The following is a 72089-nucleotide window of genomic DNA, read 5'->3' on the forward strand; positions in this document are numbered from 1 at the left end:
TCCTGTTGACCTACTATACTGTACAGTTAACCTACTCTACTGTACTGTTGACCTACTGCACTGTACTGTTAACCTACCGTACTGTACTGTTGACCTACTATACTGTACTGTTGACCTACTGTACTGTTGACCTACTGTACAGTTAACTTTTTATGGCTGCAGGGGCAGTATTGAGTAGCTTGGATGAAAAGGTGCCCATTGTAAACGGCCAGCTCCCCAGTCTCAGTTGCTAATATATGCATATTATTATTATTATTGGATAAAAAACACTCTAAAGTTTCCAAAACTGTCAAAATATTGTCTGTAAGTATAACAGAACTGATATTGCAGGCGAAACCCTGAGGAAAATCAAAACTGGAAGTGGCTTCTATTTAGAAAACTCCATGTTCCATAGCCTCCCTTTGCTGGATATGAACCAGATCCCCTTTCCTATCGCTTCCTCAAGGTGTCAACAGTCTTTAGACATAGTTTTATTTTGAAAAATGAGCCAGAACGATAACATCGTGTCAAGTGGTCACATGAGTTTTGCGCAACAGAGTTTGGACAGCCATTGTTATCCCCTCTCCTCTCCTACTGATAAAGACATTTGCGGTTTATATATTATCGATTATATATTTTAAAAACAACCTGAGGATTGATTATAAAAAACGTTTGACATGTTTCTGTGGACATTATGGAAACTAATTGGAATTTTTGTCTGCGTTGTCATGACCGCTCTTTCCTGTGGATTTCTGAACATAACGCAACAAACAAACTGAGGTATTTTGGATATAAAAATCATCTTTATGGAACAAACAGAACATTTGATGTGTAACCGGGAGTCTCGTGAGTGAAAACATCCGAAGATCATCAAAGGTAAACGATTAATTTGATTGCTTTTCTGATTTTCGTGACCGAGCTTCCTGATGCTAAGTGTACTTAATAATGTTTTGTCGTGCGATCGATAAACTTACACAAACACTTGGATTGCTTTCGCTGAAAAGCATAATTTCAAAATCTGACATGACAGGTTGCACTTGTGATTTCATGAATATAAATACTTGTAGTAATATTTATTGAATGTAGCGCTATGCTATTCAGCAGTTGTTGATGACACTTATCCCGATATAGGGATTGCAGCCATAACAAGTTAACCTACCTACTTGACCTACTGTACTGTTGACATACTGTGCAGTTAACCTACCTACTTGCCCTACTGTATTTTTGACCTATGCACTGTACTGTACTGTAGGGTTTACCTACTGTTCTGTATTATATACCTACTGTACTGTTGACCTACTGTTCTGTTGACCTACTGTACTGTGCTGTACTGTATTGTTGAACTACTCTATTGAGGACCTAATGTACAATACTGTTGAGAACCTACTGTAGTAGACCTACTGTACTGTACACCTAGTGTACTGTAGACCTATTGTCCTGTACTGTCCTGTTGAGCTACTGTACTGTATTGTACTGTTGACCTACTGTACTGTATTGTTGACCTACTGTACTGTTGACCTACTGTACTGTTCTGTTGACCTACTGTACTGTTGACCTACTGTACTGTTCTGTTGACCTACTGTACTGTACTGTCCTGTTGACCAACTGTACTGTACTGTTGACCTACTGCACTGTTGACCTACTGTACTGTTCTGTTGACCTACTGTACTGTTGACCTACTCTATTGATGACCTACTGTATTATTGACCTACTGTACTGAACTGTACTGTACTGTTAAAATACTGAACTGCTGACCTACTATTGTACTGTTGACCTACTGTACTACAGTATATTGCATTGTACTGTTGGCCTACTGTACTACAGTATATTATATTGTTGGCCTACTGTACTACAGTATATTGTGTTGTAGTGTTGGCCTACTGTACTACTACAGTATATTGTATTGTAGTGTTGGCCTACTGTACTACAGTATATTGTATTGTACTGTTGGCCTACTGTACTACAGTATATTATATTGTTGGCCTACTGTACTACAGTATATTGTATTGTACTGTTGGCCTACTGTACTACAGTATATTGTATTGTAGTGTTGGCCTACTGTACTACAGTATATTGTATTGTACTGTTGGCCTACTGTACTACAGTATATTGTGTTGTACTGTTGGCCTACTGTACTACAGTATATTGTATTGTACTGTTGGCCTACTGTACTACAGTATATTGTAGTGTTGGCCTACTGTACTACAGTGTATTATATTGTTGGCCTACTGTACTACAGTATATTATATTGTTGGCCTACTGTACTACAGTATATTATATTGTTGGCCTACTGTACTACAGTATATTATATTGTTGGCCTACTGTACTACAGTATATTATATTGTTGGCCTACTGTACTACAGTATATTGTGTTGTACTGTTGGCCTACCTACTGTTGTAAATGTTCCACAGAAATGTGTTGTTGGCTGCGCCCATGTTGAATCCAATGCTTCCCACAGTTGTGTCAAGTTGGCTGGATGTCCTTTGGGTGGTGGACCATTCTTGAAACACACGGGAATTTCCCCCCCCAATTTTGTGGTATCCAATTGGTAGTAGTTACAGCCTTGTCTCATCGCTGCAACTCCCGTGCGGACTCAGGAGAGGTCGAGAGCCATGTGCCCATTCACCAAGCCGCACTGCTTCTTGACACAATGCACATCCAACCCGGAAGCCAGCCGCACCAATGTGTCGGAGGAAACACCTGGCGACCTGGTTAGCGTGCACTGCGCTCGGCCCGTCACAGGAGTCACTAGTGCGCGATGAGACAAGGATATCCCTGCCGGCTAAACCCTCCCTAACCCGGATGACGCTGGGCCAATTGTGTGCCGCCCCATAGGCCTCCTGGTCACGACCGGCTGCGACAGAGCCTGGGCTCAAACCCAGAATCTCTGGTGGCACAGCTATAGACAGTTCCTTAGACAACTGCACCATCCGGGATGCCCTGGGAAACTATTGAGTGTGAAAAGACCAGCAGGGTTGCAGTTCTTGACACACTCAAACCGGTGCACCTGTCACCTACTACCATAACCCTGTTCAAAAGCACTTCAATATTTTGTCTTGCCCTCTGAATGGCACACATACACAATCCATGTCTCAATTGTCTTAAGGTTTAAAAATCCTCCTAATCTTTCTCCTCCCTTTCATCTCAAATCAAATCAAATTGTATTGGTCACATACACATGGTTAGCAGATGTTATTGCAAGTGATAGAACTGGATTTAAGTGACATCAATAAGGGACCATAGATTCACCTGGTCAGTCAAAATCATGGAAGGTTTTCTTCATATTTTGTATACTCAGTGTGTGTCGAAAAGCAAAATAACATTTGTAGTAATGTTTCTGTAAATATGCTTTCCAAACTCATTGTCTCAGAAAGTAGTGAGGTTAATGGTTCAATTTGATAAAAAGTGAAGGATTTTAAAACATCCTAGTCTTGTTTCGGTTTAGGTCCTGACAGGCTAGTTAGGGACATGCATGGAAAGAAAAGGAGGATATGTGAGCAGACATTCAGATGGTCCTTAACTTTATTTAACAAGCTTATTTCTGCTTCATCTGAGACCACTTACCACTGACAATCGACTTAAAATTAGTGATATTTCCACTCCATCTACTTTTACCTCACTTTCAGTATGAATAATCTGCTAGACCACCAGACCCCTTCTTGCTGTGTATGTGGGTAGTATGGAAGGGGGGGGGGGGGTGATGTAAATGTGGTTTATATAGAGAGGAGAAACCTGCAGTCTCTCAAATCATCTAGATCTCTGCCAGTCCACCAGCATGTACCTGCACCTCCTCATCCTCCTCCAACTCCTTTCCTCTGCTGGTGAGTTGATCTATTCTATACATTATATATCTACGAAGAACCAGCTAGTAAAGAAGGTATAGCTGATTATTCTCTATGTAAGAACCAGCTAGTAAAGAAGGTAAAGCTGATTATTATCTATATAAGAACCAGCTAGTACAGAAGGTATAACTGATTATTCTCTATATAAGAACCAGCTAGTAAAGAAGGTATAGCTGATTATTATCTATATAAGAACCAGCTAGTACAGAAGGTATAACTGATTATTCTCTATATAAGAACCAGCGAGTAAAGAAGGTATAGCTGATTATTCTCTATATAAGAACCAGCTAGTACAGAAGGTATAGCTGATTATTCTCTATATAAGAACCAGCTAGTAAAGAAGGTATAGCTGATTATTATCTATATAAGAACCAGCTAGTAAAGAAGGTATAGCTGATTATTATCTATATAAGAACCAGCTAGTAAAGAAGGTATAGCTGATTATTCTCTATATAAGAACCAGCTAGTACAGAAGGTATAACTGATTATTCTCTATATAAGAACCAGCTAGTAAAGAAGGTATAGCTGATTATTGTCTATATAAGAACCAGCTAGTAAAGAAGGTATAACTGATTATTCTCTATATAAGAACCAGCTAGTAAAGAAGGTATAGCTGATTATTCTCTATATAAGAACCAGCTAGTACAGAAGGTATAGCTGATTATTCTCTATATAAGAACCAGCTAGTAAAGAAGGTATAGCTGATTATTATCTATATAAGAACCAGCTAGTAAAGAAGGTATAGCTGATTATTCTCTATATAAGAACCAGCTAGTAAAGAAGGTATAGCTGATTATTCTCTATATAAGAACCAGCTAGTACAGAAGGTATAACTGATTATTCTCTATATAAGAACCAGCTAGTAAAGAAGGTATAGCTGATTATTGTCTATATAAGAACCAGCTAGTAAAGAAGGTATAACTGATTATTCTCTATATAAGAACCAGCTAGTAAAGAAGGTATAGCTGATTATTCTCTATATAAGAACCAGCTAGTACAGAAGGTATAACTGATTATTCTCTATATAAGAACCAGCTAGCAAAGAAGGTAAAGCTGGTTATTCCCTAAAAATAATCACTTGGTAGCAGACAGTAAAGGATGTAGCTAATTGTTAACCAAATTGACCACAAATGATGTTGTTATTTTTTTGGTCCTTGTGTGTCCCAGAAGACATAGTTAACATGGTATCCTCTTTCCTCCTACTTCCAAGGAGCCTCTGAGAGTGGTATTGTGGGTGGTAAGATGGCTAAGCCCCACTCAAGGCCCTATATGGTCTCTCTGCAACACAGAGGACACCATGTTTGTGGAGGAATGCTGATCCGGGAGGACTTTGTCCTGACTTCAGCACACTGCTTAAGGAGGTGAGTCAACAACGAATACAAATGCATCGTGTTACATGTCTCTTGAAGGGGCATCTATGAGTATGTTGACTGTCTTGTGGTTTAATGAGACTCGTTTCGATTTGTTTTTTTTAGAGAATATCCTTTAACGGTGGTTCTTGGAGCTCACAACCTAACCAAAGAAGAGAAGAAGAGTCGGCAAGAGAGGAAAGTGTCACATTACCATCGGCATCCCTTACATGAGAATATAACGCAGTTAAGTTACGACATCATGCTACTGAAGGTGTGTCTCAGACATATTTCTCTATTCTCTATTCTTAATGTTTTTTTTGTTAGGACGGTAAACTCCCTAATATTATTTTATCACAATGTCCTGCTTACAGACATCAACATCATTAAAATCTGTCTCGTGAGACACTTTTGGCTCTTTGTTCCACCTTAGCTGGTCAAGTGATACTTGTAGATATTATATTTACCCCCATTTCATCCATAGCTTCTACCTGTTTTTAAGTGGTTCATTAGAATCTAATTCGTACAATGTTTATCTTTTACAGTTACATACCAACGCCGTTCTGAACGAGTATGTGAAGGTCATTGGACTACCCAATAAAGATAAACGTATCCCAGCCAGAACCAAGTGCTCTGTCACTGGCTGGGGCAAGACTTCACCAGATAAAACATCTGGTGTTGCAGATGTATTGATGGAAGTTGAAGTCACAATGCAGTTCAACTTTGAATGCGTAAAGAAGTGGAAAGATGACTTTATAAGTAGCCAAATGATATGCACTGATGACGGACAGAAAGGCTTTTGTCAGGTAAATTACACATATTTGAATCAAGTACATTTTTGAATCAAGTACATTTTTGAATCAAGTAAATATTTGAATCAAGTAAATATTTGATTCAAGTACATTTTTGAATCAAATAAATTTGACAAGTACAGTTTCAAACAACACGGAATGATAAGAGGTGTTAGTTGGAGAAAAAAAGATGAGCTCTCCTTTTTCGGTTCCAGCAGTATGTACAATACTGCTACTTACTTACAAATGTTTGTTTTAATGTTTCCCAGGGAGATTCAGGTGGACCTGTTATTTGCAAGAACAAGAACGTGGCACATGGTATTGTTGCTTCTTTTAAGTAATCCACTGAAATGTGATGATGGTAGATTCCCCCGTGTTTACATAAATCTTTCCTTCTTTAAGTCCTGGATTGAAGAGGTGATTAATGGATAGCTTTAAAAATAGATATACATTCATATAAAAATAATGCATGCATAAATAGATATATCATAAATGCATAACTTGTTGTGTACGAATATACAGGTAACTGACAAAATAGTGGAAACTCTTGAGTAAATGAGGGATAAAAATGATTTTGAAACATACACTTCCACAAAGGTGTGGTTCCTGAGTTGATGAAGCAATTAACATCATGATTATGGTCATATGTAGAAAAATGCTGGGCAGTCCATTATTTTGGCTACCATGGCAATGAATACATAGGATGACAATGCCGCCATCCACAGGGCACGAGTGGTCACTGAATGATTTGATGAGCATGAAAAACTATGTAAACCATATGTCATAGCCGTCTCAGTCACCAGATCTAAACCCAATTGAACACTTTACGGGAGATTGTGGAACGGCGCCTGAGACCAGCGTTTTTCCCCCACTGTCAACAAAACACCAAATGATGGCATTTCTCGTGGAAGAATGATGTCACATCCCTCCAATAGAGTTCCAGACAGTTGTAGAATCTATGTAAATCTATGTAAATTTCTCGTGGGAAGAATGATCCCTCCAATAGAGTTCCAGACACGTGTAGAATCTATGTCAAGGTGGGTTGAAGTTGTTCTGGTGGCCCAACAACTCTATTAAGACACTTTGTGTTGGTGTTTCCTTTACTTTGGCAGTTACCTGTAGAGGTCTGCTTAATAAGGAACATTGTGTGTATTTTTTTCTTTCAGTTTTGATTGGTGGAGCTGTACAGTAATGGCATGTCCCACATTCTCTGTTTTTTTTATTTTTTTATTAATCAATTACAGCTTTTACTGCAATGAAATGTTACGTTTTCTAAAGCCAAACCTTTGTGACTCAGTGGTTAATATTTTGCATGTTGAACCCATGTAACATTTGTAAATAAAAAATACATTTTTGTACTTTAGGATAATATAATTTTTCAAATATTTGTATTTGTTAATTAACTAGTGATTTTAAAATATTGTCAATGCTTAGTCATTGTGTGCATCAATCCTTTAATTTACCCCTAATACAATGATGAATTAAATGCCACACGCATCCATATCATCTCCCAAAGCAAACCACTTATTTAGTCTGGGAAAATGTAACAGAATGCTTGAAAAGATTAATCTTGAAAAGATGAATCTTTTGAAGTTAGATGAATGTGATTTGACAATAATGTAGGGCAGTTGTACATAAATACTTTTTAAATACAGATGTATACTTAATTAGACTGTAAATCCAGGGTTATATTTTATTAGACTGTAAATCCAGAGTTATCTTTCATTAGACTGTTACAATATTTCCCCATTATTCTTTAAAAAATTCTTCAAGCTCTGTCAAGTTGATTGTTGGTCATTGAAAGACAGCCATTTGCAAGTCTTGCAATATATGTTCAAGCTGATTTAAGACAAAACTTTAACTCTGTCACTCAGGAACATTCAAAGTCATGTTGGTATGCAACTCCCGTATAGATTTGGAATTGTGTTTCAGGTTATTGTCCAGGTGGAAGGTGAATTCATCTCCCAGTGTGTTGGAAAGCAGACTGAACCAGGTTTTCCTCTAGGATTTTGCATGTGCTGAACTTATTTAGGCTTGCCTTAACAAAGGGGGTTGAATACTCGTTGATTCAAGACATGTCAGCTTCACAATTTAATTAATTTCTAAAATGTTCAAAAAACAAAATTCCCCTTTGACGTCATGGGATATTGTGTGTAGGCCAGTGACACACAATTCAATCAATTTAAAATGCAGGCTGAAATACAGCAAAATGACCATAGATGACTGTATGGACTTTCGACCCTGTGTGTGTGTGTGTGTGTGTGTGTGTGTGTGTGTGTGTGTGTGTGTGTGTGTGTGTGTGTGTGTGTGTGTGTGTGTGTGTGTGTGTGTGTGTGTGTGTGTGTGTCTAAGATTGTGTAGCCTGTCCTCTTCTGTTCCACTGAAACCTGTCATATTTGTGTACCTCTGACCTAGTTATTGAGAAACCACCATCCACCTCTATGCGTTTCCTGTTGTTGTTCTGTGAACCAACACCGTCTCAGAAATAGACAGGACCCTAAAGCCCACCCAGCTCAACGTGGTCTCTGTTGCTAGGCAATACATTCTCCAGAAACAACTTTGCGGTGACATTTGCAGGTCTTTCACACTCTTTCTCACCTTCTTTCACCTCTCCTCTGTGAGTGACAGAGTCTGGAGTCTCAGGTTATAGAGTGGTATTTTGATCTGTTTGTTTTGGAACAAACAAATTAAATGTTTCAACGCTCTGGCGAGTAGCTGAGAAAAGTACATCCTCTCACATCCACCGAGCCGCTCGGCTATGATTCTAGAAAGGAAAAAATGATTCAATGAAACGCTGGAGAGATGAGAGTTGATCTGTGAGAGATACAGGTGAGCTTCTCACGTAGCCATGGCAACACGTTGGTCCCAAATATAGCTTACAATGTTACGCAAACCGTAAGCCCGGGCCAACCCAAATCAACTCTTAAAATAGGCCCAGGCAGTAAATCTAAATAACGAAAAGGAAACTCGAATGAACTTTGATCGCCTTTATTCACATTTTTTTACATTGTAGAAAGTGACTATTACTTTTCATGCCACAAGAGATGCTGAATCCGGCCAAATCGGTTCCCGGAACGAAACAGACAGGTGTCGGGTCCTGTTTCCTGCCGGCTCAAATTAACCACTGTGTACTTCTGACCTAATGTTCTGTACTGTACTGTTGACTTACTATCCTGTCCTGTACTGTAATGTTGAGCGACTTTTATGTACTGTACTGTTGACCAACTGTGCTCTGAGGGGATTAGAACTCCCTAGAAAGGCAGGAACCAAGGAAGAAACCTAGAGAGGAACCAGGCTGTGAGGGGGTTTAAACTACCTAGAAAGGCCGGAACCTAGGAAGAAACCTAGAGAGGAACCAGGCTGTGAGGGGGTTTGAACTCCCTAGAAAGGCAGGAACCTAGGAAGAAACCTAGAGAGGAACCAGGCTGTGAAGGGGGTTTGAACTCCCTAGAAAGGCTGGAACCTAGGAAGAAACCTAGAGAGGAACCAGGCTGTGAGGGGGTTTGAACTCCCTAGAAAGGCTGGAACCTAGGAAGAAACCTAGAGAGGAACCAGGCTGTGAGGGGGTTTGAACTCCCTAGAAAGGCTGGAACCTAGGAAGAAACCTAGAGAGGAACCAGGCTGTGAGGGGGTTTAAACTACCTAGAAAGGCCGGAACCTAGGAAGAAACCTAGAGAGGAACCAGGCTGTGAGGGGTTTGAACTCCCTAGAAAGGCAGGAACCTAGGAAGAAACCTAGAGAGGAACCAGGCTGTGAGGGGTTTGAACTCCCTAGAAAGGCTGGAACCTAGGAAGAAACCTAGAGAGGAACCAGGCTGTGGGGGGTTTGAACTCCCTAGAAAGGCTGGAACCTAGGAAGAAACCTAGAGAGGAACCAGGCTGTGAGGGGGTTTGAACTCCCTAGAAAGGCTGGAACCTAGGAAGAAACCTAGAGAGGAACCAGGCTGTGAGGGGTTTGAACTCCCTAGAAAGGCAGGAACCTAGGAAGAAAAGTAGAGAGGAACCAGGCTGTGAGGGGTTTTGAACTCCCTAGAAAGGCAGAAACTAGGAAGAAACCTAGAGAGGAACCAGGCTGTGAGGGGGTTTGAACTCCCTAGAAAGGCTGGAACCTAGGAAGAAACCTAGAGAGGAACCAGGCTGTGAGGGGGTTTAAACTACCTAGAAAGGCCGGAACCTAGGAAGAAACCTAGAGAGGAACCAGACTCTGAAGGGTTTGAACTCCCTAGCAAGGCAGGAACCTGGGAAGAAACCTAGAGAGGAACCAGGCTGTGAGGCAAGGCCAGTCTCTTCTGACTGTGCTGGGTGGAGATTATAAGAGCACATGGCCATTTATTACCTCTTAGGTCGAGGTGTGCTGCTGCGCCCCACCTCGACAGCATCCGGTGAAATTGCATAAAGCGAAATTCAAAATACAAAATTCGTAATATTAACCATTCATGAAAATATAAGTGTCTTACATCATTTAAAAGCTTAACGTCTTGTTAATCCAGCCACTTTGTCAGATTTCAAAAAAGCTTTATGGTGAAAACATACCGTGCGATTACCTGAGGACCGCTGCCCCGCATACAAAAGCATTACAAACATTTTCCAAACAAGCAGAGGCATCACAAATGTCAGAAATAGCGATAAAATAAATCACTTACCTTTGATGATCTTCCTCTGTATGCAATCCCAAGGGTCCCAGCTACATAACAAATGGTTGTTTTGTTCGATAAAGTCCTTTTTCATATCACAAAAAAGTTATAGAAGTTAGAAGTTAGTTGGCGTGCTTGATCCGCTGGTTTCCCTCGTTCAGCATGCATACAAAGGAATCCCAAAAGTTACCAATAAACTTCATCCAAACAAGTCAAACACCGTTTCTAATAAATCCTCAGGTACCCTAATATGTAAATAAACAATAAAATTTAAGACGGAATGTAGTATGTTCATTACCGGAGATAAATAACGAGGTGCACACCCTCAGCCACGTGAAAAGACAAAAGGGACACTCATCATGGACACATTTTAGAACTATTCTCACATGAATCATGTATTTTGCACACGAACAGCCGCCCGTCCGGGAATAAGAAATCATGAATGTATTTACATGTGAGTGCCTTTGTTTACTGTTTATCTCTGTCAGAACCAGCCCTGCTTAGAAAGGATGTGGGTTGGCCTTTCAGCGGCACGCTTGTAAGGCTCTGATTGTCCTGTACGTCCGGGAACATCTCTTCTACTGTTGTTCACTCTGGAAGATAGACAGACAGTTGTGTTGACGGTTCCCATTGGTGTTGATGGTAGGAATCCAGTGATTTGAGACTCGTAGTAAGATGGGATGGTTTGAAGAGTAGAATGGTGGTCCCTCTAAGATTTGCTTTTCTCAATATTTGACTTAGGACAGCTAATCAGCCTTACCAGTGATTGTCTGCGAGTTGAGCTTCTTGCCTACACCTCGTGTTGATTATTCAGGATTCAGACAACTTTACACACAACACCCGCAACCTGCCAATGTTCTGGTCTGAAATGTTCATTCTTATCCAGTTCTTTTAAGCTGGTGGAAAAGGACGGTTCCATCAGGCTGACATGCTCTTGTGACCTCACTCTGGGTGTGGCAACTTACTGGGTGTGGCTACTTACTGGGTGTGGCTACTTACTGGGTGTGGCTACTTACTGGGTGTGGCTACTTACTGTGCAAAGGATATGATTGCAAGTTATCTCTTATGACTCCTAAAATCACATGCCTATCTTATTAACAAAAATACGTTCATCCTTTTTCATTTTATGGATGGAAACTTGACAGATTAATGGGATATACTTTCCAAGTGACAGTATTTGTCCTTACAATTTTTAATGACGTCACAAAATGAAAACCCGACATTAGTTTGTTACAGCTCCCCTACTGACCATTCTCAGCATTCTTATGTTAGAAATATTGTTCCACTATTCACTTTTCGAACGTGTTAGAGTTTTGGCTGGAAAAGGTCTGTTAACTTACTTTAAACTCCCCTACCGGATCTGGGATTGTGACTAAAGCCTCAGGCTCATTAGCATAACGCAACGTTAACGATTTCTGTTAACGCAAATAAAATGAAAATAATGCGTCTGCTCTCAAGCTTAGCCTTTTCTTAACAACACTGTCATCTCAGATTTTAAAATATGTTTTGAACCATAGAAATTGACAAATTTGTGTAAGAGTTGACAAAGCTAGCATAGCATTTTGACCTACTCATTTACTGTTAACACGCAACATTTTCACAAAAACCAGATAACTGTTAAATAAAATCATTTACCTTTGAAGAGCTTCTGATGTTTTCAATGAGGAGATTCTCAGTTACATACCAAATCGCAGTTTTTCCTGAAAGCGTCTGTGTGTAGGAGAAATCGTTCCGTTTTCTACATTGCGTCTGGACCTACTCGACTGAACCGAAAATTCAGTCACCTACAACGTAAAACTTTTTCCGTATTAACTACATAATATCGACCTAAACATGGCAAACGTTGTTTGGAATCAATCCTCAAGGTGTTTTTTCACATATCTCTTCATTGATATGCAGTTCGTGGAAGCTTGCTTTCCTCTCTGTATCCCATGGAAAAATACTGGCAGGTGACTTTTACGCACCAATTTAACGCAGGACACCGGGCGGACACCTGGTAAATGTGGTCTCTTACTGGTCAATCTTCCAATGATCTGCCTACAAATACGTCCACAGTATTTGACCTACACCTTGACCTATTGTACTGTTAACCTAGGCTCATTCCTCTCGCATTCACAGCCTACTCTAAGGTACAATGGAAAACAGAGCCTCAAAAACCTGCTCATTTCCTGGATGCCATCTCATCTTGTTTTGCCTGAAGCTCACAGTTCTTTTTTATGGCTGCACAGAGAATATCTTGGTAGTTCTGGACACGTCAGAGTGTTTTCTTTAAACGAAAGCTATCAATTATATGCATATTCGAGCATCTTTTTGTAAGTATAACTGATATTGCAGTGACAAAATATCTTGTTTAAAACGAAAACGTTTTTCATCCAAAAATGAAATAAACGCCCCCATAGATGTAAGAGGTTAACCTCTCTAGGGGGTGTGGGACATAGCGTCCCATCTGGCCAACATCCAGTGAAATTGCAGAGCACCATATTCAAAAACAGAAATAATCATTATAAAAATTCATAAAACATACAAGTGTTGTACATCGGTTTAAATATTAACTTCTTTTAATCCAACCACGTTGTCTGATTTCAAAAAGGCTTTACGGTGAAAGCATACCATGCGATTATCTGAGAACAACAACCAGCAGACAAATCATTACAAACAGTTACCAGCCAAGTAGAGGAGTTACACAAGTCAGAAATAACGATAAAATGAATCACTTACCTTTGATGATCTTCATATGTTTGCTCTCACAAGACTCCCATTTACTCAATAAATGTTTATTTTGTTATAAAAATCCTCTTTATATTCAAAAACCTCAGTTTTGTTTGCGTGTTTTGTTGAGTAATCCACAGCCTCAAAGGCAGTCACAACAGGCAGACGAAAAATCTGATTGTATCAGTAAAGTTTGTAGAAACATGTTAAACAATGTTTATAATCAATCCTCAGGTTGTTTTTAGTCATAGTAATCAATAATATTTCAACCGGACAAAAGATTTGTCAATATAAAAGCAAAACAAGAAAGATGAAAAACTACAAACATAACAAAATCCCACTTCCTGGATGGATTTATCTCAGGTTTTCGCCTGCCATTTCAGTTCTGTTATACTCACAGACACTATTGTAATAGTTTTAGAAACTTAGGATTGTCTTCTATCCATATCTACTCATTATATGCATATCCTAGCTTCTAGGCCTGAGTAGCAGGCAGTTAACTTTGACCTTTTCATCTAGAGGTGAAAATAGGGCCCCTACCTAGTGATGTTAATTATTGATTGGGTTAATTAGTGATTGGGAGCCGGAGATCGAACCCGGGTCTGTAGTAATGCCATGAGTACTGCAGATGCAGATACTGCTGCGAACTCGGTCCACTATTGACCTACCATCCTGTACTGTACTGTTGACCCACTGTAATATACTGTATGGTTGACCTATTGTCCTATACTGGAATGTTGACCAACTGTACTGTACTGTTGACCTACTGTACTGTTGACCTACTGTACTGTTGACCTACTGTACTGTACTGTACTGTACTGTTGACCTACTGTACTGTACTGTTGACCTACTGTACTGTACTGTACTGTATTGATGACCTACTGTATTGTTGACATACTGTACTGTACTGTACTGTTGATATACTGTACTACTGTACTGTTGACCTACTGTACTGTACTGTTGACCTACTGTACTGTTGACCTACTGTACTGTATTGTTGACCTACTGTACTATACTGTTGACCTACTACAGTATATTGTACTGTTGACCTACTGTAATGTACTGTACTGTTGACCTACTGTACTGTATATGTTGACCTACTGTACTACTACTGTTGACCTACTGTACAATAGTATATTTGACCTACTGTACTGTACTGTTGACCTACTGTACTGTATATCATATTGTTGACCTACTGTACTGTAATGTACTGTACTGTTGACCTACTGTACTGTACTGTTGACCTACTACTGTGCTGTTTACCTACTGTACTACTGTACTGTTGACCTACTGTACTGTTGGCCTACTGTACTACAGCTATATTGTACTGTTGACCTACTGTACTGTTGACCTATTGTATTGTTGACCTACTGTACTGTACTGTATGTACTGTACTGTTGACCTACTGTACTGTACTGTTTGACCTTGTTGGCCTACTGTACTGTATATTGTTAGTGTTGGCCTACTGTACTGTATATTGTACTGTACTGTTGACCTACTGTACTCTACTGTTGACCTACTGTACTGTACTGTTGACCTACTGTACTGTAATGTACTGTACTGTTGGCCTACTGTACTGTACTGTTGACCTACTGTACTGTACTGTTGACCTACCGTACTGTATATATACTGTACTGTTGGCCTACTGTACTCTACTATATTGTACTGTTGACCTACTGTACTGTACTGTTGACCTACTGTACTGTACTGTTGACCTGCTGTAGTGTTGACCTACTGTACTACAGTATACTGTACTGTTGACCTACTGTACTGTTGACCTATTGTACTGTTGACCTACTGTACTGTACTGTACTGTTGACCTACTGTACTACAGTATATGTATTGACCTACTGGCCTACTGTACCTACTGTATATTATATTGTACTGTTGACCTACTGTACTACAGTATATTGTGTACTGTACTGTTGACCTACTGTACTGTATATACTGTACTGTTGGCCTACTGTACTGTATGACCTACTGTACTGTTGACCTACTGTACTATACTATATTATACTGTTGACCTACTGTACTGTATATTGTACTGTACTGTTGACCTACTGTACTGTACTATATTGTACTGTTGACCTACTGTACTGTATTATATTGTAGTGTTGACCTACTGTACTGTATATTGTATTGTACTGTTGACCTACTGTACTGTACTGTACTGTTGACCTACTGTACTACAGTATATTGACCTACTGTACTGTTGACCTACTGTACTGTACTATACAGTATATTGACCTACTGTACTGTTGACCTACTGTACTATAGTATATTGTACTGTTGACCTACTGTACTACAGTATATTGACCTACTGTACTGTTGACCTACTGTACTATACTATATTGTACTGTTGACCTACTGTACTGTACTGTTGACCTACTGTGTTGACCTACTGTACTACAGTATATTATACTGTAGTGTTGACCTACTGTACTGTACTGTACTGTTGGCCTACTGTACTGTACTGGGTTATGAATATATTGTACTATACTGGTTTATGAATGTATTGTACTGGGCTGGAGTGTAAACTTGTGTGGCTAAAAGTCAAAATCAGTGTTTGTAATCATATAATCATGTAATCTTGAAGTCATATAATCATGTAATCATGTAATCATGTAATCACGTAATCATGTAATCAGGAGAGGTGTATACATATGCTTTCCACGCTCATGCGTCTAAGAAAGTTCAATTTGATAAAAGCCAGCAACACCATTTTAAAACATCCTAGTCTTGTTTGGTTTAGGTCGCTGACAGGCTAGTTAGGGACATGAATGGAAAGATGAGGATATGTGAGCAGACATTCAGATGGTCCTTAACTTTATTTAACCCGGATATTTCTGCTTCATCTGAGACCACTTACCACTGACAATCGACTTAAAATTAGTGATATTTCCAGCCATCTACTCAACCTCACTTTCAGTATGAATAGTCTGCTAGACCACCAGACCCCTTTCACTGTGGATGCCCTGTGTGTGTGTGGGTGTGTGTGTGTGTGTGTGTGTGTGTGTGTGTGTGTGTGTGTGCACCTGTCACCTACTACCATAACCCTGTTCAAAAGCACTTCAATCTTTTGTCTTGCCCTGTGGAAGGAGGAAGGTGGGGGTTGGAAATCCATGTAGGCCTATCTTAAGGTTTAAAAACCTCACCTCCTTGGTTCTCAAATCAAAAATTGACACACACATTGGTTAGCAGATGTTAAAATCCCTGCAAGTGATAGAACTGGATTTAAGTTACAGCAATGTAACCTGGGATTTACAACTGGTCAGTCAAAATCATGGAAGCAAGTTCATATTTTGTATACATTTGTGTCAAAATAACATTTTCTGTTTCTGTAAATATGCTTTCCAAACTCATTGTCTCAGTGAGGTTAATGGTTCAATTTGATAAAAGGTAATTATTTTAAAACATCCTAATGTTCTTGTTCCTGTTTAGGTCCTGGCAGGCTTTAGGGACATGAATGCCATGAATGACATTCTAAAGAGACATTCAGATGGTCCTCTTTATTTAACAAGGTTATTTCTTTTGTCTGGATCATCTTACCACTTACAATCGACTTAAAATTAGTGATATTTCCACTCCATCTACTTTTACTTTCACTTTCAGTATGAATAATCTGTGACCACCAGACCCCTTCTTGCTGTGTATGGGGCAGTATGGAAGGGGGGTTTTAAATGTGGTTTATATAGAGAGGAGAAACCTGCAGTCTCTCAAATCATCTAGATCTCTGCCAGTCCACCAGCATGTACCTGCACCTCCTCATCCTCCTCCAACTCCTTTCCTCTGCTGGTGAGTTGATCTATTCTATACATTATATATCTACGAAGAACCAGTGAGTAAAGAAGGTACAGCTGATTATTCTCTATATAAGAACCAGCAGGCAAAGAAGGTATAACTGATTATTCTCTATATAAGAACCAGCTAGTAAAGAAGGTACAGCTGATTATTCTCTATATAAGAACCAGTGTGTAAAGAAGGTATAACTGGTTATTCTCTATATAAGAACCAGCTAGCAAAGAAGGTACAGCTGATTATTCTCTATATAAGAACCAGCTAGTAAAGAAGGTACAGCTGATTATTCTCTATATAAGAACCAGCTAGCAAAGAAGGTATAACTGATTATTCTCTATATAAGAACCAGTGAGTAAAGAAGGTATAGCTGATTATTCTCTGTATAAGAAAGCTAGTAAAGAAGGTATTCTCTAGAACTGATTATTCTCTATATAAGAACCAGTGTGTAAAGAAGGTACAGCTGATTATTCTCTATATAAGAACCAGCTAGCAAAGAAGATATAACTGATTATTCTCTATATAAGAACCAGCTAGTAAAGAAGGTATAGCTGATTATTCTCTATATAAGAACCAGCTAGTAAAGAAGGTACAGCTGATTATTCTCTATATAAGAACCAGCTAGCAAAGAAGGTATAGCTGATTATTCTCTATATAAGAACCAGCTAGTAAAGAAGGTACAGCTGATTATTCTCTATATAAGAACCAGCTAGTAAAGAAGGTACATGTCACGCCTTGGTCTTAGTATTTTGTGTTTTAGGTAATTAGTTGGTCAGGCCAGGGTGAGACATGGGTTTATGTTATTGTGTTGTTGTATTGGGGTTTTTGTAGGCATTGGGATTGTGGTTGATTAGGGGTGTGTTTAGTTTAGGTTTGGCTGCCTGAGGCAGTTCTCAATCAGAGTCAGGTGATTCTTGTTGTCTCTGATGGGGAACCGTATTTAGGTAGCCTGGGTTCACTGTGTATTTCGTGGGTGATTGTTCCTGTCTCTGTGTAGTGTTCACCAGATAGGCTGTAATAGGTTTCACGTTCCGTTTGTTGTTTTTGTATTTATTAGTTATTTCATGTATCGTTCCGTTTTTCTTCATTAAAGACATGAGTAACCACCACGCTGCATTTCGGTCCGACTCTCATTCAACAAACGACTCTCATGATTATTCTCTAATAAGAACCAGCTAGTAAAGAAGGTAAAGCTGGTTAAAGAACCAGCTAGTAAAGTTACAGTTATTCTCTATATAAGAACCAGCTAGTAAAGAAGGTTATGATTATTCTCTATATAAGAACCAGCTAGTAAAGAAGGTATAGCTGATTATTCTCTACAGAGAACCAGCTATTAAAGAAGGTACAGCTGATTATTCCCTAAAAATAATCACTTGGTAGCAGAGAGTAAAGGATGTAGCTAATTGTTAACCAAATTGACCACAAATGATGTTGTTATTTTTTTGGTCCTTGTGTGTCCCAGAAGACATAGTTAACATGGTATCCTCTTTCCTCCTCCTTACAAGGAGCCTCTGAGAGTGGTATTGTGGGTGGTAAGATGGCCAAGCCCCACTCAAGGCCCTATATGGTCTCTCTGCAACACAGAGGACACCATGTTTGTGGAGGAATGCTCATCCGGGAGGACTTTGTCCTGACTTCAGCACACTGCTTAAGGAAGTGAGTTTTTGTTTTTGTCGTAGACAACAAATGAATCCAGATACTGTTTGTTTTGTCGCATCTTGTTACGTCTCTTGAGGAATTCTTCTATTTCATTCTATGTCTTGCGACCTGTTTTGATTTTCTGTTAGGGCTTATCCTTTAACGGCGGTGCTTGGAGCCCACGACTTAAAGAAGTGGAAGAAGAGTTGTCAGAAGATTCAGGTGTCCCATTACCATCGGCATCCATTACATGAGAATGCAACGCAGATCAGTTATGACGTCATGCTACTGAAGGTTCTTCAAGACACCCCTGATGTCTCCTTTCTACACTATATACTACTTATTTCCTATGAACTTTAAGGAACGCATTCAATTGATACTGATTATCTTCACTGACATGAATATTTATACCGTTTTATTCAAGGTTTATTCTGAATTATACAAATAGAATGTAATTATTTGATTTGATTTCCTCGTAGTTAAGGACCACAGCTCGTCTAACCGAGTATGTGAAGGTCACTGGACTCCCAAAGGAGGATGAACATATCCCAGCATCCCCCAAATGCTCCGTAGCTGGTTGGGGCAAGACTAACTCGAACAACAACCAGGGTTCGGACGTTTTAATGGAAGTGGCAGTGACGGTGGAGGATGACTCTGAATGCAAGAGGATGTGGCAGAAAACTTTGACAAAAAACAAATGATGTGCACTCGTACTACCGGAGGGAAAGGATTTTGTCAGGTAACTAAATTAAATTTGGATCAAATGATTATAGTAATAGTAGAAGCAACACGCTGTAGAGGACAACCAGTACAGGTTTTAGTTGATCAGATAAGCAGTGTTTATTTCTGTGTAACATTACTGTACTGAAACACTAAAACAGACTTTGAAGTGTTCACTTATTCTCCTTTCACAATCTCACTTCTGTATGTCTCTTCTCTAATTCCTGTTGTTCTGTGTTCCAGGGAGATTCAGGGGACCTCTTATTTGTAACAACAAGGCACAGGGTATCGTTGCTTTTAATTATCCTGAGAGATGTGATGATTCCCAATATCCTCATGTGTTCATGAAAATCCCTTTCTTCATGCCCTGGATTAAAGAGGTGTTGCACGGATATGGTGCTAACATGTCTTTAAACAAGCAGGAATAAAGGACTAGGAAGTACATTGATGCTAGTGTACTAACATAATGGTATCTATTCCTGCATAAATACACTTCTCATCATGCCCTGGATAGAGGACAAGTTTCTGATAAAGCTAAACCTTTATCCGTTCATAGTTGTTAGAGAGAGAAAGAGAGACAGAGAGAAAGAGACAGAGACAAACAGACAGAGAGGGAGTGTGTGTGTGTGTGTGCGTGTGCATGTGCGTGTGCGTGTGCGCGTGTGCGTGTGCGCGTGTGCATGTGCGTGCACGTGCGCGTGTGCATGTGCGTGTGTGTTTGCGTGTGTGCGTGTGCGTGTGTGTGTTGCGCGCGTGTGCGTGTGCGTGTGCGTGTGTGTGTGTTGCGTGTGCGTGCGTGTGTGTTTGCGTGTGTGTGCGCGTGTGCGTGTGTGTGTGTGTGTGTGTGTGTGTGCGTGCGCGTGTGTGTGTGTGTGCGTGTGCGTGTGTGTGTGTTGTTTGCGTGTGCGTGTGCGTGTGTGTGTGTGTGTGCGTGTGTGTGTGTGTGTGTGTGTGCGTGCGTGCGTGCGTGCGCGTGCGTGCGTGCGTGCGTGTGTGCGTGCGTGTGTGTGTGTGTGTGTGCGTGTGTGTGTGCAGGCTTTTGAAGGGTATTGTGGCTCTTACTAATTCAACAACATGTGATGATCCTAAGTACCCCTGTGTTAACATTAACAATCAATTGTACGTCCTGGATTGAAGAGGTGATCGTGGATGTTGACAAAATGTCACAAAAAAACAGTTCTAGAATGCATTAATAGATACATTTTAACATGTTGTGTTCTAATACAAATGCCTCTATTTCTGCATAGTACACCTTGTCTGTTGTATACCTTAAGAAACAGGAAATACATTTCTCAGCAGATTTTTTGTTTGTTTACATTTGAAAATGTATTATTTAGATCGGCACAGCTGTCCAGTGCTGCCCCCAAATCACTGCTTTTCACTGTAGTTAGAACGTTAATTATTAAATCAAACTTTTTCTAAAGATAAATCTTTACTGTGTCATATTTTACATGTTGAAAGGATATCATATTTGGTAACTCTTTACAATAAGGTTACATTACTTGTCGTAAAGTAAATAAAGTAATGTAAGCGATTAGAAGTAATTAGACATTTTGACAAAACTTTGTCAGTCTTTTTCTAAAGTTAATAATCGACTCATCATTACTTTATATTAGATATAGATATAATCAACAAATTGTTGATAACATTATTATACATCATTTGTTTATCAAATCAAATCAATCTTTATTTAAAATTGCAATACACTTTACAGTTAAAATCTAAAAGGAAAAGGTAAGGACATGCTAGAAGAAGAAAGGAAAATCAAACAGAATTATTAGACTGTGGCTTTAAGGCCAGGCACCACCCTCATAAGGTAATGCTTCCCCCCTTAATCGTAGAACAATCAGCGTTTACCAGTTGATGTTATGTTACTTTTGAATAATACTATGGATCAACGTATTATCATATCTCATTATTGATAGGTTGATGCACAAATGGAATTTCAGCCTTTTGGTGCCTGGCCTTCAGCTAGCCAAGAACAGCCTGAGATGCCTGGCATTCAGCTAGCCAAGAACAGCCTGAGATGCCTGGCCTTCAGCTAGCCAAGAACAGCCTGAGATGCCTGGCATTCAGCTAGCCAAGAACAGCCTGAGATGCCTGGCATTCAGCTAGCCAAGAACAGCCTGAGATGCCTGGCATTCAGCTAGCCAAGAACAGCCTGAGATGCCTGGCCTTCAGCTAGCCAAGAACATCCTGAGATGCCTGGCATTCAGCTGGCCAAGAACAGCCTGAGATGCCTGGCATTCAGCTAGCCAAGAACAGCCTGAGATGCCTGGCATTCAGCTATCCAAGAACAGCCTGAGATGCCTGGCCTTCAGCTAGCCAAGAACAGCCTGAGATGCCTGACCTTCAGCTAGCCAAGAACAGCCTGAGATGCCTGGCATTCAGCTAGCCAAGAACAGCCTGAGATGCCTGGCCTTCAGCTAGCCAAGAACAGCCTGAGATGCCTGGCCTTCAGCTGGCCTTCAGCTAGCCAAGAACATCCTGAGGAGCCTGGCCTTCAGCTAGCCAAGAACAGCCTGAGATGCCTGGCCTTCAGCTAGCCAAGAACAACCTGAGGTGCCTGGCCTTCAGCTAGCCAAGAACAGCCTGAGATGCCTGGCCTTCAGCTAGCCAAGAACAGCCTGAGATGCCTGGCATTCAGCTAGCCAAGAACAGCCTGAGATGCCTGGCCTTCAGCTAGCCAAGAACAGCCTGAGGTGCCTGGCCTTCAGCTGGCCAAGAACAGCCTGAGATGCCTGGCCTTCAGCTAGCCAAGAACAGCCTGAGATGCCTGGCCTTCAGCTAGCCAAGAACAGCCTGAGGTGCCTGGCATTCAGCTAGCCAAGAACAGCCTGAGGTGCCTGGCCTTCAGCTAGCCAAGAACAGCCTGAGGTGCCTGGCCTTCAGCTGGCCAAGAACAGCCTGAGATGCCTGGCCTTCAGCTAGCCAAGAACAGCCTGAGATGCCTGGCCTTCAGCTAGCCAAGAACAGCCTGAGATGCCTGGCCTTCAGCTAGCCAAGAACAGCCTGAGATGCCTGGCATTCAGCTGGCCAAGAACAGCCTGAGATGCCTGGCATTCAGCTAGCCAAGAACAGCCTGAGATGCCTGGCATTCAGCTGGCCAAGAACAGCCTGAGATGCCTGGCATTCAGCTGGCCAAGAACAGCCTGAGATGCCTGGCATTCAGCTAGCCAAGAACAGCCTGATATGCCTGGTATTCAGCTGGCCAAGAACAGCCTGAGATGCCTGGCATTCAGCTGGCCAAGAACAGCCTGAGATGCCTGGCCTTCAGCTAGCCAAGAACAGCCTGAGATGCCTGGCCTTCAGCTAGCCAAGAACAGCCTGAGATGCCTGGCCTTCAGCTAGCCAAGAACAGCCTGAGATGCCTGGCCTTCAGCTGGCCTTCAGCTAGCCAAGAACATCCTGAGGAGCCTGGCCTTCAGCTGGCCAAGAACAGCCTGAGATGCCTGGCCTTCAGCTATCCAAGAACAGCCTGAGATGCCTGGCCTTCAGCTAGCCAAGAACAGCCTTTTGGTGCCTGGCCTTCAGCTAGCCAAGAACAGCCTGAGATGCCTGGCCTTCAGCTGGCCTTCAGCTAGCCAAGAACATCCTGAGGAGCCTGGCCTTCAGCTGGCCAAGAACAGCCTGAGATGCCTGGCCTTCAGCTAGCCAAGAACAGCCTGAGATGCCTGGCCTTCAGCTGGCCAAGAACAGCCTGAGATGCCTGGCCTTCAGCTAGCCAAGAACAGCCTGAGATGCCTGGCCTTCAGCTGGCCAAGAACAGCCTTTTGGTGCCTGGCCTTCAGCTAGCCAAGAACAGCCTGAGATGCCTGGCCTTCAGCTAGCCAAGAACAGCCTTTTGGTGCCTGGCCTTCAGCTAGCCAAGAACAGCCTGAGATGCCTGGCCTTCAGCTAGCCAAGAACAGCCTGAGATGCCTGGCATTCAGCTAGCCAAGAACAGCCTGAGATGCCTGGCCTTCAGCTAGCCAAGAACAGCCTTTTGATGCCTGGCCTTCAGCTAGCCAAGAACAGCCTAAGATGCCTGGCCTTCAGCTAGCCAAGAACAGCCTGAGATGCCTGGCCTTCAGCTAGCCAAGAACATCCTGAGATGCCTGGCCTTCAGCTAGCCAAGAACAGCCTGAGATGCCTGGCCTTCAGCTAGCCAAGAACAGCCTGAGATGCCTGGCCTTCAGCTGGCCAAGAACAGCCTGAGATGCCTGGCATTCAGCTGGCCAAGAACAGCCTGAGATGCCTGGCCTTCAGCTAGCCAAGAACAGCCTGAGATGCCTGGCATTCAGCTGGCCAAGAACATCCTGAGATGCCTGGCATTCAGCTGGCCAAGAACATCCTGAGATGCCTGGCCTTCAGCTGGCCTTCAGCTAGCCAAGAACATCCTGAGATGCCTGGCCTTCAGCTGGCCTTCAGCTAGCCAATAACATCCTGAGGAGCCTGGCTTTCAGCTGGCCAAGTGCCGCTTATTTGTTTCCATTACAAAGTACAGTATGCATTTTGGCTGTTGCCCCATTTAAAGTAACTGTCCAGTGGAAATCGTACATATTCTGTTAGCTCATACCGAAATACTGTTGTTGACTCTTCCAATACTCGTAATTGTGGCCAAATCATAAATTTGAGTTTTTAATATTTTTTAAACAACGTCAAACTTTGTATCTCTAACCTAGTTTAAAAAATGTGCTCTATTTCCTCATAGAGAATGATGCCATCCTGCATCATTAGCAAAGCTGGCCAATCAGTGGTCTACTTGCATGAATATATACAATGACTGGTATACACTAACACCCTTCTGTTTCTGTACAGACCCACACCAGTCCAACACAGAAAACAAACCTCATGACCTTTTTCTTTTCTTTTTTAAGGAAAATATTTCCCTCCTATTTTTATTCATAATAGGTAATAATATTTTATAAAAATCTGACAGTTACTTTACGAGTTCTGAAGCGTAGTCTAAAGCTTTGGCACTGGCGATAAGACCGCCCCCAATCGCAGTGCCAACGCCAGGAACAAAGGAACAAATAGTCCCAACTCCATCCAACATTTTGGAGACATTATTTTGAGGAGGTGGATTATCGTTACTTTGAATGGCGTTTTGTTTTTTCTCCAGGTATTCTCCTATTTCCTTAAAGCCTTTATCCGTTCGCTCCTTCAGCTCCTGAAATGGAATAATGAAAACAAATGAACAAGTAGACCTGACCTTGCTAGCCAGTTAGCTAAGAAAATGGTGTGGTAAAGGTTTTTCTCTAGATATATAAAAGGGATAACAGAAAATATCTCCCTCTCCTTCATTAAATACCTTAAATCTGGCCTCCAGCACTTGTTTAAATTCCTGTTTGGTGATCTCTCGTTCTTTCTCAATCTTTTCCATCAGCTGTTGCTGAATCTGAATCTGCTCTTCTGCCGCTCTCCGAGCCTGTTCTGCTGCCTCCTTCTTCACCCTCTCCACTGTAGAGAGAGAGAGAGGGTGAGAGAGAGAGAGAGGGTGAGAGAGAGAGAGGGAGGCGGAGAGAGAGAGAGACAGAGACAGAGACAGAGAGAGAGAGAGAGAGGGAAAGAGAGAGAGGCAGAGAGAGGCAGAGAGAGAGAGAGAGACAGAGAGACAGAGAGAGAGACAGAGAGAGAGAGACAGAGAGAGAGAGAGAGAGAGAGACAGAGAGAGAGAGAGAGAGAGAGACACACAGATTCAATGCCATTACCAGGGGAAATGTGTCAGTGGATCTCAGGCATTGTCCCACTCAGCAGAGGTAATTGAAATCCCAATTGAAAGTCTCTCAGCTTTGCGCTGTATATGTTTGTTTTTAAATAGTTTTTATTAGTATTATTTTTTTAAACAGGGAAGTCACACTGAGACCAAGGTCTCTTTTACAGGGTCTCCAATATTAGCCATCCCTGTTCCCGGGTCTGGCAGACATATGCCTGTACGTCAACAATGTAGTAAGGTATGATGGGAGTTTATGTGAGAGGGCTTCATAAACAAAGTGCAATGCATCGATCTACAAGACCTCAAAGAGGGCCAGTCTACTTTTTGATACAAAATGCAGTGATGTCCCCAGTCCACCTGGCCCTGCAACTGCTCCAGTTCCAACTGTTCTGCCTTATTATTATTGGACCATGCTGGTCATTTATGAACGTTTGTACATCTTGGCCATGTTCTGTTATAATCTCCACCTGGCACAGCCAGAAGAGGACTGGCCACCCCTCATAGCCTGGTTCCTCTCTAGGTTTCTTCCTAGGTTTTGGCCTTTCTAGGGAGTTTTTCCTAGCCACCGTGCTTCTACACCTGCATTGCTTGCTGTTTGGGGTTTAAGGCTGGGTTTCTGTACAGCACTTTGACATATCAGCTGATGTACGAAGGGCTTTATAAATACATTTGATTTGATTTGACGTGTGCTTTAACCTATCGCCCTTAATAAAACGTAGTGCTCTATGGTAAACTGTGTCTAAGGGCTCCAATACAGTAGAAGCTGCATTCATATAGATCAGGAGTGGACAATTCCAGTCCTCGAGGGCCTGACAGGTGTCACGGTTTTGCCCCAGCTAACACACCTGACTCCAATCATCACCTAATCATGATCTTCAGTTTAGAACGCAATTTGATTAATCAAAGCTGTGTTTTCTACGGATGGAGACAAAGTATGACTCCAATCTGGTGGAGTTGCGCACCACTGGTTTAGATCATATTGCCATAGTCGATTATGGAATAAGTGTTGATTGAATTATTTATTTTGTCTATTTAATGAAAGGCATGATCTGTTCTTGTACAGGAAGCCTATTTTAATTCTCAATTTCTTTTAACTTAACTGGTCAACATGTTTTGTGTAGGAAAGCCTGTTCGTCAATCCAGATGCCCAGGTATGATCAGTGAGTGCACAAATCCTCAGAATTATTTTTTTTTTATATGTGATTTAGAAAATAGCATTAACTTGTTTTGTTTTTTTACCTGCATTAAACATCTTCAATTCAACGAAGGCTTTCTGCCAGGTAGTAAAGGTAAATTGAAGCTCAGAAGGATATTGTACCCAGGGAACCCTTGAGAAGACTCATCAGACCTACCGGTGAAACACGAGGGAACCCTTGAGAAGACTCATCAGACCTACCGGTGAAACACGAGGGAACCCTTGAGAAGACTCATCAGACCTACTGGTGAAACACGAGGGAACCCTTGAGAAGACTCATCAGACCTACCGGTGAAACACGAGGGAACCCTTGAGAAGACTCATCAGACCTACTGGTGAAACACGGGTTCCAACCCTGAAACACGAAACACGGGAACCCTTGAGAAGACTCATCAGACCTACCGGTGAAACACGAGGGAACCCTTGAGAAGACTCATCAGACCTACTGGTGAAACACCAGGGAACCCTTGAGAAGACTCATCAGACCTACTGGTGAAACACCAGGGAACCCTTGAGAAGACTCATCAGACCTACTGGTGAAACACCAGGGAACCCTTGAGAAGACTCATCAGACCTACTGGTGAAACACCAGGGAACCCTTGAGAAGACTCATCAGACCTACTGGTGAAACACCAGGGAACCCTTGAGAAGACTCATCAGACCTACTGGTGAAACACCAGGGAACCCTTGAGAAGACTCATCAGACCTACTGGTGAAACACCAGGGAACCCTTGAGAAGACTCATCAGACCTACTGGTGAAAGACACCAGGGAACCCTTGAGAAGACTCATCAGACCTACTGGTGAAACACGAGGAACCCTTGAGAAGACTCATCAGACCTACCGGTGAAACACGAGGAACCCTTGAGAAGACTCATCAGACCTACCGGTGAAACACCCTTGAGGACTCACCCTTGAAACACGAAGACTCATCAGACCTACTGGTGAAACACGAGGAACCCTTGAGAAGACTCATCAGACCTACCGGTGAAACACGAGGAACCCTTGAGAAGACTCATCAGACCTACTGGTGAAACACGAGGAACCCTTGAGAAGACTCATCAGACCTACTGAAACACGAGGGAACCCTTGAGAAGACTCATCAGACCTACTGGTGAAACACGAGGGAACCCTTGAGAAGACTCATCAGACCTACTGGTGAAACACGAGGGAACCCTTGAGAAGACTCATCAGACCTACCGGTGAAACACGAGGAACCCTTGAGAAGACTCATCAGACCTACTGGTGAAACACGAGGGAACCCTTGAGAAGACTCATCAGACCTACTGGTGAAACACGAGGGAACCCTTGAGAAGACTCATCAGACCTACCGGTGAAACACGAGGGAACCCTTGAGAAGACTCATCAGACCTACTGGTGAAACATGAGGGAACCCTTGAGAAGACTCATCAGACCTACCGGTGAAACACGAGGGAACCCTTGAGAAGACTCATCAGACCTACCGGTGAAACACGAGGAACCCTTGAGAAGACTCATCAGACCTACTGGTGAAACACGAGGAACCCTTGAGAAGACTCATCAGACCTACTGGTGAAACACGAGGGAACCCTTGAGAAGACTCATCAGACCTACTGGTGAAACACGAGGGAACCCTTGAGAAGACTCATCAGACCTACCGGTGAAACACGAGGGAACCCTTGAGAAGACTCATCAGACCTACTGGTGAAACACGAGGGAACCCTTGAGAAGACTCATCAGACCTACTGGTGAAACACGAGGGAACCCTTGAGAAGACTCATCAGACCTACTGGTGAAACACGAGGGAACCCTTGAGAAGACTCATCAGACCTACTGGTGAAACACGAGGGAACCCTTGAGAAGACTCATCAGACCTACCGGTGAAACACGAGGGAACCCTTGAGAAGACTCATCAGACCTACTGGTGAAACACGAGGAACCCTTGAGAAGACTCATCAGACCTACCGGTGAAACACGAGGGAACCCTTGAGAAGACTCATCAGACCTACTGGTGAAACACAAGGGAACCCTTGAGAAGACTCATCAGACCTACTGGTGAAACACGAGGAACCCTTGAGAAGACTCATCAGACCTACTGGTGAAACACGAGGGAACCCTTGAGAAGACTCATCAGACCTACCGGTGAAACACGAGGAACCCTTGAGAAGACTCATCAGACCTACTGGTGAAACACAAGGGAACCCTTGAGAAGACTCATCAGACCTACTGGTGAAACACGAGGGAACCCTTGAGAAGACTCATCAGACCTACTGGTGAAACACGAGGGAACCCTTGAGAAGACTCATCAGACCTACCGGTGAAACACGAGGAACCCTTGAGAAGACTCATCAGACCTACTGGTGAAACACAAGGGAACCCTTGAGAAGACTCATCAGACCTACTGGTGAAACACGAGGGAACCCTTGAGAAGACTCATCAGACCTACTGGTGAAACACGAGGGAACCCTTGAGAAGACTCATCAGACCTACTGGTGAAACACCAGGGAACCCTTGAGAAGACTCATCAGACCTACCGGTGAAACACGAGGGAACCCTTGAGAAGACTCATCAGACCTACTGGTGAAACACGAGGGAACCCTTGAGAAGACTCATCAGACCTACTGGTGAAACACGAGGGAACCCTTGAGAAGACTCATCAGACCTACCGGTGAAACACGAGGGAACCCTTGAGAAGACTCATCAGACCTACCGGTGAAACACGAGGGAACCCTTGAGAAGACTCATCAGACCTACTGGTGAAACACAAGGGAACCCTTGAGAAGACTCATCAGACCTACTGGTGAAACACGAGGGAACCCTTGAGAAGACTCATCAGACCTACTGGTGAAACACGAGGGAACCCTTGAGAAGACTCATCAGACCTACTGGTGAAACACGAGGGAACCCTTGAGAAGACTCATCAGACCTACTGGTGAAACACAAGGGAACCCTTGAGAAGACTCATCAGACCTACTGGTGAAACACGAGGGAACCCTTGAGAAGACTCATCAGACCTACTGGTGAAACACGAGGGAACCCTTGAGAAGACTCATCAGACCTACTGGTGAAACACGAGGAACCCTTGAGAAGACTCATCAGACCTACTGGTGAAACACGAGGGAACCCTTGAGAAGACTCATCAGACCTACTGGTGAAACACGAGGGAACCCTTGAGAAGACTCATCAGACCTACTGGTGAAACACGAGGGAACCCTTGAGAAGACTCATCAGACCTACTGGTGAAACACAAGGGAACCCTTGAGAAGACTCATCAGACCTACCGGTGAAACACGAGGGAACCCTTGAGAAGACTCATCAGACCTACCGGTGAAACACGAGGGAACCCTTGAGAAGACTCATCAGACCTACTGGTGAAACATGAGGGGTTACTTCAGGGGAACTCCTGGCAGAGCAAAATTCAGTTGGTGGTACAATAACCCAAAAAGACTAACCTGTACCCCTGCACATTGACCTGGTACCTGTACACCCCCACATTGACCTGGTACCTGTACCGCTGCACCGCTGCACATTGACCTGGTACCTGTATCCCCTGTATATAGCCTAACTACATGTACTGTACATCAACTAACCTGTACCCCCCCACATTTATCTGGTACCGGTACCCCCCCACATTGATCTGGTACCTGTACCCCTGCACATTTATCTGGTACCTGTACCCCTGCACATTTATCTGGTACCTGTACCGCTGCACATTGATCTGGTACCTGTACCCCTGCACATTGATCTGGTACCTGTACCCCTGCACATTTATCTGGTACCTGTACCGCTGCACATTGATCTGGTACCTGTACCGCTGCACATTGATCTGGTACCTGTACCGCTGCACATTGATCTGGTACCTGTACCCCTGCACATTGATCTGGTACCTGTACCCCTGCACATTGACCTGGTACCTGTACCCCTGCACATTTATCTGGTACCTGTACCGCTGCACATTGATCTGGTACCTGTACCGCTGCACATTGATCTGGTACCTGTACCCCTGCACATTGATCTGGTACCTGTACCCCTGCACATTTATCTGGTACCTGTACCCCCCCCACCACATTGATCTGGTACCTGTACCCCCCCACCACATTGATCTGGTACCTGTACCCCCCCCACATTGACCTGGTACCTGTACCCCCCCCCACACATTGATCTGGTACCTGTACCCCCCCCCCCACCACATTGATCTGGTACCTGTACCCCTGCACATTGATCTGGTACCTGTACCCCTGCACATTGATCTGGTACCTGTACCGCTGCACATTGACCTGGTACCTGCTACCCCTGCACATTTATCTGGTACCTGTACCGCTGCACATTGATCTGGTACCTGTACCCCCCCCACCACATTGATCTGGTACCTGTACCCCCCCCACATTGACCTGGTACCTGTACCCCCTACATTGACCTGGTACCTGTACCGCTGCACATTGACCTGGTACCTGTACCGCTGCACATTGACCTGGTACCTGTACCCCCCCCACCACATTGATCTGGTACCTGTACCCCCCCCCCATTGACCTGGTACCTGTAACCCCCACATTGACCTGGTACCTGTACCGCTGCACATTGACCTGGTACCTGTACCGCTGCACATTGACCTGGTACCTGTACCCCCCCCTACATTGACCTGGTACCTGTACCCCCCCACATTGACCTGGTACCTGTACCCCCCACATTGACCTGGAACCTGTACCCCCCCCCCACATTGACCTGGTACCTGTACCCCCCCCCACATTGACCTGGTAACTGTACCCCCCCTCCACATTGACCTGGTACCTGTACCCCCCCGCACATTGACCTGGTACCTGTACCCCCCCACATTGACCTGGTATCTGTACCCACTGTATATAGCCTACCTACATGTACTGTACATCAACTAACCTGTACCCCTGCAAATTGACCTGGTACCTGTACCACTGCACATTGACCTGGTACCGTTACCCCCCCACATTGACCTGGTACCAGTACCCACTGTATATAGCCTACCTACATGTACTGTACATCAACTAACCTATACCCCCCACTTTGACCTGGTACTAGTACCCCTGCAAATTGACCTGGTACCTGTACCCCTGCACTTTGACCTGGTACCGGTACCCCCTATATATACCCAACCTACATGTACTGTACATCAACTAACCTGTACCCCCCCACATTGACCTGGTACCGGTACCCAGTGTATATAGCCTACCTAACTACATGTACTGTACATAAACTAACCTATACCCCCCCACTTTGACCTGGTACCGGTACCCACTGTATATAGCCAACCTACATGTACTGTACATCAACTAACCTATACCCCCACTTTGACCTGGTACCGGTACACACTGTATATAGCCAACCTACATGTACTTTTCATCAACTAACCTATACCCCCCCCACTTTGACCTGGTACCGGTACACACTGTATATAGCCAACCTACATGTACTGTACATCAACTAACCTGTACCCCTGCACATTGACCTGGTACCGGTACCCCTGCACATTGACCTGGTACCTGTACCCCCCCACATTGACCTGGTACCGTTACCCCCTATATATACCCAACCTACATGTACTGTACATCAACTAACCTGTACCCCTGCACATTGACCTGGTACCGTTACCCCCTATATATACCCAACCTACATGTACTGTACATCAACTAACCTGTACCCCTGCACATTGACCTGGTACCGGTACCCACTGTATATAGCCTACCTACATGTACTGTACATCAACTAACCTGTACCCCCCCACATTGACCTGGTACCGGTACCCCTGCACATTGACCTGGTACCTGTACCCCTGCACATTGGCCTGGTACCGTTACCCCCTATATATACCCAACCTACATGTACTGTACATCAACTAACCTATACCCCTCCACATTGACCTGGTACCGTTACCCCCTGTACCCCCTGTTACCCCCTGTATATACCCCCTCCCCTCCATATTGTCTCTTTACTGTATATAGCCTCCATATTGTCTCTTTACTGTATATAGCCTCCATATTGTATCTTTACTCTATATAGTCTCCATATTGTCTCTTTACTGTATATAGCCTCCATATTGTCTCTTTACTCTATATAGCCTCCATATTGTCTCTTTTCTGTATATAGCCTCCACATTGTTTCTTTACTGTATATAGCTTCCATGTTGTCTCTTTACTGTATATAGCCTCCATTTTGTCTCTTTACTGTATATAGCCTCCATTTTGTGTCTTTACTGTATATAGCCTCCATTTTGTGTCTTTACTGTATATAGCCTCCAGATTGTCTCTTTACTGTGATAGATGAGCAGATGAAGATGATGATGTGCAAGTAGAAATACTGGTGTGCAAAAGAGCAGAAAAGTAAATAAAAACAATATGGGGATGAGGTAGGTAGATTGGGTGGGCTATTTACAGATGGGCTATCTACAGCTGCAGCGATCGGTTAGCTGCTCAGATGGCTGATGTTTAAAGTTAGGGAAATATAAGTCTCCAGCTTCAGTGATTTTTGCAATTCTTTCCAGTCATTGGCAGCAGAGAACTGGAAGGAAAGGCGGCCAATGGATGTGTTGGCTTTGGGTATGACCAGTGTGAAATACCTGCTAGAGCGCATGCTATGGGTGGGTGTTGTTATCGTGACCAGTGAGCTGAGGTAAGGCAGAGCTTTACCTAGCATGGACTTGTAGATGACCTGGAGCCAGTGGTTCTGTCGACAAATATGTAGCGAGGGCCAGCCGACTAGAGCATACAGGTCGCAGTGGCGGGTGGTATAAGGGGCTTTGGTAACAAAACGGATGGCACTGTGATAGACTGCATCCAGTTTGCTGAGTAGAGTTTTGGAAGCTATTTTTTAAATGACATCGCCGAAGTCGAGGAACGGTAGGATGGTCAGTTTTACGAGGGTATGTTTGGCAGCATGAGTGAAGAAGGCTTTGTTACGAAATAGGAAGCCGATTCTAGATTTAATTTTGGATTGGAGATGTTTAATATGAGTCTGGAAGGAGAGTTTACAGTCTAGCCAGACACCTAGGTATTTGTAGTTGCCAACATATTCTAAGTCAGAACCGTCCAGAGTAGTGATGTTAGTCGGGCGGGCGGGTGAGGGCAGCGAACGGATGAAAGTATGCATTTGGTTTTACTGGAGTTTAAGAGCAGTTGGAGGCCACAGAAGAAAGAGTGTTGTATGGAATTGAAGCTTGTTTGGAGGTTAGTTAATACAGTGTCCAAGAAAGTGCCAGATGTATACAGAATGGTGTCGTCTGCGTAGAGGTGGATCAGGGAATCGCCCGCAGCAAGAGCGACATCATTGATATATACAGAGAAAAGAGTCGGCCCGAGAATTGAACCCTGTGGTACCCCCATAGAGACTGCCAGAGGTCCGGACAACAGGCCTTACAATTTCACACACTTAACTCTATCTGAGAAGTAGTTGGGGATCCAGGCGAGGCAGTCATTTGAGAAACCAAGGCTGTTGAGTCTGCCGATACGAATAAGGTGATTGACATTCAAAAGCCTTGGCACAGCACTGTCTTTTATCGATTCCACTCAAACAATGCAAGGACTTCATTTTGAATGAAATAGAAGCGGTGCATTTACCCGCATTGGAAACATAAACTAGCACGCTGCTGCTACACTGATGTGAAATAACTTCATGAAATTTGTGAAATGTTGGATAAGGAATCTGATGAAAACAGGGAAATGTATTGTCCGCTAGGCACAAATCGTCTTTCTCTGGACAAAATACAATACGCAACCTGACCCAGGTTATGACACTACCAACCTGAGCATAGGTTCAACACCACAATCAACCTGTATTGATCATATTTTTACCATCATGGCTGAACATTGTTCTCAAGCTTTATCACCGGCACTAGGTTGTAGTTGATCATGGGGCAGCAGGGTAGCCTAGTGGTTAGAGTGTTGGACTAGTTGCCGGAAGGTTGCAAGTTCAAACCCCCGAGTTGACAAGGTACAAATCTATCGTTTTGCCCCTGAACAGGCAGTTAACCCACTGTTCCTAGGCCGTCATTGAAAATAAGAATTTGTTCTTAACTGACTTGCCTGGTTAAATAAAGGTAAAAAATGGCATTGTTTTTTTTACTGAAGGTAATCTACCGAAGGACTCATTTGTGGATGAAGTTAAGAAGTGTGCAGTTTTTATTTTATTTAACACGTCAGTTAAGAAGAAATTCTTATTTACAATGACAGCCTAGGAACGGGGGGTTAACTGCCTTGTTCAGGGGCAGAACAACAGATTTTCTACCTTGTCAGCTCAGGGATTCAATCTAGCAACCTTTTGGTTTGGACTTTTATTTAGGTACTTTTATTTAAGTATTTGAATGGTTATTTGATTTTTTAAAAAGTGAAACATGTACAATGCCTTAATATTTTTTTTTTTTCCATTTCCTGCCCCCCCCAGTTGATTTTTTGTTTTTAAATGTAAGTTAATTATTTGATTGTTAATAGTCTAGGCCATTTGGAACTGATCACACAACTCAAATGGCAGAGTTATTATGATGCAGACTTTACCTTCACTCTTGTGTTCTTCTTTGCTGAGAGTCTGGTCGACCAAGAGGATAGTGTTCCCCACTCTAGCCTTCTCATCCAGATATTCTCTCAATAGTTCCTCACTCTGAAAACACACACACGCACGCAGGCACACACGCACACACACACACGCACACACACAAATAACACCAGAGCAGCTATTAAAAGGACTAATACACTTAAGAGCAGTTACATGGTTATTGTATGAAACATGGACATGTGTTTAAATGCTAGTCCCCCTGTCCCCCGTCCCCGTCCCCCCCGTACCCCCCTGTCCCGTCCCGTCCCCTGTCCCCCGTCCCCCGGTCTCCCCCCGTCCCGTCCCCTGTCCCCTGTCCCCGCCCTGTCCCCCGCCCCCGTCCCCATCCCCCCGTCCCCCCCCCCCCCCCCCATCCCGACCCCCCCCCCATGCCCCCCCCCCCCCGCGTCTTGTCCCCCCCCCCATCCCCAGCCCATCCCCGTCCCCCATGCCCCGCCGTCCCTGTCCCGTCCCCCGTCCCCCCACGTCCCCCCCGTCCTCATACGTACCATAACTCCCCTGCCTCTCTCTGTTCTGTATTGCTTGGTTAGCTCCTGTAGGTTGTCATGGAAGTCTTTGTAACCCCCTGGGTGAATATAGGATCCATGACTCAAAGCCTCCTCCAGGGGCCCAAACACACGAGCGATGTCATTCTTAATCCGACACACTGGTTCCTCCATCATCACTGTAGAAACTGCTGGGTCAGACTGGACATAACCGAGGGCGGTTGAATTGTGCAATCTTTGGTGAGTCGCCTTGTTAAATCGGAAAGAGTGGGGCACATCTTATTGAACGGTTTATATTGAGTTGTGGCCATCCCAATACTTTTAGATTATTTTATATATATATACTTATTATTTGTCATACTAAATTGGACACACTTAATATATTTAATGTATTTTCTTTGAATTTAAGTACAAATAAAATATATTAAGCGTACTCGTGTTGTTATTATGATACCCTTAAATGATACTTTACATCTTCAATATATGATTTAAACATTTAAATAAATATTGCTACATATCAAAGAAAAATGATCTGTATATTTCAATTTCCAAAGATGGAATACAATAGAAAAAATAAACAATAGAACACATTAAAAGTACAAATCATTTGTCCAGATGGTGGCCTGTCTAAGGGAGCGATCACAATTGTTACCCTCATGATATTCTTACTGTTTTTCTTAAGAAGCTTCTTTAGTTATTTTTGAATAAGAAGTGTTTTTGTGAATCCGGCCCCAGGACTGCAACCTTGATTGCCTACTGAAAAGGGATTTAATATTCCCTGCTACTTTGTTTTAATTATAATTTTGGGAGGGTTACATGTTTGTTTTTTCAAACGCTCGGGGGAGGTCCAGGGTAAAAATATATTTTAAACATATTTTCCTCAGATGGACGGCCATCCACGTATCCCTCAATATAAATAACGTTCACTCCCTGACAAACCAACGTCTCACCTCAATCAGATACACTGGTTCCCTCATCACAGTAGTCCGGAGATCCTTTATTTTCTCAGTTCTTGAAGAGTGGAGTGTCTCCTGTTTTTTGGCCGGACCGGACTGGAACCAGAACTCTCTAACACTTGGGTTCATTTTGAGCTGGTATCTTTGAAATAGTACAGCAGCCAATTAGCCAAATAATGATAAAAAAAAATCCTAATAACATTTCTTAAAGGACCATGGGCTATTTATCTCTCACCCGTATCAATTAAAACATATTTTTTTCTCCCATGAGACCAGCCCATTATCCTGAAGATACACCTTCAAGTTCCATCAAGTTGATTACCTGTAGCAACGCACATGTCCAACCCAACACAGATTTTTAACATTACATGAATACCTGAATTTCAAAATTGTCTGGAATCCATTGACGTTCTGGAATTCAATTGGACTTTTAAAAAGGAATTGACCATTGTAGGACTATTAAATCTCATAAAAATGTGTTCATATACATCCTTGGGTTACAATATGATATTTTCTGTCACACCTGCTCCCACTCCCTATGTAGATCTGTCTTTGAGCTGTACTTGTCTAAAGCCTCTTTGGGATAGGGGACAGCATTTTCACTTTTGGATAAATAGCGTGCCCAATTTCAACTTCCTGCTACTCATGCCAGGAATATATGATATGCATATGATTAGTAGGTGTGGATAGAAAACACTCTGAAGTTTCTAAAACTGTTGGAATCATGTCTGTGACTATAACATAACTTATGTAGCAGGCAAAACCCCAAGGACTAACTGTTCAGATTCTTTTTTCTTCTTTGCCTCTGACCGTTCCCTCTATTGTCTTTGCCAAGGGATATTTGATAGGGACCATTTTACAGTTCCTACGACTTCCACTGGATGTCACCACTCTTTTAAATTTGGTTGAAATTAATAATTTGTGCAACGAAGAAGAAGCACTTCCTGGAACAAGGTTACCCTGTTGAGTGTTGCGCAAGACGAAAAAAGGAGCATGGTTTGTTTACTTGCTGTATTGAATACAGATTGCCCCGTCTACAATTTGATCGATTATTAACGTTTAAAAATACCTAAAGTTGTATTACAAAAGTAGTTTGAAATATTTTGGCAAAGTTTATAGGCAACTTTTGAAATGTTTTGCAGTGACGTTGTGTATTGGAAAGCAGTTTTTTTCTGGATCAAACGTGCTTTATAAATGGACATTTTGGGTATACATGGACGGAATTCATCGAACAAAAGGACCAATCGTGATGTTTATGGGACATATTGGAGTGCCAACAAAAGAAGCTCGTCAAAGCTAAGGCATGTTTTATATTTTATTTCAGCGTTTTGTGTAGCGCCTGCTACACTAGCTCTTTTGTTTACTACTGGTTCAGATGGGTGCATGCTATCAGATAATAGCTTCTTATGCTGTCGCCGAAAAGCATTTTAAAAATCTGACATGTTGGCTGGATTCACAACGAGTGTAGCTTTAATTGAGTATCTTACATGTGTGATTTAATGAAAGTTTGAATTTTATAGAATTTTATTTGAATCTGGCGCTCTGCATTTCCCCAGCAATTGGCCAGTTGAGACGCTAGCGTCTCCATATCCTTAAGAGGGTATTGCTAATGATGTTCTGTATTATGTCATTCTGTATTATATTTCATGTTCTGTGTTCTGTGTGGAACCCCAGGAAGAGTAGCTGCTGCTTTTGCAACAGCTAACCCGGCATCCCCTGAACAGGCAGTTAAACCACTGTTCCTAGGCCGTGATTGAAAATAAGAATTTGTTCTTAACTGACTTGCCCAGTAAAATAAAGGTAAAATAAAAAATAAATAAAAAATAAAATAAGAATTAGCTTTTAGCTTTTAGCTTTTATAAGTCACTACTTGTCATATTATATTTTATTTAATATTTATTATATTTATTATCACACCACTTTCAACGGTGAACACCTGGCATATTCTAAAGTAGCCTAAAGGCCATACACATTTTATTAAATGTTTAACAAATGCCCCTCTTCAATTTTCATCAAAAATATTTGAACATTTTAAATTATAGTGAATATGATGTCCTCAAGCTGCCAATATGGAGATACACATCATCCTTCAGCACATCATCCTTCAGATTATCATCCTTCAGATTATCATCCTCTTGGATTACGGCCGAACTATCCAATTGGTCGAAGACTTCAGTTTAACTGGTTTTGATTTTTATATTTGATTGAGTTGTCGACTAATGTGAATTCAACCTGAAATCAACAAAAAATGTGAACCATGTCAATTGATTGAAATTAAAAGTTATAATTATGAAATTTAGCAAATACAATCAGTTTTACAAGTTGATTCAATGTCATCACATTGCTTTTTGTTGTTGTTGAAATAACGTTGAAACAACATTGATGAAACCAGTATGTTCCCGGTCGGATGCCTCTTTTAGATGTTAGTTTTTTTTACTCTGTTTATTTAGAACCGGACGGACAAAAAAAGGAAAAGCTAAAAGCAGTTTTATTCACCCAATGAGGTCCAACTGCTGAACAGACAAAAGACTCCCACCAGCACCAGTATGTATACCCTCCTCCTTCTCTCCAAACATTACACCTGTGTTGCTAGGCAGGAAGTTAAGTGATGTGGGTAATAAACTGTTCCTTCCCACTTCATGTGACCTGACCTCAGCCCCCATTTCATCACTCATCCACAGCTATCTACCCTTATCAGTGTGATTGTCTTTTCTCTTACCTAGTGACTCTTCAGGTACCTGGCTTTCATTCACCCTCCATTGAACCCAGCATATATATTCCTCATACACGAAACCTATAACTTCTAATATAGCAAGTATTTCAAACTCAAACTAGAAACCAACATAGCCTTCCCAAGAGGCTAAAATATATTGACTAGGTTGAACTAAAGTCACTGTAGTAATTTAAATGTATTTTCTATTTTTCTTTGCTCGCTGACAATTTTCAAAAAAGGAAATCATTTAAACATTTCATTTAATTTGTCTGGCATAAGGTGTTCACCATTGAAAGACTCCCGTGTGGGGCCTTGAATGAGCAACAATTTCTTCTAATACAATGGCATGGTACAGTGGTATAGTAATACAATGGACAGAGCTACAGATGTAGTGCTCCTGGAGATTGACTTACATGCATAATTACCTTGAAGGAGTGGATGCTTTCGGGCAGGCAGGTTGCTTGCTGAATCGTTTGAGATGTTTCAGGCTCTTCTTGAAAAGTGGTCTACAGCTCAAATCTTGCAGCTTTTATAGAACGCATATACAGTGAAAGTGAAAGTGTTTAATAATATGATCAGGATTGAGGTAAATCATTAGCCTATAAACCAAACTGATAAGAGTTTTATTTTTATAAGGACTTGATTATCCTCTATTTGGTTGTAGGGGGGCCTGCAAACAATACTTTTCTACAGGCCGCGATGGTGTCCTGGGTGGTAGCTGGCTGACCACCTGCACGAGCAGGTCCAGGGCAAGGTACCTGCTCGTGCTGCTGATCCAGTGTCTGCTGTTCTGCTGTTCTGTCTGCAGCCATGGAACCCTGACCTGTTCACCGGACGTGGTACCTTGCCCTGGACCTGCTGTGTTGACCCTCTCTCTGATTCTGTGAATTGTTTGTATCTGTTTGTATCTGACTGCATTATGTGAGTTGACTGTGTGCTGAGACCTTAAGAAAGTATTTATTTGCCTAAGTAGACAATAAAGGTAATCTAATCTAATCTAGTATCTGTTCCTGTACTTTTAAAACAGTGATTCATAGCACACACCCTAAGTCTACATAGTTTACAGCAGGGCACACACACCTTGTATGCTCATCCACACTGGTTCTCTTATAGTCGCTTTCATTTCCCGGAAAGGGCGGTCAAACTCTTAGACCAAATATCGACAAGCACTAAGGACGGGTCCTGTTCAACGATACCACAGGAAGCATCCCATGCTTGGATGGGAACTTCCTCTCAGGGTTTTACATACGTGATCGTCCCAAGGACACCCATGTGTACACGGAAATACCTTAGTGTCCGTGATTAATGTCGTCTCAATTTTACACAACTGTTTTTTTTAGCAATTAGAATTGGAAAATAAATGTAAACACTGAATACATCTTTACCGTGTCATGTTTGTTATTATTTTACATGTTAAAATGGGATGTTCACAGAAAACATCCATTTGCTAACATAGCAAACAAATATTTAAGATAACAATTACATAAATGACATTTGTTGAAAGTATAAAAAAACTACTTATGTAATGTATCAATTCCTATAGCTATTGCTGTGTGCATTTGAAACAAAATTTCCCCAAGCATACCCAGGATGTCTTCCACTATTTAGGGGCCGAATCAATTGCAGTCAAAAACAATTAACTGGTTAAGTATTTACACAGAAATGTCATTGAGAAATAAAGGGATGTTGGCTGGTTGAGTGAGAGACTGCACAGAGGCACGATACTGAAACCACAGAGACCTGTGTTGTTCCTCATAGTGGGGGCTTCTGAAGTCAAAGCGTTTCCTCTCTGTGAAACCTGTCACCTGGAGAGAAAAAGGTTTTATGTTTCAAGTCAAGAGCTGATAAATTAATGGTTTCAACATGGCAAAGAACGGACCAGTGTTGCATGTTTGTTATGGACACGAAGACAAACACTTACTTACTTGACTTGGGACTCTTGTGACGTATCTCTTCTCTATGAAATACCGACAGAGATGGCCGCCTCGCTTTGCGTTCCTAGGAAACTATGTAGTTTTTTTTTTTAACGTTATTTCTTACATTAGTACCCCAGGTCATCTTAGGTTTCATTACATACAGTCGAGAAGAACTACTGAATATAAGATCAGCGTCAACTCACCATCAGTACGACCAAGAATATGACTTTCGCGAAGCGGATCCTGTGTTCTGCTTTTCACCCAGGACAACGGAATGGATCCCAGCCGGCGACCCAAAAAACGACTTCGTAAAAGGGGAAAACGAAGCGGTCTTCTGGTCAGACTCCGGAGACGGGCACATTGTGCACCACTCTCTAGTATACTTCTCGCCAATGTCCAGTCTCTTGACAACAAGGTTGATGAAATCAGAGCAAGGGTAGCATTCCAGAGGGACATCAGAGACTGTAACGTTCTTTGCTTCACAGAAACATGGCTCACTGGAGAGACGCTATCGGAGTTTCTACCTGCCGACAGAAACAAACATCTTTCTGGTAAGAAGAGGGGCGTGGGCGTATGCTTCATGGTTAACGAGACGTGGTGTGGCCACAACAACATACAGGAACTCAAGTCCTTCTGTTCCCCTGATTTAGAATTCCTCACAATCAAATGTCGACCGCATTATCTACCAAGGGAATTCTCTTCGATTATAATCACAGCCGTATATATTCCCTCCCAAGCAGACACATCGATGGCTCTGAATGAACTTTATTTGACTCTTTGCAAACTGGAATCCATATATCCTGAGGCTGCATTCATTGTTGCTGGGGATTTTAACAAGGCTAATCTGAAAACAAGACTCCCTAAATTGTATCAGCATATCGATTGCGCAACCAGGGCTGGAAAAACCTTGGATCATTGCTTTTCTAACTTCCGCGACGCATATAAGGCCCTGCCCCGCTCTCCTTTCAGAAAAGCTGACCACGACTCCATTTTGTTGATCCCTGCCTACAGACAGAAACTAAAACAAGAAGCTCCCACGCTGAGGTCTGTCCAACGCTGGTCCGACCAATCTGACTCCACACTCCAAGACTGCTTCCATCACGTGGACTGGGATATGTTTCGTATTGCATCAAACAACAACATTGACGAATACGCTGATTCATTGAGCGAGTTCATTAGACCGTGCATTGAAGATGTCGTTCCCATAGCAACGATTAAAACATTCCCAAACCAGAAACCGTGGATTGATGGCAGCATTCGCGTGAAACTGAAAGCGCGAACCACTGCTTTTAATCAGGGCAAGGTGACCGGAAACATGACCGAATACAAACAGTGTAGCTATTCTCTCCGCAAGGCAATCAAAAAACAAGCTAAGCGCCAGTATAGAGACAAAGTAGAATCTCAATTCAACGGCTCAGACACAAGAGGTATGTGGCAGGGTCTACAGTCAATCACGGTTTACAAAAAGAAAACCAGCCCCGTCGCGGACCAGGATGTCTTGCTCCTAGGCAGTCTAACTAACTTTTTTACCCGCTTTGAGGACAATACAGTGCCACTGACATGGCCCGCAACCAAAACATGCGGACTCTCCTTCACTGCAGCTGACGTGAGGAAAACATTTAAACGTGTCAACCCTCGCAAGGCTGCAGGCCTAGACGGCATCCCCAGCCGCGCCCTCAGAGCATGCGCAGACCAGCTGGCTGGTGTGTTTACGGACATATTCAATCAATCCATATATCAGTCTGCTGTTCCCACATGCTTCAAGAGGGCCACCATTGTTCCTGTTCCAAAGAAAGCTAAGGTAACTGAGCTAAACGACTACCGCCCCGTAGCACTCACTTCCGTCATCATGAAGTGCTTTGAGAGACTAGTCATGGACCATATCACCTCCACCCTACCTGACTCCCTAGACCCTCTCCAATTTGCTTACCGCCCAAATAGGTCCACAGACGATGCAATCTCAACCACACTGCACACTGCCCTAACCCATCTGGACAAGAGGAATACCTATGTGATACCTATGTGAGAATGCTGTTCATCGACTACAGCTCGGCATTTAACACCATAGTACCCTCCAAGCTCATCATCAAGCTCGAGACCCTGGGTCTCGACCCCGCCCTGTGCAACTGGGTACTGGACTTCCTGACGGGCCGCCCCCAGGTGGTGAGGGTAGGCAACAACATCTCCACCCCGCTGATCCTCAACACTGGGGCCCCACAAGGGTGCATTCTGAGCCCTCTCCTGTACTCCCTGTTCACCCACGACTGCGTGGACATGCACGCCTCCAACTCAATCATTAAGTTTGCGGACAACACAACAGTGTTAGGCTTGATTACCAACAACGACGAGACGGCCTACAGGGAGGAGGTGAGGGCCCTCGGAGTGTGGTGTCAGGAAAAAAACCTCACACTCAACGTCAACAAAACTAAGGAGATGATTGTGGACTTCAGGAAACAGCAGAGGGAACACCCACCTATCCACATCGATGGAACAGTAGTGGAGAGGGTAGTAAGTTTTAAGTTCCTCGGTGTACACATCACAGACAAAATGAAATGATCCACCCACACAGACAGCATCGTGAAGAAGGCGCAGCAGCGCCTCTTCAACCCCAGGAAGCTGAAGAAATTCGGCTTGTCACCAAAAGCACTCACAAACTTCTACAGATGCACAATCGAGAGCATTCTGTCGGGCTGTATCACCGCCTGGTACGGCAACTGCTATGCCCACAACCGTAAGGCTCTCCAGAGGGTAGTGAGTTCTGCACAACGCATCACCGGGGACAAACTACCTGCCCTCCAGGACACCTACACCACCCGATGTCACAGGAAGGTCATAAAGATCATTAAGGACAACAACCATCCGAGCCACTGTCTGTTCACCCCGCTATCATCCAGAAGGCGAGGTCAGTACAGGTGCATCAAAGCTGGGACCGAGAGACTGAAAAACAGCTTCTATCTCAAGGCCATCAGACTGTTAAACAGCCACCACTAAGATTGAGTGGCTGCTGCCAACATACTGTCTCAACTCCAGCCACTTTAATCATGGGAATTGATGGGAAATTATGTAAAATATATCACTAGCCACTTTAAACAATGCTACCTAATATAATGTTTACATACCCTACATTATTCATCTCATATGTATACGTATATACTGTACTCTATGTCATTTACTGCATCTTTATGAAATACATGTATCACTAGCCACTTTAACTATGCCACTTTGTTTACATACTCATCTCATATGTATATACTGTACTCGATACCATCTACTGTATCTTGCCTATGCCGCTCTGTACCATCACTCATTCATATGTCTTTATGTACATATTCTTTATCCCCTTACACTTGTGTTTATAAGGTAGTAGTTTTGGAATTGTTAGTTAGATTACTTGTTGGTTATTACTGCATTGTCAGAACTAGAAGCACAAGCATTTCGCTACACTCGCATTAACATCTGCTAACCATGTGTATGTGACAAATAGAATTTGATTTGACCTACTACGTTTTCAGTGATAGAGTGTATATTAATATCTCCTCAAAGAGATACTCATGTACAGAAATAACAGTATTTGACCGACCACCTTGATTCGGTCTTACGTAGCAACATTTTAAATTGTATTTTTTTATATTGGATATAAGCAGAGACACAGAGAAACAAAACTGTATAACATACACTGCATTCTTGAGGAACGATGGGAAAGTAATTATGCTTTGAAAGTTGATATACATGTAACCTCAATTTTGAGAAAACGGCCTCTGAATGATTTGGTACTACTACTGGAGAGCTCTTCTTTGTCTACACCCAATCAGCATTGTTCACACCCTCTAAAGCTTTAGCCCCACCCATTTCTTGAAGGATTCACATGTGAGGTCATGTGCTGCATAGTGTAGTAAAGATTAAGACTAAAAGTGATAAAAGTAGTGGCCTACAATAACGAAAAATTCCAGGTAAACAGAATGTGTTCATATAAAAATATATTATAAATATTAGATGACGCTTACCCAGACACACTTGTCTAAATGAATGGATCATAAGATAGAAATGATATATTCTCCAGCCACATCTTTGCCAAGTGGATGGGTCTCTACAGAAGGTGTAAATGGTACAGCCAAATGGTTACATGCCTAGTAGCAATATCAGAAAATAGATATAAATAAATATATCAATATCAATATCAATATCAATACAAATAAAATAATATACAGTATGTACAAGAACAGTATCAATAACAATATCAGTGATAGATGAGGAAGTTATATGCATACAATCAGGGGTAAAGTGTCTGAGCAGCGGGATGAAAACACTACAGTAGCAGCAAGGAGAGAGTCATTTGAATAGAGGCACTGCAGATAGTGCTGAGGACTGGTCCGTCCGAACCACGTATGAACAAGGGAATCTATAATCAAAGAGCCTGCTTCTGTCCTGTCCTTGACTTTGGTGCAGGGCATGTGATGTTCATAGCCTTTTCATTACAAAACTTCCTGATCTTCTCAAAAAGATACATGTAAGTTTGTCTAGCTGTGTCCAGTCCAGGTGGTGCTTGTACAGGCAGGTCATCTATGGCTCCAGAGCATCGAAGCTGTTAAACAGGAAATAACCCTCAAAGAATTCAGAAGACATTGCAACCTTGTGTAACGGATGTGAAACGGCTAGCTAGTTAGCGGTGAATAGCGTTTCAATCGGTGACGTCACTCTGAGACATTGAGATAGTTGTTCCCCTTGCTCTGCAAGGGCCGCGGCTTTTGTGGAGCGATGGGTAACGATGCTTCGAGGGTGACTGTTGTTGATGTGTGCAGAGGGTCCCTGGTTCGCGCCCGGGTATGGGCGAGGGGCCGGTCTAAAGTTATACTGTTACACTTGCACAACATCAATTCACCTCCCGATATTAGATAAGAAGAATAACCTCATACAATGCAAAGTAAATGACATTCACCTGAAGTTCTGGTACTGCTTCAGCTGTGGCAGTGGTCTGAAGTACAGAGTCAGGTGTTGTTGTCAGCCATAGCTTTCCACCAGCACCGTACCATCCTCCAGTCCAACCAGCTGTGGCCTGAAGTACAGAGTCAGGTGTTGTTGCCAGCCATAGCTTTCCACCAACACCATACCATCCTCCAGTCCAACCAGCTGTGGCCTGAAGTACAGAGTCAGGTGTTGTTGTCAGCCATAGCTTTCCACCAGCACCGTACCATCCTCCAGTCCAACCAGCTGTGGCCTGAAGTACAGAGTCAGGTGTTGTTGCCAGCCATAGCTTTCCACCAACACCATACCATCCTCCAGTCCAACCAGCTGTGGCCTGAAGTACAGAGTCAGGTGTTGTTGCCAGCCATAGCTTTCCACCAGCACCGTACCATCCTCCAGTCCAACCAGCTGTGGCCTGAAGTACAGAGTCAGGTGTTGTTGTCAGCCATAGCTTTCCACCAGCACCGTACCATCCTCCAGTCCAACCAGCTGTGGCCTGAAGTACAGAGTCAGGTGTTGTTGCCAGCCATAGCTTTCCACCAGCACCGTACCATCCTCCAGTCCAACCAGCTGTGGCCTGAAGTACAGAGTCAGGTGTTGTTGCCAGCCATAGCTTTCCACCAGCACCGTACCATCCTCCAGTCCAACCAGCTGTGGCCTGAAGTACAGAGTCAGGTGTTGTTGTCAGCCATAGCTTTCCACCAGCACCGTACCATCCTCCAGTCCAACCAGCTGTGGCCTGAAGTACAGAGTCAAGTGTTGTTGCCAGCCATAGCTTTCCACGAACATCGTACCGTCCTCCAGTCCAACCAGCTGTGGCCTGAAGTACAGAGTCAGGTGTTGTTGCCAGCCATAGCTTTCCACCAGCACCGTACCATCCTCCAGTCCAACCAGCTGTGGCCTGAAGTACAGAGTCAGGTGTTGTTGTCAGCCATAGCTTTCCACCAGCACCCACCAGTACCATCCTCCAGTCCAACCAGCTGTGGCCTGAAGTACAGAGTCAGGTGTTGTTGCCAGCCATAGCTTTCCACCAGCACCGTACCATCCTCCAGTCCAACCAGCTGTGGCCTGAAGTACAGAGTCAGGTGTTGTTGCCAGCCATAGCTTTCCACCAGCACCGTACCATCCTCCAGTCCAACCAGCTGTGGCCTGAAGAACAGAGTCAGGTGTTGTTGCCAGCCATAGCTTTCCACCAGCACCGTACCATCCTCCAGTCCAACCAGCTGTGGCCTGAAGTACAGAGTCAGGTGTTGTTGCCAGCCATAGCTTTCCAACAACACCGTACCATCCTCCAGTCCAACCAGCTGTGGCCTGAAGTACAGAGTCAGGTGTTGTTGCCAGCCATAGCTTTCCACAAACACCGTACCATCCTCCAGTCCAACCAGCTGTGGCCTGAAGTACAGAGTCAGGTGTTGTTGCCAGCCATAGCTTTCCACAAACACCGTACCATCCTCCAGCACAACCATCTGTGGCCTGAAGTACAGAGTCAGGTGTTGTTACCAGCCATAGCTTTCCACCAGCACCGTACCATCCTCCAGTCCAACCAGCTGTGGCCTGAAGTACAGAGTCAGGTGTTGTTACCAGCCATAGCTTTCCACCAACACCGTACCATCCTCCAGTCCAACCAGCTGTGGTCTGAAGTACAGAGTCAGGTGTTGTTACCAGCCATAGCTTTCCACCAGCACCGTACCATCCTCCAGTCCAACCAGCTGTGGCCTGAAGTACAGAGTCAGGTGTTGTTGCCAGCCATAGCTTTCCACCAGCACCGTACCATCCTCCAGTCCAACCAGCTGTGGTCTGAAGTACAGAGTCAGGTGTTGTTACCAGCCATAGCTTTCCAACAGCACCGTACCATCCTCCAGTCCAACCAGTTGTGGGATGTTGGCCCCTGTCACAGTGCTGTCCTTCACAACACCAGCAATCTCAGACAAATTGCCAATCATGTTGGAGGTCAATTAAATAATCAAAACGTGTTGTTCATGCTTTACATACCAAGTGTTGTCATCGATTCCGTGTAGAGACAGGTTTCCGTGTTCTACAGGTTTTTCTGATGGGAGGCATTAGACCATTCTCCTTGTATGACCGGTGGAGGAGAGTCAGGCGTGTTCTACAGGTCTTTCTGATGGGAGGCATTAGACCATTCTCCTTGTATGACTGGTGGAGGAGAGTCAGGCGTGTTCTACAGGTTTTTCTGATGGGAGGCATTAGACCATTCTCCTTGTATGACCGGTGGAGGAGAGTCAGGTGTGTTCTACAGGTTTTTCTGATGGGAGGCATTAGACCATTCTCCTCCAACCAGCTGTATGACTGGTGGAGGAGAGTCAGCTGTGGTGTTCTACAGGTTTTTCTGATGGGAGGCATTAGACCATTCTCCTTGTATGACCGAAGTGGAGGAGAGTCAGGTCGTGCTCTACAGGTCTTTTTGATGGAAGGCATTAGACCATTCTCCTTGTATGACCGGTGGAGGAGAGTCAGGTGTGTTCTACAGGTTTTTCTGATGGGAGGCATTAGACCATTCTCCTTGTATGACTGGTGGAGGAGAGTCAGGCGTGTTCTAGGTTTTGAAGTACAGAGTCAGGTGTTGTTGTCAGTCATCTGATGGGAGGCATTAGACCATTCTCCTTGTATGACCGCTGTGGAGGAGAGTCAGGCGTTGTTCTACAGGTCCATCCTCCAGTTTGATGGAAGGCATTAGACCATTCTCCTTGTATGACCGGTGGAGGAGAGCTCAGGAGTCGTGTTCTACAGGTCTTTCTGATGGGAGGCATTAGACCATTCTCCTTGTATGACCGGTGGAGGAGAGTCAGGTGTGTTCTACAGGTTTTTCTGATGGGAGGCATTAGACCATTCTCCTTGTATGACCGGTGGAGGTCCAGCTGTGGCCTGAGTCAGGTCGTGTTCCAGCCACAGGTCTTTCTGATGGGAGGCATTAGACCATTCTCCTTGTATGACCGGTGGAGGAGAGTCAGGTGTTGTTGCGTGTTCTACAGGTCTTTCTGATGCAAGGCACCAGACCATTCTCCAGTTTGGCCTGATGACCGGTGGAGGAGAGTCAGGCGTGTTCTCACAGGTCTTTCTGATGGGAGGCATTAGACCATTCTCCTTGTCCATGACCGGTGGAGGAGAGTCAGGTGTTGTTGCCAGTCATAGCTTTCCACCAGCACCGTACCATCCAACCAGCTTCCTGTTGTTGCCAGGCGTGTTCTACAGGTCTTTCTGATGGGAGGCATTAGACCATTCTCCTTGTATGACCGGTGGAGGAGAGTCAGGCGTGTTCTACAGGTCTTTCTGATGGGAGGCATTAGACCATTCTCCTTGTATGACCGGTGGAGGAGAGTCAGGCGTGTTCTACAGGTCTTTCTGATGGGAAGCATTAGACCATTCTCCTTGTATGACTGGTGAGGAGAGTCAGGTGTGTTCTACAGGTCTCTTTGATGGGAGGCATTAGACCATTCTCCTTGTATGACCGGTGGAGGAGAGTCAGGTGTGTTCTACTGATGCTGAAAGACAAATTCCAGATACAAATATTTTAGCATTATTATACAATAGATTACCGTAATCACCATCAGACACACCTGGCTTACTTGATGGGTCATCAGCTAGCTAACTAACAGTAAGATTTAACTTGTGGTCTTTTGTTAGACTTGTAGCTAGCTAGCTAGCTAAACAATGAACCATAATCCCAATCCACAGAGTACAAGCAATACAAGAAACCCATTGTCATAACTAGCTATAGTTAACCAAACAGGTTCAATGTTAGCTAGTTAACATTAGGCTATAACTAGCAATGCGAAATGGCATTCTGAGATAACATTACTACACACAGATCATAAACATAATGTTAGCTAGCGAGCCAGCCAGCTAGACGTCAGCTAGCTAGTTAACTGTAAACTTGAACTTGCAATGAAAATAAATGTCTGACAAAATTAGAAACGTATAATATCTAAAACTGTAGCTAGACTCTTACATTTGCATTGATGTCAGCTTTGCACACTCTTGGCAGTCTCTCAACTGGCTTCATGGGGTAATGAGGATGGGGTAATGAGGATAGGGGTAATGAGGATAATGCAGTGCCATCGTCTCGGCTCACTAACAAAGTCTGGTAAGGCAACTGCACCGCCCTCAACTGCTTTAATAATGTTTACATATCTTACTTTACTCATATCACGTGTATATACTGTATTTTATATAATCTACTGCACCTTGCCTATGCCGCTCGGCCATCGCTCATCCATATATTTATATGTACATTTTCTCATTCACCCCTTTAGATTTGTGTGTAATATGTAGTTGGTGGGGAATTGCCAACCTGTCACGTTCTGACCTTAGTTCATTTGTTTTGTCTTTTGTTTTAGTATGGTCAGGGCGTGAGTTGGGTGGGTTGTCTATTTTCGTTTGTCTATGATTTTATATTTCTGTGTTTGGCCTGGTAGAGTTCTCAATCAGAGGCAGCTGTCAATCGTTGTCGCTGATTGAGAACCATATTTAGGTAGCCTGTTTTCCATTGTGTTTTGTGGGTGGTTATTTTCTGTTTTTGTGTTACGTGTGTATGTCACCAGACAGGACTGTTTCGTTTCGTTCATTTTGTTATTTTTGTATTGATTCAGTGTTCAATGCTTTCTTTGAAAAAAAATTATGAACACTTACCACGCTGAGCTTTGGTCCTCATCTCTTTCTCCAGATGACATCCGTTACACTACCACAGCATTCTGCAGCGATACGCCATCCCATCTGTTTTACACTTAGTGGGACTACCATTTGTTTTTCAACAGGACAATGACCCAAAACACACCTCAAGGCTGTGTAAGGGCTATTTGACCAGGTCTTCACAATCACCTGACCTCAACCCAATTGAGATGGTTGGGATGAGTTGGGCCGCAGAGTAAAGGAAAAGCAGCCAACAAGTGCTCAGCATATGTGGGAACTCCTTCAAGACTGTTGGAAAAGCATTCCAGGTGAAGTTGGTTGAGTTAATGTCTAGAGTGTTCAAAGCTGTTAAAGGCAAAGGGTTGCTACTTTAAGTGTTCTCATTTTAATGTGTATATCTCTTTTTTTTTTACGTTAGGCCAATATCTGATAGTACAAAATTAAACAAGAAGAAAAACTTTTTTAAATAATCATAAATATCCATAATATGAAATAATAACATGGCTACACAGATACAGGATTATAAATATAACAAATTCGGTGAAAATAATGATTAGAATAATTTGAAGAAACAACAAGAACAACATTAACATGGAGAACAAACCTCATCCAAATCCTCTGCCCTTTCACACAAACTCCTCTATTACATAGAGTAGGATACACAACTGAGACTCAACTCATTCACTCAATTAAACTCTGCTACTCAACCGCACTTACTTCACTCAACCACCAGAGGGCAACACAACCACATTGCATTTTTATGCAGGAGTGTTCATAGTGGGTACGTGCACCAGTCACGCAGGATGGCTAATCTTGAGTATTTGAAGTGTACATGACAGTACAGTATAGTCCTCAAAGGCCATATTTGTTCTATCAGAGTGGTTGCTAGTGACAGAACCACCATAACACTGATTGTTAGGAACATGGGGAAACATTTGTCTACTTCCCAAATTGTATCCTTTTCCCAAAATAGGGATTCACTGTATTCTGGCAGTTGTACATTTATGGAACAATATGGTTATAATGGATTTGATAGTGACAACAAACCTCACATTCCATGTGACAACATTCTTATGAAAACAATTTGATATATAAATAACGTTATCTAAAAAAATATGATGAACACATCATCAGATATAAATAATGTTATCTAAAAATCAAATAAAAAAAGTGTTATTTGAGCAAAATGACAGTTCATTTGCATATTTTGTAAAACTAAAATATGAAATGTTCTCTAAAATAAAGTAAATAAATAAATAAAGTTATTTGATGTTTGTGGACATGTGAAATTAATGTAATAGAATATAACACATTAGAACATTAGATCTGGTAAAAGATAATACAAAAAAACATGTTTTCAAATTATAATTTCTTTCATCATCTTTGAAAAGCAAGAGAAAGGCCATAAAACGACATTAGTATAGGCACAATTTAGATTTGCGCCACCAGATGGCAGCAGTATGTGTGCAACGTTTCAGACTGATGCAGTGAAGCATGACATTATTGCACAAAATGTTGAATCAAGTCTTGCCAAATGGGCCGAATTGGTCAATTAATACATTTTCAGGTACGTAAGAATAGAGAACATACAAAAATGATAGGCTAATAAAAAATAATTGTTTACAGACTACAAGGAATGTCATACATGCCCTTTCCCACCTGGAAAAAAAGAACACGTGAGAATGCTGTTAATTCACTACAGCTGTCACGGCTTTCGTTGTGGGAAGGAGGAGCGGACCAAAATGCAGCGTGGTTGTGATTCATTTTATTTTAATAGAGAGACTATACACGATTAAACTAACAAAATAACAAACGTGCGAAAACCGAAAACAGCCCTATCTGGTGCAAAACACAGAGACAGGAACAATCACCCACAAACACACAGTGAAACCCAGGCTACCTAAATATGGTTCCCAATCAGAGACAATGACTAACACCTGCCCCTGATTGGGAACCATATCAGGCCAAACACAGAAATAGACAAACAAGACATCCAACATAGAATGCCCACTCAGATCACACCCTGACCAACCAAAACATTAGAAACATACAAAGTAAACTATGGCCAGGGCGTGACAACAGCTCAGTGTTCAACAACATAGTTCCTTCAAAGCTCATCACTAAGTTAAGGATCCTGGGACTAAACACCCCCTGGACATCCTGACTGGCCACCCCCAGGTGGTGATGGCAGGTAGCAACACATCTGCCACACTCATCATCAACATTGGAGCCCCCCAGGGGTGTGTGCTCAGTCCCCTCCTGTACTCCCTGTTCACCCATGACTGCATGGCCAGGCACGACTCCAACACCATCATTAAGTTGGCAGATGACACAACAGTGGTAAGCCAATCACCGACAATGACGAGACAGCCTATAGGGAGGAGGTCAGAGACCTGGCCGGGTGGAGCCAGAATAACAACCTATCCCTCAACGTAACCAAGACAAAGGAGATCCTTGTGGACTACTGGAAAAGGAGGACCGAGCATGCCCCCATTCTCATCGACCGGGCTGTAGTGGAGCAGGTTGAGAGCTTCAAGTTCCTTGTTGTCCACATCACCAACAAACTAGAATGGTCCAAACACACCAAAACATTCGCGAAGAGGGCTCGACAAAGCCTATTACCCCTCAGGAAACTAAACAGATTTGGCATGGGTTCTGAGATCCTCAAAAGGTTCTACAGCTGCAACATCGAGAGCATCCTGGCAGGTTGCATCATTGCCTGGTACGGAAAATTGCTCGGTTTCCGACCGCAAGGCACTTCATAGGTTAGTGCGTATATCCCAGTACATCACTAGGGCTAAACTGCCTGCCATCCAGGACCTCTACACCATGTCAGAGGAAGACCCCAGCCACCCCAGTTATAGACTGTTCTCTCTACTACCTCATGGCAAGTGGTACCGGAGTGCCAAGTCCAGGACAAAAAATATTCTCAACAGTTTTTACCCCCCAACCCCTCTTTTTACACTGCTGCTACTCTCTGTTTATTATATATGCATAGTCACTTTAATTATACATTCCTGTACATATGTACCCAACTACCTCAATTTGCCCGACCAACCAGTGCTCCCGCACATTGGCTAACCGGGCTATCTGCATTGTGTCCCGCCACCTACCACCTGCCAACCCCTCTGTTCATTATTTAAACTTTTTTTTCTGTTCATTATACATGCATTTTCACTTTAACCGTATCTACATGTACAGGTTAAGTCGGAAGATGAAAAAACACTTCGGATGGAGGCATTATAACTCGTTTTCAATCACTCCACAAATTTCTTGTTAACGAACTACAGTTTTGTAGTTTTGGTAAGTCGGTTAGAACATCTACTTTGTGACACAAGTCATTTTTGTAACAATTGTTTACAGATAGATTATTTCACTTATAATTCACTGTATCACAATTCCAGTGAGTCAGAAGTTTACATACACTAAGTTGACTGTGCCTTTAAAGAGCTTGGAAAATTCCAGAAAATTATGTCATGGCTTTAGATGCTTCTGATAGGCTAGTTGACATCATTTGAGTCAATTGGAGGTGTCCTTGTGGATCTATTTCAAGGCCTACCTTCAAACTCAGTGCCTCTTTGCTTGACATCATGGGAAAATCAAAATAAATCAGCCAAGACATCTGGTTCATCCTTGGGAGCAATTTCCAAATGCCTGAAGGTACCACGTTCATCTGAACAAACAATAGTACGCAAGTATAAACACCATGGGACCACGCAGCCGTCATACCGCTCAGAAAGGAGATGCGTTCTGTCTCCTAGAGATGAACGTACTTTGGTGTGAAAAGTGCAAATCAATCCCAGGACAACAGCAAAGGACCTTGTGAAGATGCTGGAGGAAACAGGTACAAAAGTATCAGTAAATCGAGTCCTATATCGACATAACCTGAAAAGAAGGAAGAATCAAATCAAATCCAATATTATTTGTCACATACACATGTTAGCAGATGTTAATGCGAGTGTAGCGAAATACAAACTGGCAACCCTCCGGTTGCTGGCTCACCTCTATAACCGCTAGGCTACCTGGTTCTACTGAGGCTCGAACCCAGGACCTTCTGCGTGTAAAGCAGACTTGATAAAAAATATTGCTGATATGACTGACTTGCTTAAACAAATGTGCTTTCTGCTGACAATTGAGATGTACAAACTATGGCATAATGGAACGATGAGGGAATAAAGAAGCAATCCATAATTTTGATAGAGAAGCAAAACAAGGTTGTCGACTATCGGCATATCTATTTATTATTGCCATCGGAATGTTAGCTGTTAAAATTAGATCAAACAAAAATATTAAGGGATTAGAAATTCGGGGCTTATAAACTAAGGTGTCATTGTACGTTGATGATTCATGTTTTCTTTTTAAACCACATTTAGAATCTCTCCACGGCCTCATAGACGATCTAGATACATTTGCTATCCTCTCTGGATTACAACCAAACTATATTACGTATTGGATCACAAAAAAATGCAAATGTTTACATTACCCTTTAGTTTACCAATTAAATGGTCTGACAGAGATGTGGACATACTCGGTATGCAAATCCCAAAAGAAAGAAATAGAAAGTTAGCAAAAATAGATAAGATCTTGGAACCATGGAAAGGCAAATACCTGTCTATTTGTGGAAAAATCACTATGATTATCTCTTTAGTCATGTCACAGTTGACCTATTTGCTTATGGTTTTGCCTCCAGCTAGTGACCTGCATTTTAAATTATATGAACAAAAAATATTCAATTATATATGGAACAGCAAGCCAGACAAAATTAAAAGGGCCTATTTATATACAGAATATGAATTCAGAGGGCAGAAATGATTAAATATTAAAGCATTAGACCTCAATAAACGCATCAGTCATACACAAGTTATACTTAAATCCAAACTGGTTCTCTAGTAAATTGGTAAGAATGTCTCATCCTATGTTCAAGAAGGGACTTTTCCCCTTTATTCAGATAATAACAGCTCACTTTCGGTTGTTTGAAAAGGAAATAATCTCCAAAATATTAAAAAAGCCTTAGAAAGTTGGTTGCAATTTCAGTTTAATCCACCTGAAAAGACAGAACAAATAATACATCAATTATTGTGGTTAAACTCAAATATACCAATTGATAAAAAATATATATTTTTTGAAGAAATGTTTTAAAAAGGTAATATTTTAATGAAATATATCAGAATTAAGACCGGTAGAGTTACGTCACACATGCATCTAACACAAACATATGGAAATGACTAGAACCAAAAAATTTGATCATATTACTCCAGTGCTAGCCTCCCTACACTGGCTTCCTGTCAAAGCAAGGGCTGATTTCAAGGTTTTACTGCTAACCTACAAAGCATTACATGGGCTTGCTCCTACCTATCTCTCTGATTTGGTCCTGCCGTACATACCTACACGTACGCTATGGTCACAAGACGCAGGCCTCCTAATTGTCCCTAGAATTTCTAAGCAAACAGCTGGAGGCAGGGCTTTCTCCTATAGAGCTCCATTTTTATGGAACGGTCTGCCTACCCATGTCAGAGACGCAAACTCGGTCTCAACCTTTAAGTCTTTACTGAAGACTCATCTCTTCAGTGGGTCATATGATTGACTGTAGTCTGGCCCAGGAGTGGGAAGGGGAACGGAAAGGCTCTGGAGCAACGAACCACCCTTGCTGTCTCTGCCTGGCCGGTTCCCCTCTTTCCACTGGGATTCTCTGCCTCTAACCCTATTACAGGGACTGAGTCACTGGCTTACCCTTCATGCCGTCCCTGGAAGGGGTGCGTCACCTGAGTGGGTTGATTCACTGATGTGGTCATCCTGTCTGGGTTGGCGCCCCCCCCCCTTGGGTTGTGCCATGGCGGAGATCTTTGCGGGCTATACTCAGCTTTGTCTCAGGATGGTAAGTTGGTGGTTGAAGATATCCCTCTAGTGGTGTGGGGGCTGTGCTTTGGCAAAGTGGGTGGGGTCATATCCTTCCTGTTTGGCCCTGTCCGGGGGTGTCCTCAGATGGGGCCACAGTGTCTCCTGACCCCTCCTGTCTCAGCCTCCAGTATTTATGCTGCAGTAGTTTATGTGTCAAGGGGCTGGGGTCAGTTTGTTATATCTGGAGTACTTCTCCTGTCCAATTCGGTGTCCTGTGTGAATCTAAGTGTGCGTTCTCTAATTCTCTCCTTCTCTCTCTCGGAGGACCTGAGCCCTAGGACCATGCCCCAGGACTACCTGACATGATGACTCCTTGCTGTCCCCAGTCCACCTGGTCGTGCTGCTGCTCCAGTTACAACTGTTCTGCCTTATTATTATTCGACCATGCTGGTCATTCATGAACCTTTGAACATCTTGGCCATGTTCTGTTATAATCTCTACCCGGCACAGCCAGAAGAGGACTGGCCACCCCACATAGCCTGGTTCCTCTCTAGGTTTCTTCCTAGGTTTTGTCCTTTCTAGTTTTTCCTAACCACCGTGCTTCTACACCTGCATTGCTTGCTGTTTGGGGTTTTAGGCTGGGTTTCTGTACAGCACTTTGAGATATCAGCTGATGTACGAAGGGCAATATAAATAAATTTGATTTGATTTGAAATGTCTGCTCTACCCAAAATGACAACCGATCAATTGCAGCATTTCCACAAAAATGGAAGAGGCAAGTAGAAGGGAAAAATGTAAGGAACTTGTATGTCGGCCCTGTATTAATGAACATAAATGGTTAAAGAAAAGTGTGATAAATTAAAACATAGCAATTTAATTTAGGGACCAAACTGACAGCTGTTCCATTTAAATTGCAAAATAGTTGGGAAGAGATTTTGATGTACCCATTCCATGGCACATGGTTTATGAATTGATACGCCTACAATGCCGGATTCAAAACTTCACGTTTCAATTAAAAATACTATACAAAACTCTTGTAACCAATGGAATGTTATATATACGTGGAGGATACAATCTTCCCAGCTCTGCAGATTCTGTTGTGAGAATTAGATCATTAGATCATTTGCTTTGGTATTGTCCATATGTAGCTCGTTTTTGGTCAGAGGTCCAGGAATGGCTGAAGAATTGCAACATTTGCCTAGAACTAACGCTACAGATAGCAATACTGGCCAATTTGAAAAGCCATAGTCAATCAATCAATAATATAATAATAATTTTAGCAGAAATTTGTATTTTTAATTTACAATCTGTAGAAGCTATGAGAATAGAAAGGTTCAAAACTTTTGTGAAGCATCACAGCACAGTTGAAAAAATATATGGAAAATAGAAATCCAAAATGGATGATGTTGAGAGATAGATGGGAGGGGTTGAATGGAGCTGGAGGGTGGGACTAATAAGATGAACAACATAAAACATAAGGGATCTGTAAAATGTATATAGGATCAGAACTTTTGTGAAATAGCACAGTTACAAATAGAAATCAAACTGGATGGACATCAGAAATAGAGGAATGACTAAAAACAAACTAAATACAACTATTGTAAAATAGATTGTGTCTGTAAAATAAGATGTGTAAGATGTACAAACTGAAAGTAAAAGCCTAAGTGTTTATTTGTTTACTCTAATTGGGGGATCGGTGGTAGGGTTAGGGGGAAATAATAATATAGGTATATTCTTTAAAAAGTATATGTGTCACGCCTTGGTCTTAGTATTTTGTGTTTTAGTTAATTAGTTGGTCAGGCCAGGGTGTGACATGGGTTTATGTTTGTTGTATTTCTTAGTGGGGTTTTTTAGTTATTGGGATTGTGGCTGATTAGGGGTGTGTGTTGCATAGGTTTGGCTGCCTGAGGCGGTTCTCAATCAGAGTCAGGTGATTCTCGTTGTCTCTGATTGGGAACCGTATTTAGGTAGCCTGGGTTTCACTTTGTATTTCGTGGGTGATTGTTCCTGTCTCTGTGTAGTGTTCACCAGACAGGCTGTATAGGTTTTTTCACGTTCCGTTTGTTGTTTTTGTTATTTCATGTATCGTCATTTGTTCTATTAAAAACATGAGTAACCAACACGCTGCATTTCGGTCCGACTCTCTTTCGACAAACGAAGAACGCCGTTACAATATGTCTATATAGGTATGTATATATGTGTATATGTATGCATGCGTGAATGTATATATATTTTTTTAACCAAAAAATATGGGTGATTGGAATTGATGCAGACAATTACATTGATGGAAGCAACATTCTTTCTGCAATATTAAGCTGATCCAGCCTTTAAAAAAAATATATATATATATTTCATATAAAAAATATTAAAAAATGCAGTTCTATAAATGTCCTACATTTTCATTTCATCGCTGATCCTACATGTCAGCGTGAATAATTCATCACATTTCCCTCTTTCAGGAGTATAACATTACAATTGTATAATTAATATGTCGTGTGTTTGAAGATGGACTGAGGTGAATGAACCTACTGCAGCCAAGGCGATAATGGCTGGTGTTATTTTTTTATTGCTTTTGCTGTTCTACAAATAGCATTTGAATGCGTTTTTATTGAATAGAAAGGCAGTAAAACAATGTCCTTCCAGTTCTCAGTAAAAGTCAAACCCTGTTACCAGCCCTGGTGAATTATAAGGTTCTCCATCTCTGCAGGTGATCTGTCGAGCTGGTCAAGATCATGGATACAGGTCCCCCTCTCTCTGGTAATGATATAGAGAGAGCTGGATTCAAATGAAGTCTTTTTTTAGATTGGCCCCAGAATACACACCAATACAGCTCAGTGTAGATTTACAGCGTATCTGGATTGGAGTTTTATCTGGTATTTATATCATTAGCAGACGTTTACATTCAGAAAGTATTGAGACACTCTTGACTTTGACGTTTACATTGCATTCAGAGAGTATTGAGACGTTACAGCCTTATTCTAAAATGGATAAAATAGTATTCTGCATCTTTGATCCTGGACTTCCTGACGGGCCGCCCCCAGGTGGTGAGGGTAGGTAACAACACATCACTAAGCTGAGGACCCTGGGACTAAACACCTCCCTCTGCATCTTTGATCCTGGACTTCCTGACGGGCCGCCCCCAGGTGGTGAGGGTAGGTAACAACACATCACTAAGCTGAGGACCCTGGGACTAAACACCTCCCTCTGCATCTTTGATCCTGGACTTCCTGACGGGCCGGTGGTGAGGGTAGGTAACAACACATCCCAGGTGGTGAGGGACTTCCTGACGGGCCGCCCCCAGGTGGTGAGGGTAGGTAACAACACATCACTAAGCTGAGGACCCTGGGACTAAACACCTCCCTCTGCATCTTTGATCCTGGACTTCCTGACGGGCCGCCCCCAGGTGGTGACAACACATCACTAAGCTGAGGACCCTGGGACTAAACACCTCCCTCTGCATCTTTGATCCTGGACTTCCTGACGGGCCGCCCCCAGGTGGTGAGGGTAGGTAACAACACATCACTAAGCTGAGGACCCTGGGACTAAACACCTCCCTCTGCATCTTTGATCCTGGACTTCCTGACGGGCCGCCCCAGGTGGTGAGGGTAGGTAACAACACATCACTAAGCTGAGGACCCTGGGACTAAACACCTCCCTCTGCATCTTTGATCCTGGACTTCCTGACGGGCCGCCCCCAGGTGGTGAGGGTAGGTAACAACACATCACTAAGCTGAGGACCCTGGGACTAAACACCTCCCTCTGCATCTTTGATCCTGGACTTCCTGACGGGCCGCCCCCAGGTGGTGAGGATAGGTAACAACACATCACTAAGCTGAGGACCCTGGGACTAAACACCTCCCTCTGCATCTTTGATCCTGGACTTCCTGACGGGCCGCCCCCAGGTGGTGAGGGTAGGTAACAACACATCTGCCACGCTGATCTTCAACACGTTTAAAAAAAACAGGTATCAAGTAATTATAATGCCATTATACAATTATTCTCAACATTGATCTGCTCTGACCAATCAGAAAATGGATACAACCTTCATTTCGATTGTCACTTTAAATAACATTATCAACCGTCTTCACATATTTCCATTTTGAGATAAACATAATAACACAATGCAGTTATGTGATGATATAACTGTCACATCATATTTTTTTTAAACACATTTTTGATCAAATGTAGAGATGCCCAACATATAAAATGTTCTGTATGCTGATCAAATGTAGGTACAATTATTGCAGGCGTTGTTGGCTACATCTCAGAATTTCTGCATTGACAAATTGTCAACCCAAGTCTACTAATCTTGTCATTGGCCAGTCCAAGGTGATCAGCTTGTCATTGGCCAGTCCAAGGTGATCCGCTTGTCATTGGCAAGTCCAAGGTGATGCGCTTGTCATTGGCCAGTCCAAGACGATCCGCTTGGTCCCTGTTGGGGAATAATCAGAATTGGTTGGTAACATAGGTAAGATGTTTTATATTCATATGTTTGTAAGTTAGTTACTTCTCATCAGAATGTTTATTTTTGTATAATACTGTGGCGGGATTGCAGTATCTGTTCTCTGTCAAGGCTAAGTTGCTTGGGCCGGAGAGAGGGGAGAGGTCAAGCGTGTATCTCTTGGCTCCACAATGTCTGTGTGCCAGTCAGTGTGTCTCTGTGATCTTGTCAAGATAGGATGGATTTGATATATGCCTGTTGATGCGAGGATTTATTTAGGTTCTGAGTTTGAGAAAATAACAGTTTAGGAGACAAAGCTGAACGATGAATTATGCTGATGCTGTCTTATCCTGTGTGTGTCTTTGCAATAAAGGATCTCAGTTGCAATGTGTAAGGGACTCAGAGAATTCATTGATAGACACTGAATTAATCTGAGAGTCACCGGGTTGTGATGGAGCTCATATCATTAAAGATGGACTTTGTGATAACTAACTCTGACTTGTGTGTGGTTTGCTCTCATGATTTGGTAAATAGAGCAAATTTCCACGACAGTTCCACAACCTTTTACATTTCCGGCCGACTTCTGGTTCCTCCTGTAGGATTTCACTGGGGTCGTCTGTACAGCATCTCACTGATCTTAGCCATTCTTATACATTTGTTGAAGACAAATATACAAAATACATCTAATTTTACTCCTTATTTAAAATAAATAGCGTTTAGCCGAAAGTGACCTTTCCAACAATCTGGTTATACTTCTATAAATCGGTTTCATTTTCAAGATCTCTGAATATTGTAACTGACAAGACATCACCTTCTCAGAAGCTGCTGATTTTGTCATTGGCCAGTAGAAGGCGATCCGCTTGGGCCTGCAACTTTGCACGATACTGTCCGATCTCTGAATCCTCCTGTAGGATGTTATCAGTGTCGTCTCTGTGTAGCAGATCCAGCATTTCACTGCACACAATCTTGGCTGACTGCTTCAGGATGAAGTAACAGATCATCATGGGCACCTGGTCAGCCAGTCTTTGCACCACAATCTGCGAGAGAGGTGAGTTGGGATGGAGAGTGAGGGCTAGAAGTGAAGAGATGGCCACAAGGCAATCAAAAGATTACCAAATGACAACAAAGACTCAGCAAGGTGAACATATAGACCTCAGAGTTGGATTGGTCTGCAAAATACCATAATGCAACCCTGCCACAACAATGTATTTTGGAAACAATTGTCTTAAGGTATTAATTAGAGATCTGATCATCCCATTGATGATGTCATGGGTTCACTGTACAGGCTGGAGCAGAGCCATATAATGTACACTACCGTTCAAAAGATTGGGGCCACTTAGAAATGTCCTTGTTCTTGACATTTTTTTGTCCATTAAAATAACATCAAGTTGATCAGAAATACAGTGTAGACATTGTTAATGTTGTAAATGACTATTGTAGCTGGAAATATCTACAGAGGCGTACAGAGGCCCATTATCAGCAACCATCACTTCTGGGTTCCAATGGCACGGTGTGTTAGCTAATCCAAGTTTATAATTTTAACAGGCTAATTGATCATTAGAAAACCCTTTTGCAACGATGTTAACACAGCTGAAAACTGTTGTCCTGATTAAAGAAGCAATTAAACTGGCCTTCTGTAGACTAGTTGAGTATCAGGAGCTTCAACATTTGTGGGTTTGATTCCACAAATTTGTGGAAGGCCCCGATGAGAAAGTGTGTGAGTTTGTCGTTAAGCAAGTTACATAACATGCCAGTTTTATGTTAATTGCAGGTTTAGTAAATTAAATTTATTTCTGGAACATTCTATACATACTGCACAGTAGATGTGTTGCGTCGTACCTCATAGTATGCCCTGAGCAGCCCAGGGTACTTGCTCCTGGTGTCTTGCTCTTTGTCTTCTGCTGTTCCCTCCTTTCGACTCTGTGTGTTGAAGATTTCATCCTGTGTGTAGACCTGCATCTCCATCTCAAACTGCTCCACGATCCTCTCCTTCACTATGTTTGACTGCTTTTCCTGGATTGTTTCAATGTTTTTCTGAGTTCAAACAAAGATGAAGATTCCATGAGGACATAATGAATATTGGATGCAGGGAGGCAGTGAAATATTGTTACTGTTTCAGAACAAAGTTCAGTTCGACATGATCTAAGTGTCTGTTGATGTTTTCTTTTGAACAGTTCGAGCGACAATCCTACATTGGACAACATGTCAATTGTAATTCTCCATAAACATATACAGTGATTTTTAAGTGCTGCTTTGCCTCATGTTTTTCTCTCTTCTTGCTAGTGCCACTAAGAATTCCATTTCATCCTGAAATCACAGCATAGAGAATTGTAGGATTATCATGTCAGAGCACTTAACAGTTTACAATTGTCATCACCTTTGAGACCAGATGAAGATAAGGATAATTCTTAAAGCTCTCTCTGGACAAATGATCAAATTGCTTCTGCACCATGTCTGAAAAACCAAAACAAATGTATTGGTAAAGAGATGTTAAAAGAGACAAATGTATTTGGTAAATATATTCCACAAAATGTTTTTATTTAAAGGGATAGTTCAGCCAAATGACAACTCAATAATCCCAATATTATAATTTGTTTGTGCTTCATGTCCAAACAATCAATAAGTAACTAAATAGAGCTACACAATCAATTTGAGATACACTAGGATCATTTGGACATGAAGAGGACAAATGTAAACAGCTAAATTAAACCAAAGCATGGATTGATGTCACACCTTGTCCATAGACTGCTTCCAGGGTAAGGAGACCAATATGTCATTTTGTCATTTGAGTAAACAATCCCTTCAACATGTCCTATTTAGTCAATTAAAGTTCAAATGTCACGTGCAAAAGTACAATGAAATGCCGTTCTTGCAAACTCTAAACCCAACATTTGAAGCCCTAAAAATAACATCAAGTTGGACAAAAACACTAGAGAAATAAGAACACAAGTAAGTATATATAGGGACAGTTTCAGGGTCAGTAGTTATATACAGGGACAGTTTCAGGGTCAGTAGTTATATACATGGACAGTTCCAGGGTCAGTAGATATATACATGGACAGTTCCAGGGTCAGTAGCTATATACAGGGACAGTAGTTATATACAGGGTCAGTTCCGGGGTCAGTTTCAGTACCATATGTATAATGTGCAGGGATAGTGAAGTGGTATGGTTAGATACTGTATGTATATTTTTTGTATAGGGGGAAGGTGACATCAGGATATATGATAAACAGAGTAGCATCTGTGTATATGACGATTGAGTGTGAGTGTGTGTTCAGAGTTAGTATAAATGTGTGTAGATGTTACGTGGTTGACCAAATTAAGTGAGCGTGTGTGTGTGTGTGTGTATGTTGAAGTGACAGTGTGTGTGTGTGTGTGTTAGCGTGACAGCGTGCATAGAGTGCAAAGATGCAAATAAATAAAGGGGTCAACTCTGATAGTCCGGGAGACATTTTGTTGTCTAGTTAGCAGTCTCATGGCTTTGGGGATAGCTCTTCTGGAGCCTGTTCAGGAACCGTTTGTCGTGCAGAAGCAGAGAGAACAGTCTATGGATTGGGTGGCTGTAGTCTTTAACAATTTTCTTGGGGATAGAAGATGTTCAGGAGCCTGTTCAGCAGCCGCTTGCTGTAGGGAAGCATAGAGATCTATGGCTTGGGTGGTCTAACATTTTTCACACCGCTTGATATAGATGTCCTGGATGTCAGGGAACTCTGCCCCAGTGAAGTACTGGGATGTCCGCACTACCCTCTGTGAGGCCATACGATTCAGTATGGTGCTGTTGCCATACCAAGCAGTGAGGCAGCTGATCAAGATGCTCTCAATGGTGCAGCTGTATAACTTTGTTGAGGATTTGAGGGACCATGACAAAGCTTTTCAACCTCCTGAAGTGGTGCTGTCTCGCCTTCCTCATTACTGTGGGCGTGTGGAGCATTTTAACTCATTAGCGATTTGGACACTGAGGAACTTAATGCTCTCGACCTGCTCCACTTCAGCCCTGATGATGTGGTTGGGGGTGTGATTCATCAATACCTGCTTTCTTGGGTGTTAATGCTTAATATAATAGGCATGTTTGTCTTGTCATTACTACCATAAAGACCCATGCATGATGTTCAATAAAGGGGCTTTTGGAAAAACACATCGACCCTAGGGCTGTAATGTGTACGCTAATAAACAGGAAGCAAGTACAGGGGGTGAATTTAATGAATAAACGAACATGAAACAAAATAAGAAACACGATTAGCGTACAGACATGAAACACAGAACAGAAACAATAAGGTGTAATAATGAAATAACTGGTGACAGAGAGCACCAGAGAGGGGGAGTGGGGGTAGACATGACAGTACCCCCTCCCTGCCATGCACCGCTCCAGCCCCAGGACGCTGATCAGAGGGATGGTACCGAGGGCCGATCGCTTCTGCTGAGGCGCGGGAACCAGTAGAGCCGGCTGAGGCGCGGGAAACCAGTAGAACCGCCTGAGGCGCGGGAACCAGTAGAACCGGCTGAGGAGCAGGAACCAGTAGAACCGGCTGAGGAGCAGGAACCAGTAGAACCGCCTGAGGCGCGGGAACCAGTAGAACCGGCTGAGGCGCAGGAACCAGTAGAACCGCCTGAGGCGCGGGAAACCAGTAGAACCGCCTGAGGCGCGGGAAACCAGTAGAACCGCCTGAGGCACGGGAACCAGTAGAACCGGCTGAGGAGCAGGAACCAGTAGAACCGGCTGATGTGCGGGTAACTGTAGAGCCGGCAGAGGCATGGAAGCCTGACGAGCCAACTGAGGCATCCCTAGTTGCTTTGGCAATGGGAAGCCTGACGAGACAGCTGAGGCATCCCTAGTTGCTATGGCAATGGGAAGCCTGACGAGACAGCTGAGGCATCCCTAGTTGCTTTGGCAATGGGAAGCCTGACGAGCCAGCTGAGGCATCCCTAGTTGCTTTGGCAATGGGAAGCCTGACGAGACAGCTGAGGCATCCCTAGTTGCTTTGGCAATGGGAAGCCTGACGAGACAGCTGAGGCAACCCTGGTTGCTTTGGCAATGGGAAGCCTGACGAGCCAGCTGAGGCATCCCTGGTTGCTTTGGCAATGGGAAGCCTGACGAGCCAGCTGAGGCATCCCTAGTTGCTTTGGCAATGGGAAGCCTGACGAGACAGCTGAGGCAACCCTGGTTGCTTTGGCAATGGGAAGCCTGACGAGCCAGCTGAGGCATCCCTGGTTGCTTTGGCAATGGGAAGCCTGACGAGACAGCTGAGGCATCCCTAGTTGCTTTGGCAATGGGAAGCCTGGAAGCCAACTGAGGCATCCCTAGTTGCTTTGGCAATGGGAAGCAGAGACAGCTGAGGCATCCCTGGTTGCTTTGGCAATGGGAAGCCTGACGAGACAGCTGAGGCATCCCTAGTTGCTTTGGCAATGGGAAGCCTGACGAGCCAGCTGAGGCATCCCTAGTTGCTTTGGCAATGGGAAGCCTGACGAGACAGCTGAGGCATCCCTAGTTGCTTTGGCAATGGGAAGCCTGACGAGACAGCTGAGGCAACCCTGGTTGCTTTGGCAATGGGAAGCCTGACGAGCCAGCTGAGGCATCCCTGGTTGCTTTGGCAATGGGAAGCCTGACGAGCCAGCTGAGGCATCCCTAGTTGCTTTGGCAATGGGAAGCCTGACGAGACAGCTGAGGCAACCCTGGTTGCTTTGGCAATGGGAAGCCTGACGAGCCAGCTGAGGCATCCCTGGTTGCTTTGGCAATGGGAAGCCTGACGAGCCAGCTGAGGCATCCCTAGTTGCTTTGGCAATGGGAAGCCTGACGAGCCAGCTGAGGCATCCCTAGTTGCTTTGGCAATGGGAAGCCTGACGAGCCAGCTGAGGCATCCCTAGTTGCTTTGGCAATGGGAAGCCTGACGAGACAGCTGAGGCATCCCTAGTTTCTTTGCCAATGAGAAGCCTGACGAGCCAGCTGAGGCATCCCTAGTTGCTTTGGCAATGGGAAGCCTGACGAGACAGCTGAGGCATCCCTAGTTGCTTTGCCAATGAGAAGCCTGACGAGCCAGCTGAGGCATCCCTAGTTGCTTTGGCAATGGGAAGCCTGACGAGACAGCTGAGGCATCCCTGGTTGCGTCGGCAGTTGCACTTGGACCAAATGTCACCAGTAAAAAAAAAAAGAAAACCCTGTTCCTTCTCTTTGGTGAGGTGTATTTCTATAACATGTACACTAATAAATAGGAAGCAAGTACAGGAAGTGAATAGAATAAACAAATCAACATGAAACAAAACAAGAAACATGAGAAGTACAGACAGAAACACAGGAACAGAAACAATAACACCTGAGGAAAAAACCAAAAGGAGTGACAGAAATAGGGGAGGTAATCAGGAAGGTGATGGAGTCCAGGTGAGTTTGAGGCGCAGGTGCGCATAACGATGGTGACAGGTGTGCGTAATAATGAATAAACTGGTGACAACAAGCGCCACAGGGGGAGAGTTGGAGTAGACATGACCATGGGTTTTGGTCACTTACCTCTGATTGTCTGTAGTGTCGTCATGGCTGGTCTCTTAAGTTCAGCCACTAGTTTCTGAACAACATGTTGAAATACCCTGTAGTTACTGAATCCTGGCAGCTCACTTCCCCTGTGCTCCTGATCATATTCATCCACCACTTGTTGCACTACTTCGTGGTCTAAATTCAGGAAAACAATGTTAATTATTTATTGGATATAATAATCACGGTTGTATGACATAGCTATTAGTACCAACTTTAAACATCTGCTATCTGAGCAGCTAACCGATCGCTGCAGCTGTACATAGTCTTATCGGTAAATAGCCCACCCAATTTTACCTACCTCGTCCCCATACTGTTTTTTATTTATTTACTTTTCTGCTCTTTTGCACACCAATATTTGTACCTGTACATGACCATCTGATCATTTATCATTCCAGTGTTAATCTGCAAAATTGTAATTATTTGCCTACCTCCTCATGCCTTTTGGACACAATGTATATAGACTATTTTTTTTCTATTGTGTAATTGACTTGTTTATTGTTTACTCCATGTGTAACTCTGTTGTCTGTTCACACTGCTGTGCTTTATCTTGGCCAGGTCGCAGTTGCAAATGAGAACTTGTTCTCAACTAGCCTACCTGATTAAATAAAGGTGAAATAAAAAAAATAAAAAAGTGTAATAATTATATCAGTAAATATTAGGGATATTTAGAAACATAAATATTTATTGGTTATACAAGGTATTATGATGAGCAATACTTGGGCTATTCAAATTGTACCTACAGTTTGATTTGGCATTTTTGAGACATTCAATCCACTGTGTAAATTCCTTTCGCATGAGAACAAACAGATTCTCCTCAACGATAATATCCCCTTTGGACAGTTGGGTAATCTGCTCATTGAAATCTGTTATGACCTGGAGAAGGAAACATAACAATGAAACATACCTGTTAAAATGTTTATTATTTAGGTATTTTAGATGACTGTTTATTGAAATGTCTCCACAAGACCCATCCATCCTTACGTCTTCTACAGATATTAAACAAGAACTATCTTACAGTGGCTTGTCCAAGTGTTTTTGTAAAATCAGCTGTCAAAGCAAGGTATTGTTTATTAACCTGGTGACAAATATAATCAGTTGGATATTAAGGAAGGAGAGTGGAGGAAGTGGGAGAGGAGAACATTTAAACGCTGTTTTAGTTATTTTCTGGACAGTACGTTTACTCTTACACATGTGTTGCAAATCTGACCAATCCAAATGGCAGAGGATGTGCAACAGAACTGATGCCTTTACACCAAGTACCAATGCCCAAATTCTCTATAGGACATTCTACTGACAATTTACCAAAACAATGACATTAACACACCTGGACTACTGTGCAACAGTATTGCTTCCAACCCTACATCATACATTTTTATTGAAATGTTGTACAAAAGAAGAAGTTTACGAAGCTGAAAGACGGAAAGGTGAAATATGTACTCACCTGAATGAGGTACTTCCTCTTCTCTTCAGGTTCCACGGGAGGCCCGCCCTCTAATTTATTCAACAAATTCTTTACCTCCACCAGCTGCTCCTTTATCTTCTCAGACATCTGGGGAAGATATGTCTGACCAGGAGCAAACATACAAGTTAACTATTAATAGGTACCAGACCACATGTTTTCCAGTGTGCACTGGGTGTAAGGAGAACAGATAACCATAGGGTATGTGGTTGGACTAACCTTGATCTGTTTGACCAGGGCATTGGTGAGCTTGTTGGCTAGGCACTTGATGGTTGCCTTCTCCTCACGCACAAGGGATCTATACATTGTAAGGGAGAGAAATATAACACAGTAATTCATCCCAAAAATTGGCCATAACCTGGTATGGTATAACCTTTGACCTACAATGGTCACGCCCCCACAGATATCTAATTAACTTAATAAATACCCAAAAATAGGTCCATCTGTTTAAGCTAGAGATATGTGCTAAGCTAACGTATGGAAATGTTGTATGATTATACCAAGGATCATTGAGCCATTTGATTTTGAATGTTAAAAAGTACAATACGCAGAAATGTAAGGGAAGGGAGGGGAGGACTCTCATTCCTCAACACTATATGGAACTACTCTCAAAGGATATCTGGAAAAATATTATTTTTCATAAAATCCGGAAACCCACAGTTTGGGGCCCTGAACATTTTCAGATATAAAGCCATGAAAAACAAAGATGCAAGTTTACTAAACACATGGCAAGAACACATTTTACCTGAAGAGCTGGTGATTTTGGAAGAATTCCAGCTCGTCCTCAATCGCACGGGTTATTGACATGTTTTCATCAATTTGCTTTTGACCACGACATTTCACAATGACATAGCCCATACTGAGAAAGATGACTCTATTGTGGACAATTTCCAACACATTCTTCTCTGCTCCTGGGTCTATCAGGTCTGGCTTTGTCAGAATGGCTTAAAGACAAATTAAAAGGATTAACTTTACTAATACCAAAACCGTAAAAAAAAATACATTCCTATATACAATTTCTTTACCCAGAGTTCTTGTGCCATCAGGATCCACTTGTTGTGCCATTTTCAGGGCCTCTGTTGTTGCTATGTCAACATTACATGGTACCACCACCAAAATAATGGTTCTCTTATTCTTTATGAATTTCGAAATGAGATTATTGATCTAGCAAAAAAAGGAAGAAGAATGTGACAAAGCAGTCAGGATTCAAGCCTTTGAAGGAGGTATGTGATTGATCCACGAGAGGGTATCAGACCGCTTGTTACCGGGATATCACCCTGTGTGGGGCACTTGGTAGGGCAGGAGATTAGAAGCAGGTAGAGGGAGTTTTAATAACTGGCGGACATGAAACGGAACAGGAATAGCGTCTGGACAGGACCCCATAACAAACACAACACAGAACAATGCGGACACAGGGAACACAACCAAGGAACAGACAGATATACAGGGGGTAATCAACAAGGTGAAGGAGTCCAGGTGAGTTCAATGAGCGCAGCTGCGCGTAATGTTGGTAACATGTTTGTAATGATGACGGGTAGCCTGGCGCCAGGGAGGGAGAGCGTGACAGCACTCTGTTCTTCATGGTTCTGACGCTCAACTTTCCTCAACGTCAACACATTCAAAGTACATTTCTCCAGAATCAACCATCGTAGCTACTAGATGTACCTTGCTAGCAATTATGGTATAAAGTCTGTACACGTGGCTAAAACAATTAATACCTTAGTGAATCATGAGATGAGAACCAAGAGTCATGAGAACCAAACAACGTACTGGATAAAGTCCAAAAGCTATACACTCTAACGACAGACTTACTTGGACTCCAATGTCTTCTGGTTGTCCTTTCACTGCCACCCTGGTGATCCCTGGTAAGTCAATCAGACTGAGGTCACACACCGTGGAGGATGTTATCTTTAGAGTGATCAGGTCTTCACATATCCCCACTCCCTTTCCAGCTAACATGTTCTGAGCTGTTAAATCAATGGGAAAATATTGATGATATTATTGATTGTTTGTTTGTCTGTCTTATACCCAGATAGAACTAATCTTATTATAATATATATTCTGTAGTTAAATTATAATAGATATGTCCATGTCAGTGGCAGTATGTGCCGTTTAAGATAAGGGAGAACAATATATATTAATGAGCATGGCCATATTTATATTACAGCCTATTGGATGACTGTCATTCATATTCCATTCACCCAGCACAATGTAACATCAATAGGTTTAGGCTAGTAGATCATACTCATCATACTACAACCTAACCTATGAATGAAAGTTTACAACGCAGGTGCAGAAGTTGAGAGAATGTTTAGTAGTCAAGGTGACAGACACCGACACATTCAATACCATCTTGCACACTCTTGCCTGCATCGAGCTGATCTAGGGTGTAATCATTAGTCCAACAGTTGCAAACGAGAGTTTCTATTGGACAAATTCAGGGATGTTTATCCCCGTTTCGTTCCATTTGGTTCCTTTTAAGAAACATTTTTCAACAGAATTGGTGGAATGAAAACACCCCTGATTACAGGCAATCACAGTTCACTTTCAGAGCAGCCAAATATAACTTTAAACCTTCCCCTCGCCCATTCCATTTGGTTCCTTTTAAGAACATGTTTCAACAGAATTGGTGGAATGAAAACATCTGATTACAGGCAATCACAGTTCACTTTCAGAGCAGCCAAATACAAACAGCATGATCCCTGTCATCATTGTATGTATAAATCCTCCTCCCATCTACGCGCTCCCCTCCTCTCACCTTTACCCTTTGCTTGTGGACTTCAGTGCACAACACATCAACTGTCTGTGACCAGCCGAAAAAACCTTTCCAAGCCAAACCTTCATATCAGCGCTACACACAGCCGGCATCATTGTCACCATATTATATCATCACAGTCAACATAGCTATTAGGGCTAACACGTTAGTAAACCTGCTACAATCATGCAGTACAACATGCAGTACAACTGACTGAACACAACAGTGTTCAGTCAGCAGCAAGCAGTTTAGCAGTTACATCGGGAGGGCATCAGTGGCTAACAATTTATTAAACTTACCTTGACATGGAAGAGTTACTTCGTTGGATAGCCATAGCCATCACTCTCTGTTTGGGCCTGGTGTCTGAGTGGGCTAAACTAGCTAGCTAACTTCGCAAGCTAAGCAAGTGAAAGTGAAAATAATTTGAAATATAGCTAGCTCCCTTTCTCTCTATTTCAATAACCTACTCGCCACATGTTATGTATTGCAGTG

General features: G+C 42.9%; 3 protein-coding genes, 1 long non-coding RNA gene and 1 pseudogene across 9 annotated transcripts in view; 2 read left to right on the plus strand and 3 right to left on the minus strand.

Moving 5' to 3' along the window:
• The first annotated feature begins 3741 nt into the window (after positions 1 to 3741).
• LOC135518918 (granzyme K-like) lies at positions 3742 to 6303 on the plus strand. Its single transcript, XM_064943869.1, has 5 exons — positions 3742 to 3801; positions 5033 to 5183; positions 5298 to 5445; positions 5717 to 5977; positions 6232 to 6303. The coding sequence occupies exons 1-5, from the start codon at positions 3756 to 3758 to the stop codon at positions 6301 to 6303; spliced, it is 678 nt and encodes a 225-aa protein (XP_064799941.1). The 5' UTR covers positions 3742 to 3755.
• Positions 6304 to 17039: 10736 nt separating this feature from the next.
• LOC135518917 (granzyme-like protein 1) lies at positions 17040 to 20099 on the plus strand (annotated as a pseudogene).
• Positions 20100 to 21118: 1019 nt separating this feature from the next.
• LOC135521097 (uncharacterized) lies at positions 21119 to 22596 on the minus strand. The gene is made up of 2 exons (XR_010452487.1): positions 22129 to 22596; positions 21119 to 21964 (listed from the first exon to the last, which is right to left on the minus strand). It is a non-coding gene; the product is annotated as an uncharacterized LOC135521097 (long non-coding RNA).
• A 1219-nt stretch (positions 22597 to 23815) lies between these two features.
• On the minus strand, positions 23816 to 39582 carry LOC135518919 (guanylate-binding protein 1-like). 3 transcript variants are annotated; one of them, XM_064943871.1, is made up of 6 exons: positions 39470 to 39570; positions 36338 to 36485; positions 35391 to 35636; positions 34845 to 34947; positions 24751 to 24899; positions 23816 to 24609 (listed from the first exon to the last, which is right to left on the minus strand). In XM_064943871.1, exons 2-6 carry the CDS (start codon positions 36470 to 36472, stop codon positions 24379 to 24381), a joined length of 864 nt encoding a protein of 287 aa, XP_064799943.1. In that variant the 5' UTR covers positions 36473 to 36485; positions 39470 to 39570; the 3' UTR covers positions 23816 to 24378. The 3 variants fall into 3 exon arrangements, with proteins under 3 accessions (XP_064799943.1, XP_064799942.1, XP_064799944.1); XM_064943870.1 differs by having other exon boundaries at positions 23817 to 24609; positions 39482 to 39582; XM_064943872.1 differs by lacking the exon at positions 36338 to 36485 and having other exon boundaries at positions 23817 to 24609; positions 39482 to 39577.
• A 20610-nt stretch (positions 39583 to 60192) lies between these two features.
• Positions 60193 to 72089, minus strand: part of LOC135518920 (interferon-induced GTP-binding protein Mx-like) — a 25343-nt gene continuing 13446 nt past the window's right edge. For all 4 annotated transcript variants that reach the window (XM_064943873.1, XM_064943876.1, XM_064943874.1 and 1 more), the window contains exons 5-15: positions 70655 to 70809; positions 69868 to 70006; positions 69588 to 69786; positions 69062 to 69140; positions 68825 to 68947; positions 68124 to 68256; positions 67360 to 67518; positions 63238 to 63314; positions 62700 to 62894; positions 61672 to 61897; positions 60193 to 60851 (exon numbers count right to left, since the gene is read on the minus strand). In XM_064943873.1, the coding sequence (XP_064799945.1) occupies positions 61676 to 61897; positions 62700 to 62894; positions 63238 to 63314; positions 67360 to 67518; positions 68124 to 68256; positions 68825 to 68947; positions 69062 to 69140; positions 69588 to 69786; positions 69868 to 70006; positions 70655 to 70809 (1481 nt within the window). In that variant the 3' untranslated portion in view covers positions 60193 to 60851; positions 61672 to 61675. The remainder of the gene's footprint in view (positions 60852 to 61671; positions 61898 to 62699; positions 62895 to 63237; positions 63315 to 67359; positions 67519 to 68123; positions 68257 to 68824; positions 68948 to 69061; positions 69141 to 69587; positions 69787 to 69867; positions 70007 to 70654; positions 70810 to 72089) is intronic.

The sequence above is a fragment of the Oncorhynchus masou genome, chromosome 29 (assembly GCF_036934945.1).
Source record: "Oncorhynchus masou masou isolate Uvic2021 chromosome 29, UVic_Omas_1.1, whole genome shotgun sequence".
Classification (NCBI taxonomy): Eukaryota; Metazoa; Chordata; class Actinopteri; order Salmoniformes; family Salmonidae; genus Oncorhynchus; species Oncorhynchus masou.

What these genes read in the sequence shown, in the direction of transcription:
- LOC135518918 (XM_064943869.1), top strand. Translation starts at nt 3,756, where the DNA reads ATGTACCTGCACCTCCTCATCCTCCTCCAACTCCTTTCCTCTGCTG. An exon ending in CCAACTCCTTTCCTCTGCTG is followed by an intron (nt 3,802 to 5,032) that starts GTGAGTTGATCT and finishes CCTACTTCCAAG; the next exon opens with GAGCCTCTGAGAGTGGTATT. An exon ending in GACAGAAAGGCTTTTGTCAG is followed by an intron (nt 5,978 to 6,231) that starts GTAAATTACACA and finishes AATGTTTCCCAG; the next exon opens with GGAGATTCAGGTGGACCTGT.
- LOC135518919 (XM_064943871.1), bottom strand. Translation starts at nt 36,472, where the DNA reads ATGAACCCAAGTGTTAGAGAGTTCTGGTTCCAGTCCGGTCCGGCCAAA. An exon ending in AGAAGAACACAAGAGTGAAG is followed by an intron (nt 24,900 to 34,844) that starts GTAAAGTCTGCA and finishes CTCTCTCTACAG; the next exon opens with TGGAGAGGGTGAAGAAGGAG. An exon ending in TGCTGGAGGCCAGATTTAAG is followed by an intron (nt 24,610 to 24,750) that starts GTATTTAATGAA and finishes ATTCCATTTCAG; the next exon opens with GAGCTGAAGGAGCGAACGGA.